Below are 72,089 nucleotides of genomic sequence, written 5' to 3'. Positions count from 1 at the left end.
TATTTTTATTGTTTCTATTGCATATTTAAGGATTTTGTTTTATTTAATTGCATTTTAGTGTATTTAGACAATAGTTTGCATTTTGAAAAATGACAAAAACAAAATAAAACGTTCTAAATAAAATAATTTCTTTCAGATGTTTACAAATATTTTTCCAGATGTTTAAAAAAATGTGATAAAAAGAAATGCCTAATTGAAAAGAATGTTATTACACTACAAAGATGCCATGACAGATCGGATTTGTACTGTTCCATACAACCTAGTGATATGAATTTGTAATTTTAAAAAGTGTTATTTCTTGATACACTTTGATTAGATATTTGGTTTGATTTCATATTTTCCAGTTATAGATGATTCAATGTTGCTGTGCTTTATGCTATTTTTTAAATCTTTTTTCTAAGAAAACTTAGAATCTTAAAACTTGGGGAAATTTCTATCAGTATTTCCTGACACCCTGTATACCAGGGAGGTATAAAATGTTTCTGGCTGGAAACTATTTTAGCCTTTGGTATGCTGACAATTTTACTCTATGAATTGAGTGCGAACTGGACTAAATAATGGAAATATCTGAACAAAAGTCAAATATGATTTAATTTATATTTCTTTGAAATTATATGGCATACAACTTATTATTATTTTGAAATACAATTCATAGATGTCATATCCCAGTGTGTTTTGCCCAGAACATGCTCACAAAAACAATATTTTTATTAATGTAAACTAACGTTGGCTAAAAAAGACATCCTATTGCAATAATTAATTGTCTCGAAGGCTTTTTTGTTTTTCAGATTTAGTTCAAAATTAAATATCAATAGTAATAATTCTAATATCTGAAGGACTATCTAATTGCTATGAAAAGACCAACTGGCACAAGTAGTAGTTTTCCTGCAGTGTATACTTTCTAAAGACTAAGATTTTGGAGAAGATAATTTGATGCCAAATTTTTGGCTAAGGAATTTAAAGTGTAGATCATCAAGACAAATGTTTAGTAATCAGAAAGCAATAACCCAATTGCCATGGAGTCTTACATATTTTGTGGTTGCCAGTGAAGAAGAGAAACCATACAGATAGTTTTTGTATACATTATAAACCCATCTGTTACTCCGTCTGGCAAAAAAATATAGTGCTTTACAAACTCTTCTTATCAATATACAATTGTTAGCTTCCTGCTGATAGCACTTTAGTAGTTTTCCTTGTATAATTATTTCTAACAGGAAATAAACAGCCCACATGTTCAGCAGCAATTATGATTCAATTAGCTAACCAGAAACAACAGGTGGGGTTTGTTATATTTTATTTTTTTCTTTAAGTATCTTCAAAGGTTGCCTTGCAATATCTGTGTGCCTAGGCATACATGAAGTGTAAACACAAATTCAGTAACATGTATAGGTAGTGTTGTCTTGATGCAGCACAATTTGGAAACTATTTCTTTATCAAAATCAGTTGTTAGGATGGCAGAAGATGCAAACAAATATGTATGACAAAGTACCACATCATTTTCCATGCTTGTACATGATTGGAAATGTGGTAAAACAATTTATGAAGAGTTTACCAATATTAATGTAAAAATAAGTAGTCTACCTCTCCAGAAATTGCTGCTGAACACAGCAAGATTTGGAATTAAACTGGTGGAATGAGTAAATGCATTTCTCTTTATACATATTTAAATAGCCTATAATGAAAAGTATCCTTTCAGTTATGAATTAATTAGTTAATTCAAAGCTCTTTAAATCTTGGAACTGCTTCTTGCTCAACACCAATATGCTATTGGTAAATATTTAAATCTTAAAGCAGTTCTAGTTATACCCTCTTATCAATGCAGTTTTCATTTAAATAATGAGGCTCAGACAAAGGTTTTAGAATCAAGATCTCTCATGAAATTTTACACCTGGGAACAATCAAAATAATTTTTAAATAAGTATTGTTTGTAGTATTGCAGTTAAAATCATCTCTCCCACAACATTTTTTCTTATACACACAATTCCATAAGCTTTACTTTGGTTTTTTTTTTTTTTTTTTTATTGGTTTTTAAGACGAACATAGACAAACAAAATATAAAAACATCAAGCCATCTTCCATATATATACATACAGTGTGCCGGTTGGTTTACAAATTGTTTTGTGCTTCCATTTCGTAGTCTTCAATTACAATTACATTGTATATATTCTCATATTTTCAATCAAGTATTAAATACATTAATATCATTGTTAATCAATCATTTGACTATAGTTTTATTCATTCATGTTTCATGAAATAATCATATTTTACTTAATTTGTTTTATAACAGTTCATATTATCATCTCAAATCTATCCTAGAATCATTTTGTAGATATAATAAGAAAAGAATACATCTTTATATATTTATTATTTTTTAAGAATCTACATATTTCATTACCATGTTTTATTGTCTAACCATTGATAGAATAGATCCCAAATTTTATAAAATTGTTGTCTGATTTCAAATGTCAATCTACTCATTTCAGCACATTCCAATATTTTCTTAATGATTTCCTCCTATGATGGTATTTTCTCATTTTTCCAGTTTTTAGCAAATACAATCCTAGCCGCTGTTAATACATTTACAATCAGGTATTTCAATTTTTTACTATATATTTCAGGTAGAATTCCCAATAAAAATATATCTGGTTTCAAATCTATATGCTTTTTTGTCATTTTTTCCAACCACGTGTGGATTTTAGTCCAATATTTTTAGTATCCGCACAAGTCCACCACATATGGTAATATGAGCCAGGTGTCTGATGACATTTCCAACATTTTTCAGATTTGTTCTTGAATATTCTTGCTATTCTTGTCAGGGGAAAATGCTACCTGTAAAATATCTTATACAAATTTTCTTTATATGCTGTTGACATTGTCATTTTATAATTTTGAGACCACAAGTTTTGCCATTTCTCTAAATCAATCCCATATCCAAAAGTCTTCTCCCAAGCAATCATTGTTTCTTTAACTTGTTCTTCTAATTTAATTTCTAATAAGTATCCATACAATTTTTTAATTACCTTTTCATCAGTACCTGTCAAAGTCTTATCTAAATCAGTCAGTTTATCATAGAAACCTTCTGTTTTAGAGTCTTTATCATACCTTGAATGTGTTTGCGCATATGAAAACCAATTCATCTTTATACCTTGTTCCCCTAAAATATAGATTTAAGTTCATCCTTTTCATTCAATATTTCACCATATCTAACTGTTTGTTCCTTTTTATATATTATGGGATAAGAAAATGCTTCAATAGTCGATAGCCAGACTGGAATTTTCAAATAACATTGTCTTTTAATCTTCTCCCAGTTTAACCACAGAGACTCCCGTATATAATGTCTTCTAAAATACCCCTGTGTATTAGTTCCTTTAGAAAAGCATGCCACCCCAACAACAGATCATGTCTTTCTAATGTCAACAATCTAATATTTCTTAATGTTATCCATTCCTTAACCCACATCAAATTTGTAGCTTGGTAATACAACTCCCAATTAGGCAAATCAAATCCTCCTCTTATTCTGGCATCTTGCTAAAATTTTAACTTTATTCTCGCTTTCTTACCTTGCCATATATATTTCAACACAATTTTATTTAAATCTTCAAAGTAATCTTTTCCAAGCCTAATTCGAATTGTTTGGAACAAATATAAAATTCTGGGTAATATATTCATCTTGATTGTTGATATTCTCCCTATTAATGACAGTTGTAAATTTTCCCATTTCGCCAAATCTAGCGCTATCTGCTGCTTAATATATAATTATTCTCTTTTAGTATACTGCATCTTGCTGCCAAATGCATCCCCAAGTACCTGATCTTATTCATGACCTGAATTTTCAATAGATCTACCAGTTCTTCCTTTTGTCTTGATAGCATATTCTTTATCAAAATCTTTGTCTTATCTTTATTTATTTTCAAACCAGCCACTTTTCCATATGCCTCTATCTTTTCTATCAATTTTGATGCTGTTTCTAGTGGGTCTTCTAAAATGAAAACCAGATCATCTGCGAATGCTTGCAACTTAAATTCTTCCTTTTTAATTTTCATCCCTTTTATATCCTTTTCTTCTCTAATATTTCTGTTTAGCACTTCCAAGGTTAACACAAACAACAGAGGTGACAGTGGGCACCCTTGTCTTGTTCCTTTTCTTATATCAGTAGAGTCTGTCAGTTCTCCCTCTATCATTACCTTTGCTGTTTGCTTATGATATATAGCTTCTATTGCTTAAATAAATTTTCTATCAAAGCCCATCTGTTCCATCTGTAATAACACGAATCACCAATTCACATTATCAAATGCCTTCTGTGCATCTAGAAATATCAAAGCCATTTGTTTTTCAGGGTGTGCCTCGTAGTATTCCAAAGTGTCCAAGATTACTCTCATATTATCTTTAATTTGTCTCTTCGGCAGAAATCCATTTTGATCAGGATGGATAAAATTGTTTAAGTATTTTTTAAGTCTCTGCCAATACTGAAGCAAAAAAATTATAATCTGCATTTAGTAAGGAAATAGGTCTATAGTTCTTGATTTGTAATGGATCAGCCTCCTCTTTTGGGACAAGTGTATTATAAGCTTCTGACCATGATTTAGGTATCTTCTTCTTTAATATAACTTCATTCATAACTTCTAGCAATGGAAGGTTCAATGATTCTTGTAGTGTTTTATAAAATTCTGCCGGAAGTCCATCTGGGCCTGGTGCCTTTCCATTATTTTGCTTCTTGAGTGTTTCAGTTAACTCCATCATTATATTGCTTTCTAACATTGTTTCAATCTCTTTAGGTATCTGAGGTAAATTAGCATTCTGTAAATAGTGTTTAACTCTTTCCTCATCAATATTCTCTTGTGTGTATAGTTTCCCAAAATAGTCTCATATGATTTCCTTCTTCTCTTTACTACCATAGCAAACTTGGCCTTGGTCATCTATTAATTGCAATATTCTTTCTCCTTTCTCAATTTATATGCTAACCATCTACCTGGTTTATTTGCATCTTCAAAGTAGTTCTGTTTAGCACCTCTGATTTTCTGTGCTAATTCTTCTTTTTCTATTAGACCCACTTTATATTTAATTATATCCATTTTTAACTTAATGTCCTTTTTCTGTGGCATTTTCTGTAGCTCTTTTTCAAGTCCTTTATGCTCATCCTCTAATGCCTTAGAGGCTAGTCTTTTCATGGTATATCTTTTCCTTGTATAGTCTATTATCAAGCCTCTGGCATATGCCTTCATTGTATCCCATACATTCTGAATTGATGTATCTTCTTTTTTGTTTTCTCTAAAGAAGAAAGCCAGTTTTTTTCTCCATCCACTGTGTAAAGTCTTTTTCCTTTAATATAGTATTATTTAACATCTATCTAGATCTTCGTCTTTGTCCTTTCCATTTAATTGTTATTGGATTGTGATCTGCCCAAGTACTTGTTTCAATATTTATTTCTTGGATATTAGCTAACAATTCTGTTGACATCCATATCATATCTATTCTGGACCATGATAAATGTCTATTTGAGTAGAAGGTGTATTGTTTAGTTTTAGCATTTCTTTCTCTCCATGTATCTTTTAAGTTTATTTCATCTACCATTTTAAAAAAAGATTTAGGGAGAGTCTTTCTGTTTTGCTTTGTTGTTTTCTGTGCTGTATAGTCCAGTTTATTATCTACAATTCCATTAAAATCTCCCATCATAACTATATTAGCATAGTCCAGTTCAATTATTTTCATATGTAATTTTTATAGAATTCTTCTTGATTGTCATTTGGGGCATAGATTGTGATCAGGAGCGTTTTCATATTATTGTCCATTATTTCCACCATTAGTATTCTTCCATCATCATCAGTACAGATCAATTTAGCTGGGATAATATCTTTAATGTATAAAACCATTCCTCTTTTCTTGCATTGTGTCAAAGAAGTAAATATTTTCCCTAATTTTGGCTGTATCAACAGTTGTTCATGTTGCTTTTTGATATGTACTTCTTGTAGGCAGATTATATCAAATTTTAATTTCTCTAATTTATGGAAAGTTTTCCTTCTTTTAACAGTTGAGTTAAGTCCATTTATATTAATTGTAATCAGTTTTTTCTCTTCCATGGTTATATTTTGTAGTTAGGTTTAGCAGCTCTCGTAGATATTGGTTCACGTTGTTCTTTGGCTTCCACCTTTCCACCTACTGCACCTTCTTCTTTTTCAGTTGCCATTTGGCAGTCCTCTTGGAATTCAATTAGTGAGATTTCTTTTTCTGCCTCTTCCTCTTTCCTTCGAAAAAATTCTGTGTAAAATGATTCAGCTTTCTCAATTGAGTCAATTCTATGTCTCTGATCTTGCCATGTGAACATTAAACCTTCTGGAATCAGCCATCTATAATTCACCTCTTTTTAAAGTAGCATTTTAGTCAGAAATCGGTATTCTCTTCTCATCTCTCTCACTCTTCTGGGTACTTGTTTCAGGACCACAATCTCCTTGTCTTTATATTTCAATGTTTTCTCTCTTGCCACTTGCAGTATTTGCATTTTAATGGCTTTCTTTGTAAATCTGATGTGAACTTCTCTTGGTAAGCTATTTCTCATTGCATATCTTGTGAAGCCTTGATAAACCTCATCTATTCCATCCATCATCTTCTCTTTAGTTATTTCCAAAGCTTCAACCAAAATTTCTATCATTATCTCAGCTAGGTTTTGTCCCTTTTCTTCCTCTATGTTTTGGAATCTGAGATAAAATTCTGATCTGTCCATCTCCCATCTCAGCATCCCACTTTTATCCTGTTCAACCACAGTTAATCTGCTATCAATATCTCCAATCTTCTTATCTCTTTGTTTATCTTCTTCAATTTTTTGGAATCTCTCATCATACTTCATCATCATTTGTTGAATGTTCTCCACCTTTTTAATCAGTTTTCCCTGTTCTTTGTTCAATGTTCTCTGTTCTCTTTTCAATATTCTCTGATCTTGCTTGAATATTTTGAATTCCTTGCATAATCATCTGCAGGGTCACTTTTTCCTGTTCTTTTTCTTGCTGTAACATTGTCTGTATTGAATGTTTTCCTCCAGATGTTGAAGAGGAAGAAGTAGAAGTTGAGGAACCAGGGGCTGTTAGTTTCCTACTCATTTCGGACAATTCAGAATCTTCAGGTTCTTCCAAACCTTAATCCACTTGTGAAATAACCAATTGCAATTCCAAATAAAAATAGAAGGAAAAAAGAAACCAAATAGTGGCAATAATAATAATAATAATAATAATAATAATAATAATAATAATAATAATAATAATTTCTTCAGGTTCTTGTATACCTTAATCCAATCGATTGTCTAGATAGGTAAAAACTCAAAAATGGAAGAAAAGACCATAAACACATACACAAAAAGAAAAATCGTTAAATCCTGAAGAAGGCGGAAAAGTAAAAAGTAAAAAACTAAAAAAGAGAAAAGAAAAAATCTTCAGGTTCTTCAACACCTTAATCCAATTAAGAGGTCTCAGGTATAAAAGGATGCATAAGAAAAAAAAGAAAGCCCCAAAAATAAAAAAATAAAAAACCAATATAGAAGGTAAATAGAAAAAAAAAACAAGGGAGGGAGAGAGAGAAAAGAAAAGACTACTCCCTTAAAAAGAAAAGGAAGGAAATCATTAATACTAAAGCTTTTCCTTTAAAATAAAATGCAAACGTAAAAATTTGACTTCAAAAGACAAAAAGAAAGACAAAAACAAGTTCCAAAAGGCCAAAAATCCAAATAGCTATTATGAAAAGTAAACTAGTAAGGAGGGGGTTTGTTAAAGTAAGAAATAGCAAAGCTTAAAAAAAAAATTAAAGAGTACATTGCACCTTGTTTGATTATACAAGGCTTTTGTTAAAATTTATAACTCTCTTCTCCAGAGTCTTATCACCTTTTTTCTCTCTATAAGCTTCAACACCAGACTCCAGCTGTTGATAGAAACCCAGAAGAGCACCTGCAATAATACTCTCCCATGCTCTTCCCTCTATCTTATCAAATAGCAATGTCCTTGAAAAGAAGTCTCAGATCTTTCTCAGCTTTGTCTGGTCAAGAAAAAGAAATAGAATATTTCCAAGCCTCTAGTTGGCAGTGTTACAAAGTTTCTTTTGCTTTCACTTTCCCCCTCCTTTTCCAAACAAAATATAATAAAAATTAATTAAAAAGGGAAAAAAGATATTTAAAAAAGATGACAAAAAGGGAGTCCCTCGCCTAGAATATTATAAAGTCAAAAAGGAGAGAACGAACAGGTGAAAGAAAAAAAAAAAACCAGTCCAGTTTCAAAATATAAAATCATGTGTAGAAAATCCAGCAATGAGAAAAAAATAAATAAATATTACTTTGACATTCCTGTTTAAAAATCGCCGCTTAATCACTTCTGTCAAAACTTTTACAGATTCTTTCTTTTCCTTAGGGTGTCCTTTCAAATCTTAAAATAAAGAAAAAGTTCTCACCAAACCAGCACACTTTCTTCTTCCGTTCTCTTTCGTTTCGGAGCTGTCCCAACTTCAGCAGCTTTAATGGCTGCCTCTTTGCCGCTGGCAAAAAGAGCATCTCATGGATCTACCAGGGACTTTGTGATATCCCTGGGATCGACAGGATGTGCTCTTTACATTCACTGTCTCTTCGGAATGGTTTAGATCCAAATGGACCATCCAGGAACAAAGATATTGGCAGCGATCTCAGACCTCCAAGATCGCATGCTGTATCATCGCGATGCCAGTTCCGCCCCCTCGACTTTGATTTTTGATTTAAATAAAACAAGTATCAAGAAAACATTTTAAAAGAAGATAGTGGGAAAGTTTCACAACAATGTTTTCAAGTCATGTACAAATTCAGTGCATAATTGGTATTTTATTGGGCACATCCCAACTACAGTATGGAATGAATTGTTTTCTAGAGATGAATATGAAGTGTCTGTTCACTCAAACAATAAAATATTTTATTTATTTATTTATTTATTTATTTATTTATTTGATTTGCCAATTGTTTACAAGATAATAAGTATAAGTGTATACATAGTTGTGAATACATGAAATGGGTACATATAAGAAAAATAAAAGAATAAGAGAAACAATAGGACAGGGACGGTAGGCACGTTGGTGCACTTATGCACGCTCCCTACAAACCTCTTAGGAAAGGGGTGAGGTCAATAGTAGACAGTCTAAGGTTAAAGTTTTTGGGGTTTGGGAAGAGACTACAGAGTCGGGTAGAGTATTCCAGACATTGACTACTCTATTGCTGAAGTCGTATTTCCTGCAATCAAGTTTGGTGCGGTTTACTTTGAGTTTGTATCTATTGTGTGCTCTTGTGTTGTTATGGTTGAAGCTGAAGTATTCATTGACAGGTAGGACATTGCAATGTATGATTTTATATACCATGCTTAAGTCAGACCGAAGGCGGCGTAATTCAAGGTTTTCTAGTTCTAGAATTTCAAGTCTGGTGGCATAAGGTATTCTACAACGAGTAGAAGAGTGGAGAACTCTTCTTGTGAAATATTTCTGGACTTTCTCAATTGTGTTAATATCAGATACGTAATGAGGGTTCCAGACTGATGCACTGTATTCGAGTATTGGTCTAGCAAATGTTTTGTATGCTCTGGTTAGTAGTGTGATATTACCAGAGAAAAGCTACGTAGGATTAGGTTAACAACTCTTAATGCCTTTTTGGCTATGTAGTTGCAGTGGGCTCTAGCACTTAGATCATTAGAGGTGAGTATTCCAAGGTCCTTTACAGAGCTTGGGTCATCAACAAGATCTTGGCTATTCAGCTTGTATTTTATTTTCTGATTTTTTTTGCCAATATGTAGGACAGAGCATTTATTTGTTGAGATTTGAAGTTGCCATTTGTTTGACCATTCAGATACATAGTCAAGATCTTTTTGTAGGGTAGCAGTATTGTCTGTGGTATTGAACAGCTTTACATCATCAGCGAAGAGAACGCATTGCTCTTAATATGATCACAGAGGTCGTTTATGTAGAGTATGAAGAGAGTTGGTCCTAGAACACTGCCCTGGGGGACACCACTATTGACAGGTACTGGATTTGATAGGACGCTCCCGATTTTGACCATTTGTTGTCTGTTTGACAGGAATGCTTCTATCCAGTTATTCAGTTGTCCAGAGATACCATAGGATTTTATTTTTAGGAGTAGTTTGTCGTGTACCACTGAATCAAAGGCTTTACAGAAGTCTATGTAGATTGCGTCTATTGCTTTGCCCTGGTCGAGTTGTGTCGTCCATATGTTTTTGCAGTGTAAGAGTTGCAGATTACAGGATAGTTTTTCTGAAACCAAATTGTTTATTGGAGAGTAGGTTGTTTGTCTCTAAGTGGAGGATGATGGATTGGTTAATAATTGATTCCATGACTTTACAGGTGATGCAGCATAAGGAGATTGGTCTGTAATTTTCAACTAGGCTTGGGTCTCCCTTTTTGAAGATGGGGATGACTGTGGCTTGTGACCATAGGTTAGGCAAGGAGCTGGTCCTGAAAGATTTTTCAAAGATTATGCTTAGAGGTTTGGCTATGGCAGTGGATAGCTTTCTTAAGAAGTAGGCACATATTCCATCCGGTCCAATAGATAGAGATGGTTTTAGATTGCGTAGTGATTTTTAACATTGTCTTCTGTGAAATCGATATGTATTAGATCATTGTTGTTATCTGTGGTATGCGGCTAGGAAATACTGGGCATGATCCATTGCTGTTTACAAATACTGAGCCGAAGAATGTGTTAAAGATGTTGGCTTTAATGGTGTCATCGTTGCAGTCTTTACCATCAGGTCCTATCAAGGGAGGGTTGGACCTTGAGTCTTTTAGTTTGTTGTTTACAAAATTGTAAAAAGCACGGGTGGAATTGGTGCTTAGAAGGTTTTCCTCTTGTTTAATGTGATAATTGGTGCATTTGGTCTTTATCTGGTGGCATAAATTTTTGTATCGGTTTTGAAATTGGCAACGTGACCAGATTTGTTTTTCCACCAGAGTGATCTCTTTTGGATTGAAGTTTCCTTATTGATATGGGTAATCTGCTTTTTTGTTTTGTTTTGGGAGTTGTTGTTGGAACATATAGTTTGATGACTCTTTTGACTTCAAGTAAAAATATGTTGTAATGGTCTTCAACGGTATTGCATCCAGTGAATAGAGATTGCCAATCAAGGGATGAGAGATCGTTGTCTATAAGATCATAGTTGCCTTTTTGAAGTTACAATTGGGGATTACATCATTGTGGTGATTTTTGTGTGGACGTATGTTGAGACAAAAGTCAATCATATTATAGTCACTACTGGAAAAGGGTTCTTTAGTTTGTATTCGTAAATTAAATTCAAACTATTGCAGAAGATGAGATCGAGGCAGTTGTTTAGTCTAGTATTGTTGGTTACTAGTTGTTCCAGTCCCAGATTTGTAATAGCATTGTAGAAGGTTGTGTGTATGATTTCAATTGTACAATCATTTAGGGTCCAGTCAATATGAGGCAGATTGAAATCACCAAGAAGTATAAAAGGGTATGGGCAGGATGCAGCCCATGTTAGTAATGTATTTAGCTTGTTTACATGTTCGATGTCATAATCAGGTGCTCTGTAACATAGTAAGAATCGAATTGTGATATTTAAGGATAGTTCACAGATGATGGTTTCAGGAAGGGCAAGCTCCTGGGTAACTTGGATATTTTTTAGATGTAAGGATTTTTTATAGAATATAGCAACACCACCTCCTTGACGATTTTCACGATCTGATCGGTAAACATGATAGTCTCTTACTGTGGTAATGGAGTCGGGGAGAGATGCATTGAGCCATGTTTCACAGACAAATATAATGTCGAAGTTATCCATATTTAGGAGGATGAGAAATTCAGGTATTTTATTCACGAGGCTTCTTGCATTGAGTAGTTTGCATTTAAGGCTGGCAGTAGTTGGAATTGAGGTAGTTGGGGCGTGCGTGCCTAGTCTTGGGTGATGGTGGATGGGTTGAGGTAGGGTTGTGGTTGAGGGTAAAAGCTGAGTATTGGGTTGCGTGGCTTACTTTTGATACAGTCAGCATGGTAGTCAATGTACAGGTCCTTCTCTCCATTGTCTAGACGGTTTTTGAGTTCGATGCGGAGTACACGGGAGCGGGCACATTGCTGTATGGTTAGGTCAGGGCGGCAACGGAGGTTCTTATGGTTGGTGTTGGTTTTGGCGAGTGAGTTTATAGTATAAATGAATTTACGTTTGCTTGATTCATTTTTGCAAATGACCCTGCACAAGCGTGGGGCCACAGAGCCGTCTCTATTTTTGAGCTCTCGGTCGATGCGGGAAATGTCAAGTATTTCATCAGCGGAGATGGTTGTATTCCACAGCCATCCAGGAACTGACAGGTAAATATGACTGTTCATTTAACAATGTTCTGAAGTTTTTATGGTCTTGGAAAAATTGAATTATGATCTGTCCTTGAAGTTAATCGTTATACCAACTCACAGTCATGTTCTCAATTTGGGCACTTGGCAACTGACTAGCATTTTGCAGTGTCTTGCAATCATATGATCATGGTTTGTGATTTTCCCAGCCAACTTCTGAAAAGCAAAATCAATTAGGAAAGCCAGCTTCATTTAAGAATGCTGTTTTCACTTAACCACCATATGATTTGCCTAACTACTATGGTGATTCATTTTACCAGTTGTGGTAAAGGTGATAATAAAATCTAGTCTCATCATATGATGACTCACAACAACCACATTGAATATTGATTGAAATTCTGGCCCCAATTCTGACTGTAACTCAAGGAATACTGTTCTTGTTTCTTGTTGTATTTTTTTTTCCAAGCCAACGTTTTAATGTATTCTTTAGGTTTCTGTCTACATTGTGTGTGCAAGGTTCCACTGCCGTTCTGCTTTTTAGTAAGATTAAAAACACCTTTTTGCATTTTCTCTTCCATTAATGCTTTTATAGGAGTCAGTGAAATTCTAATGGTGGTTTATCAATAATGACAATATAGTTCCAGCAAGGATCAGTTACCATTTGATACTTCATTGGAAAATTCTGCAGACTCATTTGTTACCTTTATGCCACATTGCATTTGGGTATTTTGTTCTACGGGGATTAGAGGAATTACAAGAAATTTAGAGTGATCTTTTATATTGATTTAAAACATTTTAACATCAAGCAAGACAATTATTACAGCATCATTTGAGAAGTGCTAAGGCTACAGGATGCTTTCTGTTCATATTTTATTATGTTTCATCAATTTGATTAAATATTAATGGTATATTACATAAATCATATTTGTAAATATTGTTCAAATACAGAATGTTTTAGCAGTGATAGTACCCAAGTACATTCAAAATATAAAATTTAATAAACCAATAATTGAAACAGCCTAAATATATGTTTCGTTGTAGTTGTTTTTGCAAGCCGTATTTTTTATGAAATATAGTTTACCTGGAAAAACTGAAAATAAAACCCTTTGCAGAGTAGTTATATAGAAGACAAGTACACTAGTCTCCCATACAACTTCAAATGTGTTTCTGGTCACAAACAGAGGTTGAGCTAGTAATCCATTATTACACTGTAGCACAAAATTATCAGAAATTTTAGTCAACTTTCAACTTTCTGCAAGTAAATAACCAAAATAAATAATGTTAAGGTTCTAATATTTGTGGCTTGCAGAACCCAATGATAATCATTTCTCATTATTATTTGAGGTTTGGGTTTTTCCCTAAATTTTGTATTTATGTGTTACTAATCTGGAAGTAAGGAATGTCACAAAGAGAGAATAATTGTTGTCTGGTGCAACTATATTTAAACATTTTTAATGGAACTTTATGCACACAATATTTCAAAAGCATGTTAGATTTTGTTAACTTTTTATACAGAATATAATATTTGGAATATTTTATTAGTTACATTACTGAAAGGTCAGTTCTATGAGAAATAATCTGTTCCACAAATGATCGATCTTTAATTTTTAAAAAGTTCTTCTAAGTAGGAATTTATAGGTTAATTTCCTTGTATTCAGTCCCTACAGATTACTTGTTTTCACTTGGTTTCTATTTGTTGAATCTTCTTTCTTTCAGAGAAAACCACAGCTTGGTTTACAGAGTTCGCCCACATTTACATGTAGCATTGTATGCAATTCAAGTTACTTCTGACTAAGGAAACTTTCTAAATCTTTTCTCATCATAACAAAACAATTGACTAATGGAAGTCCCACATTACTGCAGCAGGAATGCTACATATCACTGTCATAACTTTATGCTGATTTTTAATAAAAAATGTAGATCATCTCTCATTTTTAGTCAGTGATATAGTGAAAGCAAGTGACACAGAGTTATATATTGCTGAATAAAACTGTTGGTATCAGCACAAACATTTGTTTCCTAAATAAAACTTTATGCACATGCCAATGCTTCTTTTATTGTTATCCTTTTCCTAACATTCAGCTCATGTACATTTTCTAACTGTATTTGAAAATTTAGAAGAAAGGTCATTCTGTCAAACTTATGATCAGAAATTGAAACATTAATCTACCTGCTATAATAATTTGCAGACATTTTTGGTGCAATATTTATTATATATTTACATCATATTAAATTGCTTCAATTCATTGGCTGAACTAATTTGAATATGTAAAGTATTCCAGCTAGCAGTAGGATGGGTAATATATTGAATAAATTAAGACTGTCTTATTTTTTAAACACACACAAACACACACACATATATTTATAAAAGCTTTACAGCTGCATTTGTGTTGTTCAATATTAGACTGCCAAAAACATTGACTTGCCTTTATAATTTTAATGGTAAAGTGTTTGAAATTAAAACATTTAAATGTACAAATTAAAATTGTCAACAATTAGTATTTCAATACAAGTTATAAAACATGATATCAGTGCTATATAAAGATAGCAAAGAACATTTGGAGCTTCTAAATGACTAGTTTTGATTGTCATTTGAACTTTCAGAGGTGTATCACAATATATTCTTAATTGATAGGACAGCCCTCAAAAATAATTAAGAGGAAAAAAGGACATTGTCTTACCTGAACGCCTTTTCAATGGAAAATCCACACATGGGTTGAAACATACCTTTCTGCCCAGAAACTGAGTCCTCAATCTTTTACCATGTCTCTCTGCCAACTGTCACTTTCCCAGTTTACAACAAAGGCACAGTTATCTGATGGACTCCATGGTGGTATTGACTCTTTATCTCCTGGATGTGGGACCAGATGGTCACCAAGTGGGGAGTGGGTTCTCCATCGACCTGCTGAAAAAAGGCATTCAGGTAAGACAGTGCTCTTTCTCTAGCACGTCGATTGGAGAATCTACACATGGGACATACCAAAGCCTAGCTGTCCCTATGGGTGGGAATCAGTCTGGTCCTGAATGCCCCTATTGATGTGCAGTCACTGGAGCACCCTCCTGCCAAAAGCAACCTCAGCTGAGACAAAGGTGTCCAGCTTGTTGTAGCATACAAAAAGAGATGGAGAAGGACCACAGTGCTGCCCTGCAGATCTTTTCAATTGAGACCTGCATTGCCTATGTGGCTATAGTCACAGCACTTCGCATAGAATTACTTGTCTGGGTACTGGGAGAGCCTCCATTTCATAGACCTTGGCTATATACACCCTTATTCAGCAGCCTATGGTCGATGAGATGACCTTGGTACCCATTGAAGATGGTTGGAACAACACAAACAGGGATTCTGTTCTATGGTGAGGAGTCTTGGATTTTAAAAGAGCTGATTTCAATAAACTCAGAGAGAACCTGGGAAAGATTCCATGGATGAAAATCCTAAAGGGCAAAACAACTCAAGAATATTCGGACACTCTAAAAAGTATGACCATAGAAGCCCAGACCAGCACAATACCACTGAAAAAGAAAAACAAGAAATCCAAGAAGAAACCAGCATGGCTGCACAAAGATCTCTCTGGCAAATTGAAAGAAAAAAAGGACAAGTACAAAAAATGGAAAGAAGGATATACAACTAAGGCAGAATATCAGCAGATAGCCAGAATCTGCAAAGATGGGGCAATGGATAAAGTATCTTGGAGGTATGGAGCGGAACTCCAGAGTGAGGCTGAATTGTAATGTATTCAGGACCCACAAGCCAGTGGTGATTTTCTCCCATTGAGTCACAAATAGGGCTAGGCACCTGCCAATGGAAAGAGGGTCCTGGCAGTCACTTGGAGTGGCGAAAGGGATGACCTGAGCCACGAAAGGGCTGCTTGCACTGAGGTTGCTGCCTATATCTATCCCTGAATCTTGATCTGTCTGGTTGTCGGTCATATCTTGGTAGGTAAGGGCTTGGAATTGACTATGGTTGGTGCCGACATCCATCAGATGAAAGGAAAACCATATTCAGAAAAAGCTTGGGACAGGGAATGTCCTCCTATGTTATTGTAGGTTCGGAGGACACAATATTATCTGGTCCCTGAGGATCCAATGGTTCCACATGTACACTGAGTGCCATTCCAATCTGGGCTGTAGCTCTGGCCTTGTGGAGGGGGGATTTAAATAATGCTGGATGGAATAGTCCAGTGAAAGGGAGAGAAGGAGAGAAGTCTTGATCATCATCCAAAAACCCCTGTTCTCTCTGCTCCTCATCCTCCAATACTGACGCCCTACTTCTAATGGAATGGGCAGGAAATATGGACCCTTGCACCTGCCCCATCTCAATTGAGATCTGATAATGATGGGACAGTTGGGGAGGAGGTTCTGATGTTACAGAAGCCGAGCATCCTCTGAACTGTAGGGTAGTGGCCACACCATGAGAAATTGCCTGTGAGATGAAGGATTTAAGTTCCTAAGACAGGCCAGATCTACTGGGCAGAGCTCCATCACATTAGGGGTAAAGGTTGCCTCTTGGGCAAATCCTCTATCCCTAGCCTGAGGTTCAGTAAACTCTGTTGCCATGCAGGCAAAGGGAAATTGTTCTACCTCACCTTGATTAGCTGTTAGAGAAAAAGGCAACTGTTCTCTATCACCCTCCAATGACCAATTCATAGGAGCTGCAACATTGGACTGCAGGATTTGCTGATGGCAGGAAATGGCAGTTGCTGTCTGAGGAGGAATAGAGATACTTTTCTGCTCTGCTTTCTTCTCAGCTCTGGAAATCTGCTTCTCCAGACCCTCCTCTCTTCTGCTGGCATCTTTCTCTTCAGCCTTAGAAGATTTCCTGGAGTACATGGCTTTGGTCTTAATCTTGTCAGCTGCATCTTGGCTAGCTGACCTAGCTCTTCTGGAGCTGGACTTTTTAAGTTCAACCGATATAGAGGCTATTTGCTTTTCCATGCTGTCTGCTGACAAGAGCTGTTCAGCCATTTTGACAGCTTTCATCCCTAATAAAACTGCCCTGTCTTCAGCAGAGCACTGCGACCATGCTCTGCTCTACTAACTAGCATTTAGTCTGGATAGGGTGATATGAAACTCTGAGCTGTGGTGACAAGACCAGCTAACTGGGGCAGCCTGCACACACGTTCATGCCTGCTGGTAGTGCTGTCTGTCTGAAGGCCAGTTATCTGTCCGAGTTTGAATAGGATGGCTGCAAGGCACTAATGAGCACAGGTGGGGTCTGGAATAGCCCGTCTAAGCCTGCAAATGCATTTAAATTAAGCTGCTAAAGCCACGAGGTTGGAATAAGTGACAGCTGAAAATCAATTGTAAAGTGGCAGTGGCGCTTCAGACAAGTGGCGGGGAGTGTCTCACGTAGGAGAGGAACTTCCTATAAGGAAGTGAGGTTCAGAGCTGTAAATAAGGCAAGGCCACTGCGTCGGCTAAATCGAGCGAACTGGAGCCATAGTAGCACTTTAACAGTGCTACAATTCAAACCTGGCAGCTTTTTTCAATCGAGAATCTGTTGTTTCTTCCAAAAATTTGAGACCCAATCTACTACCATGTCTATCGGGCTACACTGAGTTGTAAAACTTGGAAAGTGACAGTTGGCAGAGAGGTGTGGTAAAACATTGAGAAAGTCTCTGGGAAGAAAGGCATGTGTCAACCCAGGTGTGAATTCTTCAATTGACATGCTGGAGAATAGCCTATTTATCAAGATACATTGCTCATTACTACTATTAACTTCTGTACAATTAGTTTTTATGACAAGAGGGTTTATTGGCTTCTGAATTTATATTCATTATAGTTTTTGAATATATGCTAATAAATACAATAATAAATAATAGTTGAATTGTCATAATGCTTAAATTATAATGTATACCTAAAATAATAATATTATGTTATGATATACACATTTCTCTTTCAAAGTAATTAGAAATTGTGATGTTAGATTTTTTTTTAACAATATATTTAGTCCTCACAGCCATGCCAAACAAAGGAGCATAAATTGAGTTTACTATTAAGTTAACAAATATTTCATGCATATTCTTTTAGAAATGTGGAAGAAAAAATAAACTGAAGCTACTAGTTAAACAAATGTCCTAATCAGTTATCAGTAAACTCCCAGTCTTCTGCCACATTTCAATGCTCAGTTAAAGTTCTGGAGGTCTTTTTTACTGAAATAAGAAATAAAATGGAAGAAATTAACAACATATGTAAATTATGTGTTATCTATGGGACTTGGTTTCCTCTTCAGTTTGAATTCCACTGCTGATCTCAGCAACAACAACAAATTAAGCTTCAAAACATGGAGATTCAATGCATTCATTTATAGGAAAACTATATTATTTCAGTCCACATAATTGTGGGGAGGGTCAGAGGTGCTTGCAGAATCCAAAGTTTTCATCAAAATGATGAAAATAGCAAAACGTTATGATACAAACCTACCTGATTTATGTACAAAAGAGTAGAACATTCAGAACATCTTGTTAAGTTTTGGATAAGCAACCATTAAATTTTACTGGGCAATTGACTAGTCTGGAAAGTAAACAAACAACAAAAAAGCAATGGCAAACCTCTGCAACATGGCCAAGAAACCTACAAGGACATAACTATGTATTCAGCAAGAACCACTTCAGATTAAGGGAGTCTTTTTTACTTGGTCATTTATCCAAACTTTTAATATGCTTGCAGCTGCATGATCATGAATAACAAAATTTACAAATAAAGCCAGTGAAGACATTTCAGGAATTCATACAATGGGCTCCATTATGTCATTGTCATGCCTGTTTGCAATTGTTTACCAAGCACTTTGCAAATAACTCGAAATGGATCTGGGGCAGATGAAATGGATTGATAAAATCATAGAAAATTGCTATTATTTTGAGCAGCACAGAACCCCATCAAAATTGCAGGAAGAATATACAACCTTCTAAGGGATTGCTATTGGTGAATTAGCATTACTGATAGGAAGATAAAAACCCAAATAGAAAGAGAAACACATAAGAGTTATCAAATAATTTCCATAATGTTACAAATATTTAAATCTCTAAATTTAACAAACCATTGTTCAAATTAATAATACCAGGATCAATGTAGCTGCTTTATGGTATTTTCATTTGGAATTCTTTTAATTGTTTTTTGTTTAGTAAGATTTTTAATTGCATCTACTCTTGGCCTTGTATGTAAACATCCTGAAAATTTCAATGTATGCTTGTTTCAGTTAAAAGGTATAATCTTTTGTGGGATCCCATTTTTGATATTTGAATAATTCTTATGATATTTTGTATTTTCATATTCTCAGTCTACACTGAACTACTACTATAATTATTCTATGACTAATTACATTAGTCATATGTCTTCTATGCAGATGAGTATTTTTCTCCCAGCTTTGTAACTTTTGTTTCAGAGATCACTTTTTTAGATGGAAAGATAACAAGATAGAGATTTTTTATGAGGAATCATTTTGAATATTATATCCATGAAGCCTTTTACAGCCAGCATCAATCCAGTTTTTTGAGTAATAGGCCATCTTCTAATGATTTAGCCACCTGATGTTTTGCCAGCAATAGTGGCTAGCATCTTCAGAGCTGCCAAGCTGCCAACATTAACATTGTTACATTTGTTCAAAACTTAGTGCAGAGAATTAACCAAAACAACCTGCAGCAAATAACTATTAAAAGAGCTTTAGCAACTGCAGCAATATTTAATTCATCTTGCCTTTTACATTTTAAAATCCTAAACAGATTGAGATTATTTTGCTATCTAAAGGAATATCTTTCTATGCACATTTTGATCCAAGTGTGGGGAGACAGTTAATCAAACATTTTTAGTTGTTGATATAAAAAAAATACTTTTTCTTGTTTTAAGAATTAAAGTTTCTCATTCTGCATTATTCCATATTTAAGTATTGCAATTGGAAAAAAATCATTTGTTTCCGTGATTTCAATAGCATCTGGGCTTAACAAGCAATGCATCACAACATAAGACTTTCATTTTTTTATTTGCATTTGAAAAAAACTGAATTATATATCAGAAGATATACAGTTAATGTACTAGTAGCAACTTTTTATTCAATTCTTTAACATAGAATTTTGAAAGAATACATACTGTAAGTAGAAAAAGAAAAAAATAACATGGACACTACTAAAATTATCTTAACACAGCCTATACATTGTTCCACTAGATTACTAGGTTACTTTCAGAAATGAAGATATTTTCCTAAATTATGCCAAGAAAGGACTGCATACAGTATAAAACAAATACATTGGTCGTCATTTTTTCTATAGATTGTTTAAATTTGGGAAGCTGATCTATGAAGTATTCAGTAAATAAGATTATTTTTTTTTTGCATTAGCTTTGGCATAATAGCAAGATACGCACACACACACACACACACACATGTACATACATATGTGTGTGTGTGTATACACACAGCTTGTTATAAGTGAAAAACAAAATATAAGTGATAAATAATAGAGTCTATTCTTTTAATTTTTCCTCTTTTTCTCTTTGTATATTTTAATATACATAAGAAAGCTGGTCTTTGATCAGAAATAAAAATTATACTTAAAATATTTGCATTAGTATTCCATGTAATACTAAACCATAGTTAAACTCTAAACTTTAAAGTCTGTAATTTTTAAGTAAAGGAATTTGAATATTTTTCTGTTTATTGAATTAATTTTATTGTTTGTTGACTTGGAGACAATTTAAGATCATATGTATTAGAATAAATAGCTTTATCAGAAATAGCTCTAGAGATATACCAAATAAATATATGTCAAAAAGTGTAAAGTGATTATCATAGAAAAGATTTAAAAAGCAAAACTGGAAAAGAAATATTCTTAGGCAATTAAAAGAGTAATGGGATAGGAGCAAAATTCCATTAAAGCTGGTATATTTTTCATTCTGTAAGAAATTATTGATTATATTAGAATCAGCAAATATACTAAGTGCTTTATGTTGATTGCCATCTCTGTTTCTAGATAAATAAATATAAATTTTATAATGGATTATAGAAATCCATATTTATATCTAAAGTACTCCCATTCAGAAAATTTTGATATTTTGAAGGAATCTTAATTTTCATACCATTCTATATTTCTAGGCTTGTTATTTATTTTCTAACAACTGCTTCATCAGGAAGTTCAGTAGTTTAATTCTGGTGGGAAGACCTAAGTAAGGTGACCAACTTTTTTACAATGAAAAGGAGGACACAAATAAATTGAAGAAAAGAAACAAAGCCACTTGCACGCACGGCGCACTCTCTCAAAACAATTATGTGTGGAGCGCACGCGTCTCATAATCGCATCTCACCGCACTGTACTGAACCTTGATGAATCGTCATGTCAAATACAAATACATCATATCACACACAACGGATCGGATCAACATTGATCAAATGCGGAGATTTACAGATTAGTCTTCAAATATCAAAAAGGAGGACATGTAAGGAGGACACTTTTTGAGAGAGGACAGAACTTACAAAAGGAGGACTGTCCTCCCTTAAAGGAGGACGGTTGGTCACCTTAACCTAAGAGACATAAGCTTCCAAAAAAGGCCTAAACCTAAAATTTTCATTTTGATAAAGCTTAATACTTAATTCTTCTAGTTGACAAAATACAGTGACTACTGTTTTTTTTTTGCCTAATATGAATATATATTAAATCACAGGTGTGACTGCAGTACTAGTTATCCATTTTATTATTTTTTACTTCTCTCTTTTATTGGCTCTACACCTTCGTATTATTATACTATATAATGTTCTGTTGTTTTACAAGTACACCGAATGCTTCTATACCAAATACAAATTCCTTGTATATATAATTTGGCCAAATAAATAAATTATATAATTATATAAGCTGTAGGAGCAGTCATTTCATCTGATTTCACTAACAGAATAAAGAATATTGACAGTATCCCATGAGATAGATTCCTCCTGGTCAGATAAAAGGAATTGCCAATAAATAGCAAAGGAGGCGAAATAAAATATAAATATATTATAATAAAACAAAATATATTATATTGTATATAATAAAATATTTACAATGTCTTTATAAAACCAGCAATAAAATAATACATGGACAACAGATTATACTATGCACTTGAATCTAATGGGCATAATCAAAGGACATATGGCACTTTCTTGTATCTTCCTTCTGAAACAGCTAATGTTACTATTATTCTGGCCACTTTTTTTTCCAGATAGCCCCATTTTATTCAGGCAGGCTTTACGTTTCAAAGCTTAAACCTGAACGAACCTTGCAGAAATCTTATATGAAGTTGAACTTGGGTCATCCTCCAATTTACCCTAGTTTGGAATCAATCCAATCAAATTCTTAGGTAATCGTTCAAGTTCAAAACTGTATTCCCAGTGTCAATCTGTGACTCAAGGCTGGATATTTGAAGATAGAGGCAAGGATATGGATTGCTATCTTTAAGTATTGACTGGTATTAAATTTAACCTTTTGGAGTTGGATCTCCTTATTTTGATAAACTCATGTCAATTTTTGGAGTCATCTTTTGGAGACTAAACTCTAAACATATACTTTTTTCTAAAGACACTCTTGGCATGCTTGATCCAATATGAAGAAAAGATTAAAGAATATGGTTCATCAAACTCTTCATTCTGTAAAGATAACAGAATAGAGCAAGTGTATGATTCCAAAAATGTTACTATCCTGTGTTGCAATCCAGTTTTTTTTCTTACCGATTGTAATTCACAGAGCTATATAGGGAATACCAAATTTTGTATAGTGGCTTGAGCAAAACAAAGATAATTCTTTTTGTGTACGTGAGAATAAATTTGTTGTACAATTGTAGATTTATTTGCTAATATGCATAATTTTGTTTACTTATGTACAGAACCTTGAAAATGACCAAATAAAGTCTTTCTTTTCACATTGAATTTTAATATATGTCATTTTTTTCTAAAAGCATCAAACAAACAAAAAATGAAAACTTATATTATTGATGCTTAAAAAGAAAATTGAAACTAGCATTTTCAGATTTTCATTTGTTCTAAATATTAGCTTAAAACATCATCAGTTTTTATGTTAAAGAATGATTTCTGCAATAGTTTAGTTGAATCAACAATTTGGAATTTTCAGATTAGAGTAGTATTTTATTTCTCTGAATTGTTTGTGTCAATATTCTAGTAATAAGATTGCCAAAATGAAATCCAAAATTGTGGTTCTGCCTTTATTTTTTTAATGGGATAGATAGTTGCTTCCTTTTTTATTGTATGTTTTAATCAACAGCCAAAGCAAAAGACCATGACACATTTTAGTTAAAGGAAGTGTTTTTTTATATTCTATTCATTTCAGTGAACCCCTTATTAAGTGACATTTCCAGCACTTCTAATAAAAGAGAAAGAATTAAAAAAGAAGCTGCACTTTTCACTAACCAAAAATTACCAACCATATTAAGTATCATAATAGTTACATTGCATAATAATGTCTGAAAGTATAGTCAACCAACATTTAGAGAGAAAACATTAGCAATTAAACATTTTAAGACTGTGGTTTATATGTATAATCTTCTGAAAAGAGATTAACAATAAGAATTTCATCAGATGAAATCTCTGCTTATTTTGCTGGTATTTGTGTTGTCTATTTTCTGTCTGTCTGGAATGCAGGTTAGATTAACAGGCGAATATTTTGCTAACTTTTCCCAGTAGCTAATATAAAGTGTCCAGTTCATTAAAAATAATTGAAATAATATCACAATTAGACAAGAACAAAGGATAAAGAAATAGTTTGCATTATTTTGACCATGTTTTCTAAATGACAATTTTCACCTGCAATGGCACACAAAAGAGAGACAAATGAAAATAGTGGTACTCAAGGATAATTTTCTTTTAACTTTCTAAATATCAGCATTATTTAAGAGTAAAACTGGAAAACATGTGATTAAGTACTAGAACTTCTTGGTTTTTAAAACAAAATGTACTGCATTCATTTTCAAAGGAAGCAGATTAATCTGCTTTAAAGAACCTAAAATATATTAATGATAATTAATGGCAATAAATCTTTACAAGTAAAAAATCTATCATTTATGTTTATTTTAATTTGATATTTATATCATCAGGAAAAAAGATTGAACTTACAGATAAAAGGTAAGATAGTAATAACTGACAGTCCTATAGAGTGCCTAAATGTTTAGGTGGTTTCCGTTTGCCTTTAAATGGAACTATATTCAAAGTCCTACATTTGGATAGGAAAAATCAAGAACATGAGAGTATAGGAATAGAATCAAAGGACCATTCTGAGTTAAAAGAATTTGGGTGTCACAAGTTTACATAAACTAGCAATGGAGTTTAAATGCAAAAAAGAGTAAATATTACAACAACAGAACTGTACAGATGGCCCTTGTTGAACAACTACTCAGTCACTGTTTGAATTTATAACTGTGATAAATGAATGGTAGTTATCAATGGATCTCATACATGGTTGCTACAGATTTCAGACTATCATTTTAAATCTGAAATATAGAATAAAGAAAACTGTATTCAAAATTACAAATGTTATCAAAGAAAACATAGACAAAGGTATTTACTTCATTGCTGATAGTAATAAATGTAAGAAAGTTGAGAAGTTCTTTCTCTCTTGCCTGAATAAGGAACCTGCAATCCATGGATACAAAATTTTAGTTTCTTACTAAGCACGCATTCTGATTGAGATAATTCTGTGAGTAGCAATAACTGCTCATTAAATCTTAGAAAAAGCAAAGCCGAGGGAATTTCATGAAAGAAGCAAAATTAGGACCATATCATTCTTTCTTCACAGAAATGAGCGGCAACTGATTTCAATAAATGAGGTAGAGCAGTAAGTAGTAAGGAAAAGCATAGTTTTAATCACTTGCTTTTTTCTTAAAGTATACCCATGTAAGTTCAGTCTGCATTTTCTTCAAGTAAAGGCCCCCAGGAGTCTGCTTTCTTGTTTATTGCACTTTTCTTATATTGTTTAGGAAATTTAAAGGCCTGTAATCTAGTGACCTGCCTTATTTGTTGCTGCTGCTATCTACAATTCTATGGTTTTTCATTTTAGAATCCTAGACTTGTACTTCCAAATCCATAATGTACCTTGAATCATTCTCACTGCAATTCTCAGAAGGCATCTTTGTAAAATTCCAAACAGAAATAAATGCAGGTCTTGCATTTAGTATGTTGAAATAAGCAGTTCATAATTTGTATATGTATATTTGGATTGCTGCAGGATTGGATCTGGACAAAACTAAATTTCTTAATTTTAATGTTAATTAATTAAATACAATTATGTCACTAAGCTCCTCTATTTAGAATGTCTGCCCAGTCATATAATAATCACAAATTGGTAGTAACTTTGAGAGGGCACTAGGAACTACATGGAAAGTTTTCTGGATCACAGTTTGTGAACTTCTCTAAAAATGCCACAATTTTTCTCTTTTATGCAACTTGAACATACAAGGGGAAAAAATAGCATTAATGGGAACATTAAGCTTTCTATAAGAGCATCTGGATTTTCAACTGTGCTGGAGAATTATCCCCATGTCCCAGAGGCAGTATTTTTTTATATATTCCTTCTTCATATCTCTATAATTAACTAGATAAGTAGCAGCAAGCTATGAATTTATTGTTACTTGTTTAAGTAGTAGGAGACAGGTCTGTATTTTTTAACAAATAAATTAAACTCACAAAATACCACATATCATGCTGGAAGTCAGATTCTAAATGGAATAAGAAATATGCTGAATTGCAGACAACTGTTCAATGAAATCAGTATTTTGCATATGTTTGCTTAATTTTTTTTAAAAAAATGCATTTAGAAAAAGTTTGTCATTTGCTTCAACATATTAATTTATTCTCCCAGAAATTAAACTGAACCACAAAGGAAGACATTCTAAAAAACAATCTACAACAAGGATTAATTCTAACCTATGCTCAGTAATAATTTAATCATGTTATAATTCTCATATCTCAATGAGGCGTCTAACATTACTGGAAGGTGAAATTATGAAAATGGTAAGAAATAGTATAATAAAAGTAATGTAATGTCTAACATATTATTATCATTGTTGTTGTTGTTGTTGTTAGTTGCGAAGTCGTGTCCGACCCATCGCGACTCCAGGGACAATGTTCCTCCAGGCCTTCCTGTCCTCTACCATCCCCCGGAGTCCATTTAAGCTCACACCAACTGCTTCAGTGACTCCATCCAGCCATTCTCTGCCATCCCATTCTCATTCTCTGCCGTCCAGTTCATTCTCTGCCATCCCATTCTTCTTTTGCTTTCTAACATATTAGCATACTCCTATCAAAATGTATGCAATAAAAGGAAAAGCATTCAATAATATATAATGGTATTTTAATAAAATAACCAGTTACAGGTAATGTTCTATGAGCTTTGACATCTATCTACTGGCCTATCTAATGACTTATCTTGACATATATAAATAAAAATAATTCATAATTCTATGAAAGGTAAAGCTCAATCAAAATGTCTATGTGGTGTAGTAGTTTCATCACTGGTATGTCTAGAAAAATAGAGACTATAAAATTCACTTGTTCTCATTATAAGTTCATATAAGAAAATAATTAGTTTTAACAATTGTATCACATATAATAAATTATGAATTTATATTTTTTTAAAAATACAATAAAGTAGTTTATTCCAATGTTATGGATTGAGAACTATATTGGAACATAATAATTTGTCCAAAATGCTTATCTGCAATCATTTTGCTTTAATGGGATATATCCTCAGGAGTGTGTTTGTAAGTGTCTATGTGTGTGTGTGCACAATATACACACACTACATATACACATAGATTCAAAAGCACATACTCACCCCCTACACATGCCATCATCCAAAGCTTAGATGCACACAAATTATATTAATTTGACTTAAAGGACACAAATTACATTGAATGAAGTGTAATTAATTTTTCCACATCATACACATATGAAGATGCTCTTTCTGAATATTAGAATCCAGTTTGCATCAATTTTAGTGCATATAGACAATAGCAAAAATATTGGGAATTGCAGCTCAAGATTAGAAGGACCACAGGTTGGGTCAACCCTGAGACCACTCTGTGAGCCCCCAGAGCCGGTGGTCATAAGGTCACAACCCATTATGAGGTGGCACTGGGGGCAACTCCAATATTTAATCAAGTGCTAATCAAGAGCTACCCTCTATCAGAGGCATCCTGAGTAAAGAGCAGAAGCATCCAAGCTGATCACCTCATAGCCAGTTTCCACGAAAAGAACACAACCAAGCCTATGTGGGGGGGAATCACATCCTTAAAAGATACATCTTTCCTCAAATTGTTTTTGCTCTGCACAAATTGCCTTCAGGAAGTAAGAAAGGATGAAAACTTGTGAAGCTTTCCTAACCTGCTCCCAAGTTGCCATAGGCAGGGGATAGGAAATTGTGCCATGCAGCTACACCAAGGAATTCACACCTCAGTAAAAGCAAAACATATCCTAGCCAGCCAAAGTCAAGGCCATCTTCACAGAGACCCACAACATCCAGAGGCAGTGACTTCTATGACCCATGAAATTGCTGCGTTGGGGAATGAAACCTAGTGTGTCACCAGTCAACTGGGTCAGAGACAAGGTGCGAACTTGGTGAAGTCAGAGCTGGCTTCACTTAGGTTGTGCCAACATGGCACTCCTAATAAACAACTGGATTTTTCTTGCTAAATGGCTTGGGGGTCCTGCTTTTATTAGGGTATTGGTCTGAACCCTGACATCTTATTTATTAGCATGCCACTGTATTCCAAAGCTCTCTGCTAACTATAACTGCACCCTGTATTTTAAAAAAAATGTGCAGAGCTCCACATTATTTTACATAAGGAATTAATGTAATTTATGAATAATTAAAAAGTGATAAAGAATTTTTGTGTGGTAAATTAATTAATTATTTATTGTTAATCCTAAATGGTGGGGAATTACCTTCACAATGGATATAATGTATCACTAATATTGTAAATTTTTTCACCCTGAATGTCAATCCTTTTTACACCTAATGACACATTCAAAATCTCAAAACTATGAATATGTAAGCTATCCTATTTAATCATCTTTTATGGAGAGGAAAAATTAATAGCCATTTTGACTTCAGTATAGACAAATCATTAAAGTTGACCAATTTTTCAATCATGCAGTTAATATTCATTAAGCTATAAGCTTCCAATAAAACTGATTGAAAATTTGACCCAGAAATTAAGCATAAAATAGTTCAAATTATAAATGTTTTAAAGAAATTAGTAATACCATATTCATTGGTAGCACAGTATTTGTTATCTGGTTCATGTAATCCAGGGGTGTCAAACTCGATTTCATTGAGGGCCACATCAGGGTTGAATTTGACCTTGGAGGGATGGGGGCAGAGCATGCCCGGGGTGCATGGTCATGATGGGCATGGCCTGGATGGGCATGGTCAAGGTGGGTGTGACATGGGACTCATGTTGGAAGGGCACCTGTGTTGGCCAAGCACTAAGGCGGGACTTCCCTGAGATCCTCCCTCACTCTCATTATATATAGAGACTGCCAATTACATTTGTAACCCAAGTATTCATTTGATTGAATCACGTTAAATGACCATGATCACTCCCTGCTTTCCCCAATGTATTTGTTAACCAAATGCATGGGTCTTTAAATGCACATGAGATATCTCAGAGTGGGGAAGAGCATGCGGGGCCTAGTGCTGAAGCAGGCCATCCAAGGCCTGCATATCTCATGCTCTCCTGGGCTTGCCACAATTGTTTCCCCCCATCCTACCCCACCAGGTTTCCACAGACTGTGTCAGCTTTGCTAGCATCCCAGATTCCACTTAGTCCTCCCCACTCTATTTCCCATAGATTACTTACTTTTTGAAAATCTCTAGTGTTGAATAGTGGGTGGAGTGAGGGGTTCTGGTATACTTGCCCACATCCATGAAGTCTTTTAGAGGTTGTCTTCAAAGTGGCTATCATCAATCCAGTTGATTCCCATCACTGCTAGTCCCAGGGGTTCAAACCATTCTAATCCCAGCAGGCTAGGTCGGTCCCAGTCTTCTATGGTTAGGGATAATTGTCCTTTGAATTTTTTGAAGGCAATGTTTTTGAAGGCTATGTAACTGATCCCAAAACTGGAATTCGGTTTCCCTGATAGTTTTTCCCTGATAGTCTCTGTGGTTTTAGTGCATTCACTGTTTATTTGTGGGACCAATTTCTTGATAGTTGCCCAGGAGACGATGAAGAGATAGGACCCCGAGTTAACCTCCATCTTGCATGGTTTCCCTTTGATGCTTATGGTTGCAGAAATCTTCTTTATTTGCAAGCGCTCGAATATCCCACTATGATTGTTTGCTGGATCTCCCCTCTATTGGTGACTGAGTCCTTGCCTCATCGGTTCCTTCTGAACAGTTTACTCCGGCCACCCACTTGGGAGTTTCTGGAATTCTGTGGGGGGCTGGATTGCTTGGTCAGTGAGATACCCTGCAGGCCCATGTCCCTTTTGCTCACATTGCTGGCGATGGCATCCTGAAACCTGCATTCTCTCCTGGGGTGGTTCCCTTTGCACCCAGCGCACCACAAACCATTTTTGTTCTTTTCTGGCTTTCTTCCTTTCATTCTGAGCAGAGTTGGTGCACATCTTCCCATCTTCTTCCTCTGATTTGGTTTCTACGTCCTTGTAGTGCACAGCAGCGGCTTCCCTTTCTTGATTTGGTTTGTTCTTTTTTTTTTATCGCTGCTGCTGACTGTTGGGATGCCTCTGTTGCTGTTGCTTCTTCTATGGTGTCCTGGAAGGTGATTTGGGATTTGCTAGTAGCCGGCTTTGTAGAGTGAGGTCTCAAAGTCCCAGCACTAGACGGTCCCTCATAGCATCATCAATGTTTAGGAACTCACACGCGGTCACAATTTCTTGTACATTGGTGATAAACTCACTGATGGTTTCTCTCACTTTCTGGTCTTGACAGTAGAATTCGTGCCGCCTCACATGGGGCATAATGTGTCCTCAGTAACCTCTCCAGCACCGGCCAGGTCATGGTTTTTAACTTGGCCATCTTTAATAAATTTCAAGTGAGGATGTGTACAGGATTAATGACAATCAACTTTCCTAATGGATTTCTGACTCTATTTGTTCGGGGTGCTCATCAAGTTTCTCTAACAGAATATTTTGAAAAAACCTTTCAGAATTCATTATGGCCTGACTGAAGTCCGTAACTGTCACTTTAAGATACATGAACTCCCATCAATGACAATTTTGAATATAAATGGGAATGCTTTTGGAAGAAAGTGAAAAGTGTTTTTAAAATTCTAGTTTTGTTAATGGTACTTGTCATATACATTTTATCTGTTGATTTTACTGTAAATTAAATTTCTAGAATGGGTAAGCTACTTGTTTAGCAATCATCTAAATAAATAAAAAAATCCTGCCTCTTGTGACCTCAGCAAAATACAGGAATGAACAGTTTAGACCTTTGTTAGCTACAGCAGCCTCTGAAATGAAAATCCATTCATTATCAGACTTAATTGCAAATCGTACCTGAATTCTAAAAGATAAATTATTGATAAATCCACTATATTGAATAAAAATGTGCATCATAAACATACAAAAAACCCACCTTCTAGTTACATTCAAGTAGAGAAATAGTCACTTCCTTTTAAAATCCAATTTTTTCTTGAAGTTATCATTCCAACTTTGGTTCTGAAATATTTTGCAGAAATTTTACAAATAAGTTTCATGCAAGCTTCTGTTTGGCCACTTTGATATTGCTGGATAAGACATATTCCTAGTGTAATCTAGGAAAGTTTCTTCTACATTCTTATATGTAAGGAAAAGAAAACATTTGCCATTCCTTTATATTCTCAATCAATATTTTGAGTCTTTTGATATAGCATATCCAATCAGAGATATGAAAACAAAGTACCACTGTCACTTTTACAAATATTGTTTTATCTGACCCATAGAAGCATTAAAAAAAGTTTACAACATTTTGAAATGCAAATCTCAGTCAAAATATAGACCAATCAGTTTACACATTTTTCTCTCAAGCTCATCATATTTATCATTTAAGAATTTTAATTTTTTATTTCCATAATATCTATTTTCAAATAATTGTTAGAATGCTAGGAAAATATACTAAAATCAAGAGCAACTCTCATAAAAACAAACAAACAAACAAAAGCCTATTGTCAAGCTACTTAAAGGTTTCATTAGCTATAAGCCTGGTCTGAAAATGACTAATAGGCTGGAGGTGTTTTTTACTTCAAAGATGATGTAGTAATTGTTTTTTTTATAAGAAAAATCAGCTTCATACCATTCTGAAGGAAGCACTTTTTTATGATTATATTTTGTTTTAAGAGCACTGCATAATAGTAGTGGGAGAACAAAATTGCTTTTCCAAGCACTTTACTGAAAATAATGCAATAGTGTATTCTGGAAAAAAATAGTAAAGATGATATATTAAACTTTTATTTGAGTATTCATGGATTCCTTAACAGCATAGAACCTGATAGATGATTGCTGTTCAGTAAACTACCATGACACTTTTGATGTCAATACAAAACTCTGTTCTGTTCAGAGACAAACCGCATACAAAGAATGGCCAGTCCAGATAGAAATGTTACCAAGGGTCAAGTAAGCATATCATTCACAATAGATGGATAATGAAACTAATTTTATAGATGACAGTAGATTTTTCACTAACTAGGTTTTTTCAAAAACCTGAAATATTTCTGCTGAAAATGGTTTAATTCTGAATGTCTTTCAATCAGGTTGGAACATTTAGTATATGAAGCCACTTTCAATTCTGTTATTCTTCTAATTCCATGAAGCTTCTTTATATATATATTTTAACTCACTGAGACTACAAAGGCTCTTAGTTAGATCAGAAATGCAGAATAAAAGGATTTTTACTAATTTTTTTCCTTCACTATTTTCACTCAATCTTATAATTCATAGTTATAGCCTGAAGTCCCACCCATAATTCTCAGTGATGCTTGTCAATAACTAATGAGTTGATTCCTCAAATCAGTTCAAACTTTAATGTATAATAAAATTAGGGTAAAACATGTAGGACAAGGCTTTAGAATTCTTTGCTACAACTTAACTAGTAGTGGTAATATAAGGCACCTATATTTTGGGGTCATCAGTGGTCTCTGAACTTTGTTAACACAAAAAGAAACTATAGTAAGTGAACACCTGTCTGACCTTGATGAATATAAATCACTGGGACCTGATAGATTATATACCTGAAGGAGTTGGCAGATGTTGTCTCAAAACCATTGTAGCATGTATTTAAAAAATTCTGGAGCACCAGGGAACTACCAGAGAATTGGAAAAGAGCTGATGTAGTTCCCATCTTCAAAAAAAAGGGGGGTGGGGGGGACAAACCAGGAAACTACAGACCAATCAGCCTAACATCAATACTGGAGGTTTCTGGGGAAAAATAATTAAAAAACAGATCTGTGAACATCTAGAAACAAAATAAAATTATGAATAGTAACCAGCAAGATTTGTTAAAAACAGATCATGCCAAACCAATCTTATTTCATTATTTGACAGAGTGACCAACTTAGTAGACCAGCAAAATGCTGTGAAAATAGTATACTTAGACTTCAGCAAGGCATTCAAAAAGTAGACCACAACCTACTTCTTGGTACACTAGAAAAATGTTGGACAGACAGCATCACCAATATATAGATGTGTAACTGGCTAACACAACATAATCAATGAGTAATCCTTAATGGTATTACATCTACATGGAAGGAAGGAAGCAATGGAGTACCACAAGCTTTCGTCTTAGGCCCAGTACTGTTCAATATCTTCATAAATGACTTAGATGAGGGAATAGAATGGGAATTCATCAAATTTATACATGCTACTAAGCTGGCAGGAATAGAACACTCTATAGAATACAATAGCAATAGCACTTAGACTTATAAATCACTTTACAGTGCTTTACAGCCCTCTCTAAGCAGTTTACAAAGTCAGCATATTGCCCCAACAATCTGGGTCTTCATTTTATCACTTCTGAAGGATGGAAGGCTGAGTCAAGCTGGAGCCTGGTGAGATTTGAACTGCCAAATTGCAGTCAGCTGGCAGTCAGCAGAAGTACTGCACTCTACAGTACTACACTCTAACCACTGTGCCACCGCGGCTCATAATACAAGCCCAGGATCCAAAATATCTTGACAGACTTGACAATTGGCCCTATCCAACAACATGAAATTTATTGTGGAGTACAACAAGTTTTTACATCTAGGCAAACCAAAGCACAAGTATAGATTAGGCTAAACTTGGTTCAGAAATCATATTGGCACATATCTGGTGAAAACCGACTATTAAAAATAAAAGATTTTCTACTGTCTCAAAACAATCAATCACGTGCAGTGGTGGGATTCAAAAAAAATTACTACTGGTTCTGTGGGCATGGCTTGGTGGGCATGGCGTGGCTTGGTGGGCATGGCAGGGGAAGGATACTGTAAAATCCCCATTCCTTCCCCACTCCAGGGGAAGGTTACTGCAAAATCCCATTCCCTCCTCACCCACTAACCTGCTTTCCAGCTCTGTTCACCTCTACAGGACAACAAAAAAAGACCCAGCTGATCAGCTGGGACGGGAGGCAGAGAATAGATGGGGGCAGCATCGGTCAGAGGTGGTATTTGCTGGTTTTCAAAACTACTCAAAATTTCTGCTACTAGTTGTCCAGAACTGGTCAGAACCTGCTGAATACCACCTCTGGTCACATGGTCCAATCATTGTACAGTCCAACAACCAGGTTGTATCATTCAATCTTCTTCCTTCCAGGTGTGAGAATGTCCTTGGTTCCCAATAAAAAGTATTTTGTTTTGGCTACAAAATACCTCTATCTCAAATCCCACCTCCCTGATCCTCACTCCATTGAAGCAACACTCAAGTGGACAAAATGGCTTTGGTCAGAAGAGCTTCAGGGTTGACAGTCCAACAGTTGACAGGTTGTTCAATTTTGATATATTTGGCCTTTTTGATCCCTTTTTCAACCAGTGGTCCTTTCTGTCCAAAATTAGCATTTTGCTGACTTCAAAAAAAGTATTCTAAATGCAAATGGACTGCTGAATCTTGTCCTGATGAATGTCCTAAATCTTGTCCTTGTTCTCCTATATTGTGCTATGTGCTTATGAAGTTGTTGTTTTGTTTTGCCAATGTACAGATCTGCACATGTCTCACTGCATTGTACTGCATTTTAGGGTGTGTCAAATTTTTAAACTTTCAATTTCCATTAGTGGTGTTCAAAGGTTGTGATATGCCTTGGGGATTGTAACGATATTTTGGTGCTTGGTAAATAACTACATAAATATCATAACTTGTTAACATTTTGTTTGTATCATTTGTATACCACGTTGCTCATTTTGTGTCTGGATGTTTCATCCTTGGGGTGGACAAGCTTCTGCCTTAGTGTATTCTTGTGCTTAAAGTATGCATGTACCAGAAGTGGTATTCAGCAGCTTCTGACGAGTTCTGGAGAACTGGTAGCAGAAATTTTGAGTAGTTTGGAGAACCAGCAAATACCATATTTAATCTTCACACAAGACCTTGTTCTGCACATGGAATTTAATATACCAGTTACAATGTCTGTGAGAAGTTAAATCTCTATGTATACATCTGGTTTTTGTCTCTAGATACCTCACATGCTTTTTCACAATGTCAGGAATAAACATCTACACATGAACAGTATACAGAGGTGGTATTCAGCAGGTTCTGACCAGTTCTGAAGAACCGGTAGAAGAAATTTTGAGTAGTTCAGAGAACTGGCAAATACCACCTCTGACTGGAGATTTACAGTATCCTTCCCCTGCCACGCACACCAAGCCACACCCACAGAACCAATAGTAAAAAAAAATTTGAATCCCACCACTGGCATGTGCTGTATATCTGCTACAGATATTTCCATGAGGAAGATAATGCAAGGAGGTAGAAATACAATACCGTATGACTGTAACTTTGTTCCTTGTAACCTTACGATTTATATTGACTATTTCCTAGTATTTGATTGCTTATTTGTACCCTATGACTATCATTAAATGTTATACCTTATGATTCTTGACAAATGTATCTTTTCTTTTTAATGTACACTGACCGTATATGCACCAAGACAAATTCCTTGTGTATCTAATCACACTTAAAGAATTCATTCATTCATTCAATGTTTTTCTAATTCATGTAACATCAGTTATTTGTTGTTGCTTTGCATAAAGCAAAGAAATCTTTGTACAATTATTGCAACTATTGATGGTGTATTAATCATAGGCTACTAATTGTACACTTTACATTCTAGATAAGTTACCCAAATATTTTATTTGCAACAAACAGGTAATAACAATTTTGAAATAACATAATTTTTGAAAAGTGAATAATTAAAATTATATATTACGATATGTCTGAAAAATACTTTAAATCTATATGAATGACAGGAAAAATAAAAAGATAAACATAATATAACTCAGAATCAATTTAAATAATTATATTCAATTTACAGCAAATTATGTCATATTACTGATTGACAGTTTACTCTTTTCAGGCCTGCAGTCTAAGACAGCAATTCTGTGCAAATTAGGTAAGGATCAATCCTGTTAAATTCACAACAGATTATTTCTAAATAAACATACCCATATATATCTATATATAAACTAGATATACATAGGTTTTGCACTTGAAATTCTAACTGCTGCTATTTCTTCCTGATTTCTAAACTAGTTCATCATTTTCACACACAAGTTTTTGCCTTCTCAGAATCTTCCTTCTCATCTTGTTATTCATTATACATTCCTTGACATTTGTCACCTGAATAACTATCCAACATTGCCTAATAGGAGGCCTGGCCTTGCTAAAAGCATTTTGTAGACTTTTGCTTGTTAGTCAACTAGTGGGAATCCTATTATTTTTTTAAAAAAAAAACATACAAAATGTTTTTTATCAGCTAAAAGAGAAAATAATAGCACGGATTAGTAGAGATTCCCACAGCTGATCCACCTGCTAGAGAAAATATGCCCTTCTTTAAACTAGGTTTAATCTGGAAGGGCATATTTTCTCTAGCAGGTGGATCAGCTGTGGGAATCTTTACTGATCTGTGCTATTATTTTCTCTTTTAGCTGATAAAAACATTTTGTTCTTTAAGTATAAAGAAAATAGATTTTCTTTCTTTTTTGTTTTTAGTTTTACAACTGTTTATCTGCTGGAATATTTGCTTAAAATACATATCATAATCATGTAAGCATGATATGTTGTGTAGGTTCTGAACCAAGCTGACATTTCTCTATTTAAGTGGTTTAGGTAACTCTTCTATATGTTCAAAAACTTGAAAAATAGGTATAGATAATTTAATCAAATATATTATTTGAGAAGCACAGCACTACCATTTTCAGTGGAATTCAATTTAGGAAAGCAAAATGAATTCTAAGAAGTTTTATCAATAGACTTTTGGCCTTATCACTCCTTTACAAACTTCGCTATAAGAAGAGGGCATTTTATTGAAAATAGGAACAATCTGTCTTTTCAGTACAATAATATGTACTGAAGATATTACTGTGGGAAACATTGTATTATTTTTACAGAATTGTAAGAAGATATGTTGGCCTGTGAATAAAATATATGGTATGCAGTTCTAATATCATAAGCTAGGCTGAAGCTTGAGAATTGTAAGTAGGAGCTAGGATTAGAGGCCTCTGCTATGCTGGAAACCAGCCATAACCAGAATTTACTGATATGATAGTTACTCTAGAGACAACTCCTAGGAACAAGGACCATGAAAGAAAATTCGTAAATAAGGCCAGTGGGAGATAGAATTTGAGTAGTGGTAAACGTAATTGGGGCAGAGATAATGTATTCACTTTAGATACTTAGGATAGGTTGTGACATCATTATTACTAAACCAATGAAGTGGGAGGTAAATTTGTAATGGGTCTAGAAAATATAAGGTAAATGTATTGATGATTTAGGGTGTGTCCACTGTACTTGTGTGTACATGGTCCACTCTCCTTGCAAAATGAAGAATAAAATTACCATTGTTTTCTCTTGGAAGTTTGGCTAGTGATTGTTTATTTCAAAACTAGACAATGAATCACACACTACACAATAGGAATGTCATAAAAACATAATTTCATAACAGTGAGAAGAAACCTATAAAGAAGAAGCACATTTTCTTTAATCCCTATATTTTACATGAATGTACTCTGATCAGAAAGTTCATTATAGAAAATCTGATCAGAGTAATGAAGAAGACAGCTAAAATTTCAGAGTCAGCAGATGTGATCAATGACAGTCAGTGGAGCTTAGGATTGTTATATCTCACTGAGCCAGCTGTTAAATGACTAACCTGAGAAATCATTTTCTTCTTATAGAAAAGAATGTGAATAGATTTTTTTTTACTGAAAATATAACACCATTTTAGCATAGAGAAAGCACCAGATATGAAGACTTTTTTACTTTCATTATGACACACAGGCAACACAAATGATTGTTTAGTGGCCTCTGTCACTTTACAATTTGTCATTATCAAAATGCCACTTATTGACTTTGGTGTAATTACAGATCCTGGCAAAGAGTATGAATATCAAACAAGGCTACCTTCGACAAATTGAAAATCTGTATTGCATTGGCAAGGCTCATATGGAACAAAGCTATGTCTTTCTGTATTTCTGTTCTTATGGGCTTCCGTAGAAGACTGATCTCTCCTGCAGTCCAAGGCAGAACAACCATGAAGAATAGTAATGGAATGTGACCATAGTAGACTAAAGTGGCCAATAGTACTAGGACAGAGCCTAGTCCTTGACCACATCATCAATCATAATGCTAGCAAAGATTATGCCCACAGATGGCAAAATGTGTTGCGAAAAGATGGAAAACATTCCTTTAAAACTGGAACAGTATAGATCATTTCTGCTGCATTCTCTGTGAGTTCAGAAAGAGATGGTAGCGATCCCATGACCATATGTCATTTTAAATTTGTTGTGGTTAAAAGATTATGCCATGCAAAACTATATTCATCACTAAGACTTTTAAACATATGCTGTGTTCATAGTTCTGGAATTTATTTATTCTGCTGTTTGACCAAACTTTAATTATTATGCTGCAGGGTTTATTGTCTTTCTTGTCTGTTTTATGATTTTTAACGAAAGAGTTGAATGCTTTTACTGAATCTTAAATGAATTGTATAATAATTACATTTTGGGAAAAGTCTTTTTTACTATGCTTCTAAGAAACCTTCCTTAAAAAGTACAGACTTTTTAAAAATTGTGAAGTTATATATTAAATTAATATTAGAACAGCTAAACTAAACTAGCACTCCATTTTCTCCCCTGCTACAAGTGGTTTACCCATTTTTTATTTCCCATTCTTTCACTTTTTGGGAATAAAAAGGCAGGACAGTGTGGGATGGAGAGAACAGGACAGCATACCTTATTTCTTCCCCACTTTCAATCCAGACAGTCCGGTGACTATAGTATATAAAAGCATTATTTCATACATTGTCAATATTCTAAGAACTCAAGATGAGTTAAGATAGAAAGATAAATAAATTGGTCTTTGGTTTATTAAAAAAAATGTCTGGGAATTATCAGTCAACCTGATAAAATGGTAACAGATAATCAGAAATTCTCTTGAGTAAATAAACAGTTTCTTTCTTTGATTATTATAAAGAAAATGACTCTTGGCTCACAAAATCCAAAAAGTAATTTTTCTAAAAGCCTACTCATTTTATTACCCAAACAATAAAAATCTATATTACAGATCTGCATGTTTTTATTACTCTAGTTAACTAATAAAATATTATACTGAAACAATAAAGTTCTTAATAACTTTTTCTTGCCTATACTTTTGAATTATTTCTGCGTTTATATAGTTTCATCTCCATGTATACAGATACTTTATTCTATACATTTTGCCTATCAAATGTTCTCAGAAAAAATATCCAAGGTGTTTCATTATAATCTTTTAAAATATTTTACTAGGTCAATTCTGATTATACCATTGTCATTAAAATAATTATTCTGCCAGTTAAGCTATGTGTTAAAACATGAATGCTTCATAAATGAACTTAATATCATTAATGGTTGATGGTAAGGAAAGTAAGAAATGGCAAATAATCTAAAATTAAAACTTTAGTCATTACTACAGAGTTTGCAATAATTTCAAACTGTGTGTGTGTGTGTGTGTGTGTGTTCTGGTTTTCTTAAATTCATGATTATTAATTTTTAATTAATATCTAATAACTACCCCTACTGAAAAGAAAGTCAACTTTAGCCAAATATTAAAAATGCTCTAGCATCCATGGAGACTCAGCCCCTGTCTAAAGAGATATTTGCTTTCTTTATACATCTTGAATAAGAACAATAGTTCTTATAAACTTTGAATGAATATCTTCAAGAATATAAAACTTCTACTAATACAGATTTAGAGAAGCTGAGAAATTATTTTGATTAGAAAATATTGGGAAAAAGACATATAAAATGAACTCTCTTGGCAATATATAGATCAACTTTATTCACTCTGATGTCCTACATATTACATATAAAGATTTCAATTCTGTTAATTCCCTAGCTATGTTGGGTACACTGGAAAGGCACCAATGAACAGAAGACTTCCATAAGTTATCTTAGCAATAGAGAACTTCCCCCTTACCATATACAATAACAACTGGGTTCCGGATATGGCTTTGCAAAAGTAGATACTTCAAAGCAAGTAACAAGCATAACATTTCAGAATTTATAATGCAAACTTATGATATGCTTATGCATTCATTTTGCAGATAACCAGTGTAGACACATTAGTTATGCTTGAATAAGATGTTACTTTCAAGAAAATATGCAAGGAATGTAGCCTTGATTGTTTTACTTGCTTCTACCTTTATAAATATTTTTAGGTTTATTATTAAGTTCCCGAAATAATTAGACAACCCATGACAGCAAAACATTAGGAAGCTTGATGCTTTGCATTTTTCTGCTTGAGCCACTTTTATCCATCTCCACAGTTTATAGGAATGAAAGACACTTTTAGAGAACTCAGCAGGAATTATAGCAATTTTTTATTCCAGAGAGGTAAAGAAAGAGACAGCAGCAAGCCAAGTGAGTAGGAAGGACTGCAACATCAGGCATATGGTGCAGTTTGTCACTGTGTAAACTCATCTACAGCAGTTTATCAAAAGACTCCTATGAAAGCATCTTCACAAATGGCACTTTTGTTGGCAGACTCAGCAAAGAAACTTACTATTTTAAAGAAAAAGAAAAATTAACTTTTTTCCCTTTTCTTCTTCTTTTTATTATAGGAACCTTGAAATTCACACAGAAGACAGAAACTTGAGAAAACTTGACAACAGGGTAGGATCTCTCATGCTGATTTAGACCAAAGCTTTACTCACTCTAATATTCTGTTCCTACACTGGCCAGCCAATGCATATGAAAACCCATGAGCAAGATATGTGTCTCTTATATTGCTTAGCAACTGTTTGTCAGAGGTGTATATATTGTATCTAACACTTGGAACAAATATATGGCAATCGGTGAATGATGTCATCAGTGGCGGCATACTTTTCTTTAACACATTTGGAAGCAGTCCAGCATAATGGCCATTCTTACATATCAAAGTAGCAAGTTCTATTCTTTCACTATATCCAATATAAAGAAGTAATTCAGACAAAAATTATTGAGATAACTCTGTTGGGAGGTCTACGGTTTGTTCATTTGGGCTGCAGGTAAGAGATAGAACAGTAACTACAAGCAAACCTATTAAGACTATTTATACAAGGTTTCTTCAAAAAGTTACATACAGGTGAAACTCGAAAAATTAGAATATCGTGCAAAAGTTCATTTTTTTCAGTAATGCAACTTAAAATGTGAAACTAATATATGAGATAGACTCATTACATGCAAAGCAAGATAGTTCTAACTGTGATTTGTCGTAATTGTGATGATTATGGCTTACAGCTCATGAAAACCCCAAATCCACAATCTCAGAAAATTAGAATATTGTGAAAAGGTTCAATATTCTAGGCTCGAAGTGTCCCGCTCTAATCAGCTAATTAAGCCATAATACCTGCAAAGGGTTCCTGAGCCTTTAAATGGACTCTCAGTCTGGTTCAGTAGGAATCACAATCATGGGAAAGACTGTTGACCTGACAGTTGTGCAGAAAACCATCATTGACACCCTCCATAAGGAAGGAAAGCCTCAAAAAGTAATTGCAAAAGAAGTTGGATGTTCCCAAAGTGCTGTATCAAAGCGCATTAATAGAAAGTTATGTGGAAGGGAAACGTGGAAGAAAAAGGTGCACAATCAGCAGGGATGACTGCAGCCTGAAGAGGATTGTCAGGAAAAGGCCATTCAAAAGTGTTGGGGATTTTCACAAGGAGTGGACTGAGGCTGGAGTCAGTGCATCAAGAGCCACCACACACAGACAGATCCTGGACATGGGCTTCAAATGTCGTATTCCTATTGTCAAGCTGCTCCTGAACAACAAACAATGTCAGAAGCATCTTACCTGGGCTAAAGAAAAACAGACCTGGTCTGTTGCTCAGTGGTCTAAAGTCCTCTTTTCTGATGAGACCAACTTTTGCATCTCATTTGGAAACTGAGGACCCAGAGTCTGGAAGAAGAATGGAGAGGCACACACTGCAAGATGCTTGAAGTCCAGTGTGAAGTTTCCACAATCTGTGTTGAGCCATGTCATCTGCTGGTGTTGGTCCACTGTGCTTCATTAAGTCCAGGGTCAATGCAGCCATCTACCAGGAGATTTTGGAGCACTTCATGCTTCCTTCCACAGACAAGCTTTATGGGGATGCTGACTTCATTTTCCAGCAGGACTTGGCACCTGCCCACACTGCCCAAAGCACCAAAACCTGGTTCAATGACCATGGGATTACTGTGCTTGATTGGCCAGCAAACTCACCTAACCTGAACCCATAGAGAATCTATGGGGCATTGCAAGAGAAAGATGAGAGACATGAGACCGAACAATGCAGAAGAGCTGAAGGCCACTATTGAAGCATCCTGGTCTTCCATAACACCTCAGCAGTGCCACAGGCTGATAGCTTCCATGCCACGTCTCATTGAGGCAGTAATTGCTGCAAAAGGGGCCCAAACCAAGTACTGAGTACATATGTATGCTTATATTTTTCAGAAGTCCGATATTGTTCTATGTACAATCCTTGTTTTATTGATTGCATGTAATATTCTAATTTCCTGAGATTGTGGATTTGGGGTTTTCATGAGCTGTAAGCCATAATCATCACAATTATGACAAATCACGGCTTGAACTATCTTGCTTTGCATGTAATGAGTCTATCCCATATATTAGTTTCACCTTTTAAGTTGCATTACTGAAATAAATGAACTTTTGCACGATATTCTAATTTTTCGAGTTTCACCTGTACTATTAGAGAAAACTTTCAGTCATCATGGTAGAATTTTTTTAAAAAAAAGACAGTTCCCAAAGGCAAAAACAGCAAGCTGAATTTTTTGTCAAGATGAAATCTCTTCTGAGGATATTTTACTTCTGAATTTCAGTGATCTCATTTCAGGAAGTTGAAGGGATGAACATAAGGTGCTGGCATCCTGAACCCAGTCTCCCATCCATCACACCTGTTTCCCATCCATCACACCTTAATTTTGAGAGCTTTTTCTTCTTTTCATGTTGTTGTAAGTAGTTACCAGTTTGATTAGTGAACGATATTTAATGTGGTTATGAAATAATGGCAAGTCTTCTGAAAAAGAATGTGTTACACCTAGCATTACACAGTAGGTTTATTACTGAAGTTCTGAAAAGTACCTTCATCTTTGTTTTCTCTTTTTCTTCTCCCTTATTTTAAAAATATTTACTAAGTACTTATGATCACATTGGACTTAGAACTTCACATTTATATTTAAATTTGGAAACTTTTATTACTGTGTCTATTTCAATATCATTATATACTGTATTTTTTATTTGGTCTCAGCTACCACTTAGAATAAATTTCACAGTTATATTTCACAGTCATCTCTATATTCAGTCATTCACAAGCATGCAAGATATCTAGAAATTACACTTAGATCATTCTTGCATGCATTGAAATTACTCTTCTAAAATGAATTTGTATGATTATTCTCTAATTATACCCATAATGCTTTGTAAAAGGAATTATTTTTATTAATTTATACTGTTTTAATACTTAGAAAATAATAGAATCTTTAGAATATGGACATTTCTATAGTAATTATAATACATCTAATACTCAAATTAGTTATTATAATATGAAAATATTATGTAATCTGAAAAAGACATTATTTCCTTTTCTGAGTCTTCTGGAAGAACTCAAAGGTGTTTTTTTTTTTTTTTTAAAGGCAACTGGACTATTTTTTGAGGAAGAAGATGTTTTATTTCTTATCTAAGAAGCCTCATCCATGATAAGAAGCGAAACATCTTTTTCCTCAAAAAACAGTCCAGCTGCCTTTTGAAAAAGGAAAAAGAAAATAAAGTACCTTTGAGACGATTATGATCTGGATGACTGAGAAGCTCCATAGACATTCTGAGAGAACTAATTCCCATCAATTACAATGTATGCAAGTAGGCCAAGGTAACAGAGCAGCTATAAGACCTGCTTAAACAGCTATTAACAACAGTAACCCAGGCCACTGAATCTTTGAATTTCTTGTTTCTTATTTTCTCTCTTGACTTTTATATTTATGTAGTAAATCTGTGAGTAATTGTGTCAAGGATAATTTCTTATTTTTCACTTAAGTGCATGTTCATTTCAAGTGCTGAGACATCCCTATTTCTTTTCCAGAGTATTAGTATTGTTTGTGTTAGCTACATGTTATAGTATTAATATAACGGCAGTCAGCAGGAACAGTGAACAATTAAGAATTTATTGAAGTACCTGGAAGGAAAAAGTAAAATAGAATTTCACATATTTTGCTCCTTTTCCCCCCCATAAAGCGATTCAATGAAGTTTATAGCCTGGAACAAATCCTACTTAATACTGTGCATTTTTTCTTTTACTACTGAACTCAAAATGACTGCCCAGATTTTCAGATTTGGACTGAAACTAAATCCTAAAAGTACTTTCTCTAGAAATCCATGGATAGAATAGAATTTTTCAACCACCTGTAGACAGACACAAGTATATAATTAAATATATCTAGTTTATCAAAATATCATTTATTCAGTTTTGACCATTTTTTCTCATTATCATTTTTTTCTGATCATTATACATTATATTTTTATACATTATATGTTTATATTTTGGTTGTGATTTGGAAGTTTGACATTAACATTTATTTAATTATTTCTGTTTTATTACAGCAGAAATCTTTAGTTTAACTAAACTAAAGATTGTACTTTATAGCAAAAATACAATAAATTATTTAGTTGTTAAAATGTGTCCCTTTTTATGTGTCAATTTTTTTTACACATAGTTTCAAAAAATACAAGTATATCCTGGCATTTCTCTCTTAATTTAGTTTTGCTGTCATAATTTGAAATACTATGATTTTCAAAAGCTGTGAAGTATCCATTCACTGGGTGCTTTGATTCCAGTTTACTCTCAGTGCAATAATCTGAGCAAATATGTGGGTTGGGTATATCAGATAATTAGCACTTAAAATACAGGTCAGGGTCTCAGCATAGAATCAACATCCATTGATTACTTTATCTATCTTATTTTTATGTATGTATTTCTTTCTCTATATTACTTACAAAGATCTGTATCCAGTGGCTGACCCCAGCTGCTACAACATTCTGTTGATAAATTAGTAGAGTAAGTAAAACTACCTTTTCGAATTCTGTTATATAGCAAAAACTAAGCTGATTGATTTTTCTTCCTGGTATTTTTCATATTGCTTAGGCCAAAGTGTTGAACAGGGATTTATTTCCTGTAACCCTCTGCCATTTTTTGAGTTGGCAGAAGGACTGAGGAATAGAAAGGGTGATGTGAGTGCTTCTGATGACAAATTGCCTGCAGGTTATGCCAAAGGTATGTGTCCAGCCAACTGGATAATGAGGGTGATAAGGTGTAGGCAGGCAAGACAGGACAAGTGGGGAGGGAAAGACAGATGCCACTTTGGATAAGAAACAGAGAGGATGAATGAAGAATGGCTACAGACAGGTAAAAGCTATATATTCAGAAGAGATGAATAAAAAACAGGATATTATCCTATTCACATGGATCAAAGAAGATGAACAAACTTAAAACACAAATTGTTAGACTACTCCTGAAGGACACAGCCTGTGAACATGTAGGTTCTGTAAACAAAACAATTTATCCATACACCTACATAATTACTGTTCTATTTCGGTTGCAAATTCAGTTATTAAGTGATAATAGTAATTTACTTAAGACTGAACAGATAATCAGAAAATGAAGAAATGACGGTAAATAAAACAGGGTCTCTTAAAAATAAAAACTTGCTTGAATGGTGACACTTTTAAAAGGAACATGCAGAAGAATAATCAAAATCCAGTCCAAAGTTCAGAGAACCAAATCAGATTTATCAGTCAGTCAAAAGATTAGGGGTTCAGTGATTTATACCAACAGAGTTCACAGCAACAACAGACCCAAGCAGGAAATCAGAAGACTGTTTCTAACTTAAAAACTTTGATCAGGACAATTTCTTAAATCTGGCTGTAGCCAGTTATCTTTAATTAGGACTAGACAACCCATGACCATTGGCTCATTTTTGTTTCCACATATAATATATTGTTTTGTTCTCCTTCATTTCATAATTCTGAGGACAGCTCCTGTAAAGTCTCCTTCCCCTTCTCCTCACCTGATTGCAGAACTGCCTGCCATTTGCTGGTGGGAATGGGAATAAAGGGAATAGCGAACAATGAAGAAAACTGTGCCCCTACTTCCCTTTCTAATTTGTACCAATAGTCCTCTCCCTCCAAGAAGAAAAAACTCAGCCATTGACCAACAGCACCCACCAGCACCCGACCTTGCCAACAGGCATCCAAGTAAATATCATGTTATTCCCACACCATTCTCCATTGTTAAGAGATTTCAGCCCCAATTCCAAAGCAGTCAATAGCTGCTTGCTTGCCAAGCCTTGCTATCAGTCAATTGGGTGCAGAGGACTGAGGAGGCAGAAAATAGGGAAGGGATACACTCTCCAATGTTTATCTGTCTAGCTACTAGGATGTAAGGTTGGATTTGTGAGGTTAGAAATGGAGATTAGCATAAAAGAAACAATCCTTCTTCTCTTAGAACAGTTTATCACCACAAGCCTAAATTGTGAATTCCATAGAGCATGCATCAAAAACTTGATTTGGAAATTATTTTTTAAAATTTAAGACTGGTAAAATCTCAAACTACTATGAGAGAAAAGCCTTGAAAGGAATGTTTTTCAAACTGCTAACCACATGAGAAGATATTTTAAAATAACAGTCTTGGCAACATAAGTAGAAAATTAATAACTGACGAACTTCTAAAACTTTTGCAAAAGAAAGAATATCAGCTTATATTTTCATATATTATATTGCCCTATCAAACTATTGCCAATATAATCGCTTTATCTCTTTAGTTTCTTCTCTATTAACCAACAGTTACTAACAGATAACAGATAATCAGAGTTGAAAGGGACCTTGTAGGTCATCTAGTCCAACCCCCGCCCAAGCGGAAGACCCTACACCAGTGGTGATATTCAGCTCATTCGCACCAGATCGGGCGAACCGGTAGCAAGGATTTGGCATGAGTCACAGAACTGTGGTAAGTTCTGACTGTCCACATCCCTAACCCAGTTGCCCAGTAGCTACTGGCTTGCTTGCCCTGCCCACCCGATGCTTGCTCGCCCCACCCGCCTGGCGCTTGTCCCTTAAGGTATCTTTTTTTTCCCCTCCTGACAATCAGCTATTCATACATCCGCTGTGCTACGATTACCCTTCCTGAACCCCAAAGGAGCCTTCTGGGAGAAAAAACGTCCCCCACAGGTTCCTCTGAGGCCAGGAAGGTCTCAAAATAGAGCATGGAAGAGTGCTGCATGCCCCTCCCACGCTCTGGCTTTTTTTCTTCCTGAGTCCCAGGGGAGTCTTCTGGGAGCAAAAATGTATTTGGACCTCAGAGGCTCCTCTGAGACCCAGAAGGCTCCAAAAATGAGTGAGGATGGCTGCAAAAAAGCAAAAAGAGAAAAAAAAGCCATGCCCACCTAGCCATGCCCACCAAGCCACGCCCATAGAACTAGTAGTAAAAATGTTTGAATACCACCACTGCGGTACACCATTTCTGACAAATGGCAGTCCAATCTCTTCTTGAAAGTGTCAGGTGATGGCGCTCCCACAACTTCTGAGCGCAAGCTGTTCCATTGGTTGATAGTGCTCACTGTCAGAAAGTTTTTCCTTATTTTCATTTGGTCAGTAAATCTCAAGAACAACCAATCTTCAAGCATGCTCACACTATTTTATGCAAGTAATGATCTCTAAACTAGAAACTAGATGCAGATATAGTGTTGCTGCAATTCATAATATAGTGTACTAGCATATATTAAAGCCATATTAAATGGACTTTAATACTTAATTTTACTATGCACAAATCAGTTTTCCATAGGTAATAGAATGAAAATCTATAAAGGACTACAAAAAACTTTTGTGTCCATATTCAGTCTCCATCAGGGGTGGGATTTCAATTTTTCAATTTCTGTAGTCAAGGCTTAGTAGGATACTAAGGCTTATTAGGTGGCTTGTTGTTGTGTGACTGGGTGGGCGTGGCCAACTCATGTCACTCACGTCAAGGGACGCTTCTCCTCACCCGGCCTTTCATGACAATGGGATGCTGCAACAGTTGTAAGTGTGAAAAATGATCATAAGTCACTTTTTTCAGTGCCATTGTAACTTTGAATGGTCAGTAAATGAACTGTTGTAATTATTTTGCACAGGATTACCTGTACAAAAATACAATATCAATCATTAGATTAAAAATACCTGCAAATCAGTTACAAATTAGGCAGTCTGCCAGAGCACCTTGAGGAATTAAAATAGTTAAAATGCCATGATAACTATCAGCAGCCAACTTTTGCTAATAAAGTGAAACCCTTTAGCAGAGAGGTCATTTAAGCTCTCCAGAAAGAGCACACCCAGGAAAAGCAATCCTTAGATCCATTTGCACCACTTAAAGATACCAGCTGGTCTCACTTACCTCACAAGATATCCTAAGAAAATCATCCAGATTTAAGGAAAGGTCACATCCCCCCACCCCCCACCAGAAAGGCAGTAAAAAAAAATCAGTGCCAAACTTCCATCCTGCTTCTTGGAAGTATACTCCAAAAGGACAGTGCCAGATACCACTAAAGCAATGAAGACCCCACCTCCCCAGATAGAAAAAGAAACCATGAGGCAGGAAAAAATTCAAACACAATACAAATAATTACAACACAATAGTAGTTGTTGCTTGCTAAACCAATTACCAGGACAAATAGACACAGGAACTAGCCAGATTTCTCAACCCAGTTTCTTGGCGGGAATAGAGATTAATCTTTTTCCTTCCAAACAAAGCTGAATAGGGAAAATTATCCCATCAATAAATACAGGATTAAACATCACCAAGAACCAAATTAAACTTCACCAAAAACCAGTTTTAGACCAAAACTCAGAAAGGGTATGTAAACTCACATTTTAATGTCAATCTTACTAGCTAGCCAAGAAGAAGTATTTCCAGAGGAGTATTTCCTCCCAACAGCAGTGTAAAAAGTTTAAAACAACCATTCCCCTTTAAGAAAATATTAAGAAAGAAACAAAACCTCCTTCAGAGACAGTAAGTCTAAGCACACTGCCAAGAATGTAATAAGGGTGGAAAAAAACAAAAGCAGATTTCTTCTAACTACCAGTTCTCTGAACTGCTTAGAAAGTTAACAAGGGGTTCTATAGAACCGGTCAGAACTGGTAGAATCCCACTCCTGGTCTCTATACTTAATGAATTTCACTACTTATTTCTTTGAAAGTTAGTAATTAATTATATTTATTCCAGGCAGATTTAAGTTTAGATTTGAGAGGTGCCAAGAACAAATAAATAAACAAACAAAATTCAATTTATATAGCAAGCTATTAAATGCATGACTCTGGACAACTCAGTTTAGTCTAGTGATTAAAGCACCAGGCTAGAAAGCAAAGACCATGAGTTTAAGTCCCGCCTTAGCCATGAAAACAGCTGGTTGAACCTAGGTTGGTCACACTCTCTCAGCCCTACTCACATCACAGGGTTGTTGTTGTGGGGAAAATAGGAGGAGAAAGGTGTGTTGGATATGTTCACCAGCTTATTTGTGAAAATAATAAAGGTGGGTCATGAATGAATGAATGAATATCATTTAATGTTAAATTAAAAATATATAATGAAAACATAAAATAGCACATATACAGAATTTGTATCTGAATACCCAAACCTTTTAATATAATTACTGTACAGTCTTTATCCCATGCTGGGTTTCCAAGCTCAGTGACAGAATAATGTCTTCAAACCCTTGAAAAAACCCCCAGTAATTTCAGCACCAAGCTAATCCCTGGGACCTAATACATGTTGTCCTCCAGAATTAATGGGACAGGCAAATATAATTGTGAAAAAGTAGTCCCTCAAATCGTTCTGTTCATTGACTGCTTCACTATATTCTTCACCATATGCATTGATTGGATGCTCCTTAAGGGCAGTCCCATATAAACACATTTCAGTACTCCATTAGGAAGTGAGTGATAGAGCCTTTGGTTCTAGAACTGGACAAAACTAGACCACAACACAAAGTTGCATAAAGACCCTCTTAGCCAAGCTGCTAGGTGATCCTGGGACTCCTAATTTGTACCCAAGTTCCATTAAGGATAGTGAACCCCATCTAGAATAAAGGATGGAAAATACCCAGAATCAGAGGCAAATCTGCAAATCTGCAAAGCCACTCAGTCTTGCTAAGGTTGAGCTGAAACCTGATATTTCTTACCCAACCCCCACCCCACCCCCACACACTAAGAGCTCCATAGCATCATTTGGACCTACAAGGCTGGAATTGTAAAACTGGATATTATCAGCATGAGCTCCTCCCATAGTTTCTGAAACAGGATAGAAAAAAGAGCAAACCGCACAGAGAATCCCAAAAAGCAGAACCTCTCACCCTGTCAGCACCAATCAGAACTAGCTCCAGAAGGAGAAAGATGCCATCCATACCCCAACCAATCTAGATACTATGGTCAATGGTTTTGAAACCAACAGAAGTACAAAGATAGATGCACTGTTGCCATCCCACAAGAATTTTTTAAGAAAATATAATCTAGTTATTATTATAATCAAGAGCTGTGGTGGCTCAGTGATTAGAATACAGTATTGCAGCTAACTCGGCCTACAGCCAGAAGTTTTATCCTGAGTGGCTCAAGGTTGGCAAAATGAGGGTCCAGATTGTTGGGGGCAATATGCTGGCTCTGTAAATAGCTTAGAGTGTGCTCTAAAGCACTATGAAGTGGTATACAGGTCTGAGTGCTATTAAAATCTAGTATACAGTATCCATAATGCCTGTGTATGAAGGGAGGAGAAAGTGGTATTACATTTCATCATTAAATAGAAATTCTTTTTTTACGCTTATTAACAAAATCTTGCATTGCTATATTTATATCATTTGTATAATCAGTATTTAGGAAAACTGGTTTCTTTTTTTTGGCCCTTAAGTATTTTATTTTGCATATATAATACATGAAATGGATAATTTAGAATATTTATGTTGATAGACACAGGTTATAATATGTTATTGTTGTTTTTAGACCTGACTTTGATGAAGATGATGCACTATTTAACAATTAATTTCTGACATCGACAGGAAATCACAATTTTCTAATTTGCATATACATTGTTTTCTGTTTTCAGCGGGGAAAATCCTACATACTGCTTTCTGTTTTGCCAGTGTTAATTAAAACATCTGGTCAATCTCTGAAGTCAATTTCCAGATTTCTGATCTGAAGAAAAGATGACAATGACACCAGAATACATTTCACAGTTTTGGGACCAGCTAAAATTGCCTAACATTTGAGGTAACCACTGTAGCGGATCAGGTAATCCCAGGTATAATAATTTCACATTTATAGCATCTGTCTGACTTTTGTGAAGGTTCTGATTTTAAAAGGTATGGTTTAGAGTGTGTTTAGAATTGTTCCTATTTTAATCAAAGTGAGCATGTTTCATTTTAATTGTATTTAGCTGTTAGCTGTTAAAGTCATGATTCATATTATATGCATCTGAAAGAGGACATGCATTATCTAGGTGTTGTGAAGCTATGTAGGCTAGGTTAGGAGTAGGGTACTGTGCAATAGATTTCCCTACCAAATATTCATGTGGAATTTTTTGTACCTTTACTTTGCATCCTGACACATGGGCAATTTTTACAGAACAAAGGAATATTTTTCCCAGTTTTTCTTTTCATATATAGCTTTCCTTCATGTGTACATTTGTGAAAACCACAAACTACAAATCATCAACAATTTCAAAACTACATAAGAAATAGAAACCTGTCATGTATACAGTACATTTAAAATTTAAACAAACCTTTATGAAAAAATATAATTTTCACCAATTCAAACCCTATTAATGATTCAATATAGAACTTTCTTTAATGTGAATTCTGAAGCCTCAGTACTGGTGTGATGAGAAAAGATTTGACATGAACATTATAATTAATCCAATGTAAAGTTGGCAGGACGATATTTTTTTTTTTTTAAAAAATAAGATAATGGAGAGAGAGCTTGAAATTGCATATTACAGAACTTTTTTTCATTTTTAAAAATTTAGTATAGCATCAGCTCATAGTAGTCACTTTATTTTTCTAGTCTTTTTTAAAAAATCAACCACTCCTTTTTGAGTTTTGAATCAACGATTAATAATAATAAAACTCTACTTACTTAATTGAATTAATGCATTGAATTAATTGTTTAAATACATTTTACATGACCTACATATCAAAATGCAATAGATAAAATGAATTAATATAACCCATAGTCTGAACAAATTTCAGAGTCATCCTGAGATACATAGAATATGTTCAATTTTCTCTTCTTATATTAGGAATTAAAGTATGACCTCATTAAGTTAAATCTGACCTTATATTCTTCCATTCTTATCAGCCTCCTAAACTAGTTCTTCTCAAAACCTGAAGGAGAATGTGAAGCGTAGCCCATTTTGGCTCTCTGCCATGTTCACAAATCAAGAGCTGGCCTAAATAACTGTATGATATTAAAATATCAGTATAACCTGCTAAGAAGATTTTGTCTTCTCTCACCTTTTAAGAGTTTGCTTGACACAGCACTGGGATTAGTGGAGGCTCTGATTTAGAAACTCTAGAAGCAAGTGATACAATTGTTCTATAAGACTGCTCCCACTGGTAAAAATAGAATTGAAGGTACTTCATCTTTTGCTTTCTATTGGATTCATTCATATTCTACCTTGCATGATTTTTAAAAATAGATTTGACAAATATATGGATGATAGGAAAGTAAATGGCAACTAATCATAGTATTTTCATATGCATGCAAGACAATATATCTCACAGTAACAGTTTCTGGCACACAAACAGGTACTATTCCATCATATATGCCTTGTGAACTGCTCAGGTGCATTTATTCATACATAATGTCACTAATACATTGTATTTGATTGGTTTGGAATCTGATTCATTTCATAGCTTCTATGAAATGAACCCATGCATTTTCTATAGACTTGAAAAATGTCAGCCTTACTATTGGCAACAATCACAAGATTAGAAATATTTTAAAACAGAATAAAACATCAGTCTTATGATGGCCATTGACTGGCCAACCATAAAGCCATCTTAATCACCTTATGTTCTTTTTTATTATACATGGTTGATTCATACTTAGCAATGCCATATTCCTTCTTAAAATAGGTTTAGTTTTTTTTCAATGTGTTTCTGAATGAAAAGAAATGTGCTGAAAGAAAACTACTTTACAGACTTACGATGCTACAAGATGACACACTTCTTTGGCTGTATTTACTTTATCCATTTGTTTCAAAATAAAATGCCACTTTGATGAAGAAAACTACAGACTAAATTACACTTATTACCATAGTTTTGCTTCTGCAGGTTAGTGATTTTTAAAAAATATAAAATTATAAACTAATAATAAATCTTTCCAATAAGAAATTATTAAAAAGCTGTTTCAAATAGACAATTGTTCATTGAATAAAAGTACAATTTCTCTTCACTGGCTGAAGATGCAGCTTTTTAGTGAAGGTATTCAGAAAGCATTCTTGTCAGCATACATATTCTACTTTTACAATATAGGCTCACTGCTTCTCAGCAGAAGGTAAACAAACAAGCACTTGGGTGCCACTCAAGGCCTTATTGACATTCGGACTACGAAGAAGCAAATCTATCCACTTTTTTTTTGCCAAGTCTATCATTTTCCCTGCCATGAGTTCTATTAAGTTCTGTTTCCACATCAGTTTTACAAATCATCCCAAAAAAGTGAAAATGGAAATTCATATACTATTTGTGTGCTTATATACTTCTTGCAAGCAATTTAGCATATGGTGGATTCTAAAATACCATCCTCAATACAGTTACATTTTTATATATATATTCATAATCATAGCCAAATAGATAAGGAATCAAAAGTTTGTGCAATCTTTATTGGTAAGTATAGCAGATATTCAGAGGTGGTATTCAGCAGGTTCTGCCTAGTTCTGGAGAACTAGTAGCAGAAATTTTGAGTAGTTCAGAGAACCGGCAAATACCACCTCTGACTGGAGATTTTACAGTAGCCTTCTCCTGCCACACCCACCAAGCCACGCCCACAGAACTGGTAGTAAAAAAATTTGAATCCCACCACTGCATATGTTATGATAAATGATGGAAGAATGAATTTTTCTTCAAAGTTTTAGCAACAACCAAAATATTTGTTTAGTTGAGCATCCTGTTTTCCATAATGATTAGATATATACAGTATAATCGGTGCACAAAATGTGATCAAATGTTACCTAGAGGCACACTGTATCTCAACTTGGCTTACAATGATCCATGCACATCCTGAAGAAGGTCTTTGGAATTGTGTGGCCAGAACTGAGCATCTATAAAACTGAAACTTAAAATAGCATTCTTCATAATAATTTCTTTTTTTAACCACAGAATGAATTATCTGCAATTGGATCCACTGCTGAAATATGACATGATATTATTATCAGGACACAGACCAAAAGAGCAAGTTCCCACAATAATAGAAATATAAGTTTTGATAGCAAGTATGGTTTGGCAGTTAGAAGGCTGAATTAAAAGTGGGAAAAATCTGGGTTCAAATGTCCCTTGACCATGGATCTCATTGCTTATTTTGCGACTTTCATCATCTTTCAGTCTAATATACCTCACATTATATGATTGTTATGGGGATAAAATTGGCTATACAACATAGAAGTCCTGGAGAAAAGCATTAGAACATAATTAATACCAATACAGTTCAATGTCCACAGTTTTTAAAGATGATTTTTATTAAATACACATCAGTAAATACTAAGTATGTACTTAAGTCACCTGATAAAACAAGGAGTTTGATTTGGCAATTCAGAAATAGCTCAGTTCAGTTCAAATTGGAGGTCCTCTAGTTAGACTTGAAATTGAATGTAAATATTCAATTTGATTTAATAAGTCAGGGCTTTACATCTGCCATTGATGAGCATGGAAAATCAACAAATGCTAATAATGTCTTTATTTTTTATCTGAATTCAGTGTAACTTAAATGTACGTTATACCTTGCTCAGAGAATGAAAGCAGAATAGTTATTGTGTTTGGCTTCTTTAAGACTGGAATTTTTTTTTTAAAAAAAGAATGTGAGTATAATATTTGAGGTTGGTTTGGTCTTTGATAGAATTAGATACCATATTCAACCACAATTGCTACTTTTGTGGGAATAAAGCCTGCATATGACAGAAGGTATCTAATAATAGTCTTTGAGCTTCCCTAGATGAAAGAGAATCTAATCTATCAAATCCCATTGAGAATAAAAAGGAAAAGAAAATTGAGGAAGAGACACCAGAAATATTAAAAGGGCAAGAATGATCCATCTCTTCTGGATAGGTCATTTCCTGGTTTACATTGAGAAATTACTCCTAAATGTGGCCTGGGGATAAGTGGAATCAATGGAAAATTCCAAGATTTTAACATAGAAATGACCAGCTATTGGTGCCAAAAATAGTGACAAGGGGGAAAGAGTCTTATTCTTTCTAAGTTACATCTGAATTACTAAAGTACTCTTCATATACTGATTTTTTTTAATATTCTCGTTCCACCGAAGTTAAAGTTTATAAAACAATAGCAATCCTCTGCAACATTCTATTTCTACTGTAAGTTGAATGTTGGTTTGATGGTGACAGAATCCTGAAGGATTGTTCAGTGCTATCATGTTAATGAGAGTAAAGAATAAAGAAAGTAACTAAAGGCAGATCTGCATTTTCTTTTTCTTTTTTTATAAACCTTTATTGAAAATTTAAAATAACTTAAAATAACCCATTTCTGCGCAATTGAAAATCTTTTGAATAATTAAACTATCTGTCAGCATAGAATCTCCTTTCCAACATTGTGCGAGTGCTAATCTCACTGCTGTTGTTATATGCAAGATTAGATATTTTATCTCTTTCGTATAATTCCCTTTGATAATTCCCAGGAGAAATATTTCTGCTTTAAATTCTATTTGGACTTTCATAATTTCCTTTAACCATTTTTGTATTTTGGTCCAATATTTCTTAATTTTTGGACATAGCCACCATACATGAAAGAAGGTACCCTGTAAAAAACTTGGGCTTAAATTAGGATACATTTTAGCCAATCTTGAAGGGGCTAGATACCACCAGTACCTCATTTTATATTCTCTTTATATGTCACTTATTTTGTCATCGTATAATTTTTTTCCAGATCTTTTCCCAGTCCTCCAGTTCTATATTATGTCCCAAATTCCTGGCCCATGCTATCATCGATCCTTTCATTATTTCTTCTGCCATACCATATTCTAATAAATAGTTATATATTTTGATACCAATTTTTCCTCTGTACCTATCAATAGTTTATCTTGTTGATTTGGTTCTATCTTAATTCCAAATTTCTCTTGGTCTTTTTTATATTTTGATTTTAATTGAAGGTATGGCATCCAGTCTATATTTAGTCCCAGAGCACATCTGCATTTTCTACTTCACTCATTATCAGCAGTTCTCACTGCTTCCTGAATACAAGAACAGATGACATTATCCTCCTCCTGCTCCATGATCATTGCAAACACAATCTATCTCTGTGTTTTCATAAATTGATTCAAAATTGCTGTTTTCCTATTTCAACACTCTTAAGAGTTGAGAGTCTCCAGTCTTTGTTCCATACTAGTGGCAGTCTATAGTACAGTTGATTACAGTATCTATCACATCCTTTCCCATCCAGCTTCCTTGTGCAGGCAATATTGGCTAGGAAGATGGACTAGGAAGATGGTCTAGATAGCAGCTTTCAGTTGATCCACCAATGGACCCTGATGTCTGTGAACTATCCTCACCCTTTGAAGCTGATGCTCCATCCAGTTGTTATATTTCTCAGGGCTAATTATTTGTTTCTTCCAGTATTTGTGAAGCATGCATTCTCCCTCCTGCTGTCCCACTTCTGCCTATCTTCTGACCATAGCTTTCTTTCCCCAAATTCCACAATTACACCAACAGACTGATAAGTGTTTGGCTTTCAGAATAAAGGACCATCATCCGAAATGGGCCCAAACAGCCTTGAGTAATCCAGCAACAACAGCAAATCATAGCTATAAAATGCCTTATTCAGCCATTGCAAGACACTTACTATCTACGGATTACCAGGTGGATCAAAACTCTGCATTTAAAGTTCTACTGTGCCATCGGAACTCTTGTTTCCTGCAGTTTGCTGAGGTGAATGCCAATAACCATTTGAAGCTCCCCCCCTTGTGTTTACAGAAACAGCTTTGTGTCAAACTATGGCTCTCGTGGGCATTGATTGCTTACCTGAATACATTTGGCTTAATTAATGCTTTTGCTAGATCTTATATTTGAGGGTGATTTTAACTGTGTTATTGTTATGTAGGTATTGATGAGTCAATACAAAATGCTTGCACCTACCTCTGTTCATGTTTTGAACATATTGTTTAAATTATTAAAAGGGACTAACTGTTTTAAATTCCGCAAGTGTGCCAAAGAAGTAAAAATTGTACAACACTAATACCAGGATAAAAACCATAACATATTGAAGAAACCTGTAACATTGAAGCTGAAGAAAGCAGCCATTGACAGAGGTATAGTATTGCAAATCATCTGGAGATGACCAAATAGTATTCTGTGAGTAATTGTGATTATTTTGTGTTGGAACATTCTAGACCAATGAATCCATACTAATAGATGATTCATTTGAGGCAGACTCCTCTATGCAGTAAAGAAATAATCATATATTATGGAATGTCCTGGTATAAGACACATTTTTAGTGACAATTATTATTTTGAACAGTTCTCACTCTGAACAATTCTTAAGAATATTGAACAGTTTTTAATAATAGTTATTAAGAAACTCTTTAAGAAATTAGAACAGTTTTGGCTGCAAATTGGCACTTTCTGCTATGACAATTTGAAGAACTCTTTATAGTGTATGCATAAATCTTTCAACCTCCTCACAAGGCTCTGTCAATGACAGATGAGATACCTAAGTATAAAAAAAAATAACAAGAAAGTTGAACAAATTCTATTTCTGAAACAGTGGTCAGTTGTCACTTTTGAAAACAGTAAGTATGCCATTCACAGCGAAAACATTATCTAGCTTTGGAATTACTGGCTTGATAGATATGGCAGGGAACAATTGTACTATGGAATGGCAACTGTAATTTCAATAACAACTAAAAATAGCTACAATTAAGGAAATCACAATAATCTACACTGACTACAGACATGGTCATGATGGAGGACAACCTGTGAATGACACTTAACTGAAGTGCGAGTCTACCACTTGCAGTAAAAACAAACTTGATGATCCATTGAACAAATATATCTAAAAACAAAATATATTCTCAAAAGAGTGCTCTAGTATTTACAAGCCATTTGGTGACCTTGGTGGATCATCTAACTGCATGTTACTAGAAAAATGTCTAAGTGAATAAATAAATGAGCGCCACAAAAAGGAATTTTAGCTCAGTGACTATGGTGATTATCAGCATCAACCAAAAGTCATGTTTAAGGAATCATGTTGGAAATACTGTTCATACATATTTTCCGTTGATCAGTGGGAATGATCAAATATTCCTAAAAATAGTCACATCAACAAACCACCTGAAATAAATAGAAAAGCACCCCAGATGGTACCCCTCCAAAAAAGGAAGGTGTGTGTTGATAATAAGAGATTCTATTATCAAAGGATCAGAATCAACCATCTGCAGACCAGACATACAATCTAGGGAGATATGATGTCTCTCTGGAGTAAAAATCAAGGATGAGGCTGAGAAAGTAACCAAAATAATTAGTCCCACAGATTACTACCCTTTCCTCTTCCTTCACATTGGGATGAATGACACAAACAACCTTTTGAGAGATTATAGGCAAGTAGGCAACAAAGTTCAGGAGCTAAGAGCACAAGTATTGTTCTCATCAGTACTTCCCAAAAAAGATCATCACCCATTGAGGGTAAAAAGAATTCAAGAAATAAACCACCAACTAAAGGGTTGTTGTTGCCAAGAAAACTTTGGTTTCCTGGACCATGGACTGTATTACCTTCATGAAGGACTCTTGGCAAGGGATGGGCTGCACTTTACGAAAACAGGGGAAAATGTACTCGGCAAAAGACTGGCCCAAATCATCTGAAGGGCTTTAAACTAAAATTGAAGGGGGGGACACCAATCTTTAGAATCTCTAGGACAAAAAAAAAACCCAGTCATAAATTCCAAGAAAACAAATCAAACAACAAGGCAGTGAGTGATGAGAAAAAAATAAAAACTCAAACAACTTGGAGATGCAGGAAACATATCCATGGACAAGCATAAAAGTCTTAAATGCTTATATAAAAATGCTCAAAGCTTGGGTAACAAACAGGGTGAACTAGAAGCAATAGTACATGAGGGCAGGTGTGTGTGACATACCCTAACCCTAACCCTAACCTTTGGGTGAGTAAAGAAAATGCATCTCTGCCCTGGAGTCAATCTTCCAAACTCCATCACTGGATATTTTTAAGAAGAATCTAGACAAGGGGTATCAAACTCGCATCATTATGGCATTGTCACCTGATGTATTGTGACTTTTTCCCTTCACTAAGCCGGGCGTAGGTATGGCCAGCATATGATGCATTCACAGGCCACAAGTTTGGGCTACACACTCACTTATCTGAAATGGTATAGGTTCTCCTGCTTGAGCAGGTGCTTGGACCAAAAGACATCCAAGGTCCCTTCCAGCTCATTATAACATGATGCAAGGACAGCACAAATGAGTCATGGTAAGAAACTATATCACATAACATGATGTCAGTTGCTTCAAGGGGTTTTTGTAGTGTAGCCCCAAATTACATTATGGAATATTTTAGAAGCTGATAAAAATCCAAAATTTAGATTCCTGTTGTGGCAAAGACCAACATGTCTGGAAGACATGATTAGATATTAGGAATGTGAATGGACTTCAAATTGACAGTGCCCACCAGTAAGATTATTACATAAGTGAGCTATGGTGGTGCAGTGGTTAGAATGCAGTGTTGGAGATTGTCAGTATATAATAAATTATGAGCTGGGATAGCCATAACAACAAATAAGCCAATGAGAACTGTTTGGTAATTAAGAAACAGTACCTGTCAGGAGCATGTCAGGCAGCTTGGAGAGGGTAACTCCTCTGTAATATATTGGAGAGGGTAATTCCTCTGTAATATATATCAACATATCACAACTGTGCTTATATAGCTTCCATGTTTCTGTGTTCAATTCTACTGGTTCTGATTGGTTCTGCTTCTTTACCTTATACTTGCTACCATTTGCAAGAACTGCATGGGTATTGTATACATGCATCATGTTTTATATTATTGTGTATAAACAAGTTTCTTCTATAAATGAATCCTGCTGATTTATTTACTTGTGTGCTGGTTGGATTGCTGCAAACTCTAACACAGATTAACTCGAGGAGTTCAATTCTGACCAGCTCAAGGTTGATTTAGCCTTCCATCCTTGTGAAGTCGGTAAAATAAGGACCCAGGTTGTTGGGGTGGAGGAATATGCTGGCACTGTAAACTGTTCAGAGAATAATGTAAAGCACTATGGGAGGGTATATAAATCTAAATACTATCGCTACAAGCAATAATATAATCTGTCATAGCAGAATAGTGTCCATCGTGTCAAATAATTCTATTGGAAAGTTTTATGTCCACACAGATTCAAATCTAAGCTGGAGGTTTATATTTATGAGAGATATCTAGAGAGAATACCTAGGGCCAACTGTATGGTCTGTGTATCACACTACTCCAAGTATCACAATTCTTCCACTAGTTGTCAAAGCTGAAATAGAATGTTTCTCGGTGGGGAAGTAACTGGCCAAATGGTTTTATCAATGAGATCTTTAATCCCTTTTCCACTTGATTTTTTTCAGTGCTATGAAATAACTATTTCTTTTTTAAAAAAAAAAAACAAGTTTTATTAATTTTCAAAACACACAAATCATCATTATCCATTACATGTTTAACCTTTTTCCATTATAAATTTAACAAGTCAGATAAACTATAATTCTGTTTTAAACCATTTCCATATAAACATACAAAAACCTCTTATCCAATTTCCCTTTGTTTCTCTTTACTCTTATTCAATTTTATTATTATTATTTCATCTATTTCTTTCTGACTTAGTTACCATTATTCTCATTCTATATTTCTACAAGGTTTTATTAATTCTCCCCCAAAAAACAACAACATATACACACAACACACAAAACATAAGAAAGATCTTTTTGGAAAGTAACTTGGACCCAGGTATCTCTCTTTTCATGGACTTCAATTATATTCATGTTCATCTTACATATCATTACTTATTTTATTTACCATTCTAAGTCTTCTATATTAACTTCTCCACATATTTCACTCTTCTTAATTCTATCTTAATTAATCATCTTAATTTGAGTCATTATATTTATATCTTTTGTCCATTCTCTATTGTACCTTTGTCTCATTCCTTTTAAAAAGAAAGAAATTTCTCCTGAAATCACTAATCAGAGTATGATGCCTTTCTATCTCCCCACTAAATTAATCAAATTAATCTTTAAAATACCCAATCCGATTTTGCTTGGTACATTCTAACTGAATAATACATCCAAAACAATTAAATACATAGTTAAACAATAGATCTAAATATTAAAAACAAAATACTATAATGAAAGTTTTATAATAACATCAATACCATAATCTTATTAAACTCTTTAATTAAAGTTTAATATTCTAAATCTCCCCTCATATTATATTTTCAAACCAATCATTATTAACATTTCAACATTTTAATCTCTTATCAACTCTCAAGCCATTTAAATTTTCTATTTCTGATACAATACTACAATATCATCTTATGTACCTTGCAAAATCTCTTTGAAGAAATTATACTTATCCTTTATCCCTAAAAAAAATTTCTTTTTTCCCATTTAATTTCAAAACTTTGTAGCTTTTCTCCACCTTTTCCCTTTCTTTCTTCTCCCAACAAACCTTTCTACCCCCCCCTCCCTTCTTCTAGCCTCTGCCTTACTGGCTTCCCTTCTCTGTCGTATTCCTCTTCCCTTTTGTTTACCATCCTTATATTGATTTTGCACCTTGTTTTTCCCTTTCTTAAATGTTTTTTTAAATCTTAAGTCCTTTATTTCTCTTCTTTTCCCTCTTCCTTCTCTCTTGGTCGAGTTCTGAGATTTATTAAAGATGGCTTCCTCTCTTTGTTCTTCTTCTGCTGTCTTCATCTGTTGCAATGTTTGTTGATAGTTAATGAACGCCATTTCCAAAAAAAGGCAGGCTTCTTTCAAACCAGCTTTACCATTTTGTTTTGCTTGCTCATAATCTTTTCTCAGTTCCTCATAGAAGAAGCCATTATAAATCTTTTCTTTTCTTTTCTCTTACAACAGCCAGAATATTCCAAAGGAAAAATAAGACAATCCCAAAGTTATCAGTCAGTCCAAACCAAGACAGAGTTCCCACTCTCTCCTCCTAGGGTAGTATCAATTAGAGAAAAAGAAAGTCCAAATCTGTTTCTTAAAATCTTATTGCAATATATTTTAGTCTTTCAATCCTTAAGGCAATCCAAAGTCTTAGCATACAAATATTTTTTTTTTTTAGTCCTCTCTTTTCCCACTCATCGCTTAAAGCCAGTTTTCACCTAAAAAAAATAGGTTTCTTAATATTCACTTTTTATTCCGTAAAAAAAGAGGGTAAGCTATCCTTTCAGCACCATTAAACTGCCGCTTTTTTCCTCTTCTCGAAGGTATCATTCAGAAAGTCGTACTTTTCAGGAATTTTGTTAAATATGTCTTAGAGTCCTAGGAACCAAGAAAAACTTTCTCCTCTCAAGCACTTTCTCCACTTCCTCCTGCACATTCTTACCCGGCTGCCAGCTTCTTTGTGGCGGCCATTACGGACCGCCGCTACACCGTCCTGGGAAAAGGGGGTTCTGACGGCCGGGAGGGGGTCTGCAACACCCCCAAACCCTTCTCCGGATCCCCCTACCTTCAGCTGCCCCTGCAGGGCAGCCTAGCTCCGTACCCATCTGGGTCGGAGCCCCAAAAATGGCTAGCGCGGCAGGGATCGCGCAGCCGCAAATCCCTGCCGCTCGCGAAGCCGACAAACCGGAAACCTGAAATAACTATTTCTAATGCCGAAGACATGGAGAAGAAATATTTGGTACAGCAGAGTGATCAGATTCAAGTGTTTCCTGTTTCATAATTTATCAACATATCACAACTTGCACTGTAAGATTGTCAATTTGTCTTGAAAGATAAAGCAAGCTTGAAAAGCTTATATGCACTTGTAGTGTACATAGCGGTGGTTTGTCACAAAGCAGGTTATATAGCAGGCATGTCAAACTCAAGGTCCACGGGCTGGGTGCATGGTTGGATCCAGCCAATGGGGCCATCCTGTTCTACTCAATGTGAAGAAGAAAGATCAGGCTAGCCTGGCTTGGGCCTGGTCTACTCAATACAAAGAGGTAAGATCAGGCCAGTGTGGCTTTGCCCCAGTTTCCCCAGTGTGAAGAGGAAAGTTTGGGCCAGCCTGGCTTCGGCCCGGTCAACTCAATGTGAAAAGGAAAGATCAAGCCAGTCTGGCTTTGGCCCAGTTTTATCAATGCAAAGAGGAAAGATCAGTCCAGAATGGCTTCAGCCCAGACTACCCAGTGCGAAGAGGAAAGATCAGATCAATGTAGTTTCACCCTGGTCAACCCAATACAAAGAAGAAATATGCCAGCAGTTTGGGGAGTGGTGCCAAACTAGCCCTGCCTACCCAGTTGGTCATGCTCACCCAGATGGCCACATCCATTCAGTCAGCCATGCCCGCCCAGCCCCCCAAGATCAACCACAGCCCTGACTCAGCCCTCAATGAAATTGAGTTTGACACCCCTGTTATACAATCTTGAAATTATGCCATTTATAGTTGCACCAAATTAGATAATTTATTCCCTCAAAAGTCACCTACAAAAATATGATTCTGGAAAACTATTTTGAGTTGAGGAACTCTACAGAACTGAATTTTTAGAATAGATCATCTATACCGTCAGTGGTGGGATTCAATTTTTTTTACTACCAGTTCTGTGGGCGTGGCTTGGTGGGCGTGGCAGGGGAAGGATACTGTAGATCTCCAGTCAGAGGTGATATTTGCCAGTTCTCTGAACTACTCAAAATTTCCGCTACTGGTTCTTCAGAACTGGTCAGAACCTGCTGAATACCATCTCTGTATACTGTTCATGTGTAGACGTTTATTCCTGACATTATGAAAAAGCATGTGAGATATCTAGGGACAAAAACCAGATGTGTACATAAAGATTTAACTTCTCACAGACATTGCAATTGGTATATTAAATTCCATGTGCAGAACAAGGACTTATGTGAAGATTAAATATGCCTTAATTGTAGGTAGTCTGCTGTCTGCTCTCATTTCTTCTTCACTGCAAAAGATATATATGTTTTACATTCAATTTACCAAATCATAAAGCTATTAATGCATCGTCTGTTCTGAGCTTGGTCTGGGTGAAAGCCATGACAATTTAAATATTTTTTACCCTCTGTCAGTAAAGAAATTAAAATTTTTGAGATGCCAACTTTTTCTTCCTTTAAAGACTACGTACATACATTTTAAGTTTACGAATATTAAATAGAGGAAGATTATGAAAAGCCTCACCTTCCTTTGAAACATATATTGTCTGTGCTATTTCTCCTATTCCAAAATTTGGAAATGAGCCACTACTTCATACTTCAGTAATAAACAAACAAACAACAAATCCCATACAATTGCCTCCTTAATAAGCCAAAATAAGTGAAATAAATTATTCAAATAATTCAGCCACAACAGTAACAATTAATCATTCTCCCCATTGTGTCTTATCTCTTGGTTGTGAGATGGAAAAAAGTATACTGGAGAATCTAAAAGAATATAATTCTGAAATCAACTCTGTTTTCAGTTATCAATTCTGCTTCTAACAACCTAGAACTAAGGAGAAATTTCCTGACAACAATTAACAGTGAAACAACTTGCCTCCTGAAGTTGTGAACACTCCAACACTGGAAATTTTTAAGAAGAGATTAGAAAACCATTTGCCTGAAATGGTATAGGGTTTCCTGCCTGAGAAGGGGGTTAGACTAGAAGACCTTCAAGGACCCTTCCAACTCTATTATTCTGTTCTGTTAATTCTGCTCTGGAACTAAATGCATATGATAGAAGCTCCTTTGTGATAAATATATCGGTATTTAAAATATCCCAGATTATATGCTATGTTGGCCACAAAAATCTATCCTTCTAGAAAATCCTGTTTTTGCATCTAATTGACAAACAATGTGTCAAACTGAGCAACAGGAAAATTGACAAAATAGAACAATAAACAGTGTCAATATTACCTAGGTTTTGATTATTTTTTATTTGTTTACTTTGTTGTGATATTAATGTGTTTTTGAATTTTATTTTGCTATGGCTTATGATGAAGTTTTATTACATAAACATCACAAAATAATAGCACTCACCTTTCAGCCATTTCAACCAGAGTACTATAAGAGCCTGAAAGGCACAGAAGCAGCTAACTGGCATTAATATGCAATAATTCACATATTTTCATAACATCACACAAGTGGAACAGCCAACAAAAACAGGCGCCAAGAAAACTACATTATAAAGCACCCATATGTTATAAAATTATTTTCATTGCAAATCTCTGGGGGCATTTGAGTAGATTCAGAGAAGCATCTAAGTCTCATCTTCTTAGTCAGTTACTAGTTTCTGGTTCAGGACTCATTAAATTTGTAATAAATGAACAGTATAAATCTAATATCTAGACTTCATAAATCCAGATTACTCAATAAGATCAAAGACTTTAGTGACTGTATATATATTTAGTGACCTCTATATATCATATAGAGGACCACATATCATATGGTATGACAAGAAAAAAACCTCAAAAAGAGTATAATCTTTCTGTCCATTTTATATGGACAGAAATATTGCTTGATATGTTCAGAAATTATTGAATGAATAGGAAACATATACATCAGCATATAATGTGCATATTTAAAAGTCCAATCTAGGTCTATCTCGTGTCAGTGTGCTATTTATTATTCTCTACCATTTATGAAAACATTAGAAAAAGAAGCAATTTATTGTAGTAGTTAAGGTGCTAGTGATAAACTAAGAGATTATAAGTTCTGGTCCTGCCTTAAACATGAAAGTCAATTCTTGTCGGTCTAAACAACCTCACATGGTTTTTGTTGTGGGGAAAAAATAGACAAACGAAAGAGTACTATGTATCTTTGTCACCTTAAGTTCAAGTCAGGATAAAAATCTGATAAATAAATCAATAAAAAGGAAATCCAAATAATCCAAGGCTGTTTCTACTTGCTTCTTTTTTCCACTTTCTCTTCCTGGGGTTCTATTATGTTGTTACCAAGTTTCCATTAAAATGTATCTTTGAGGAATCTTGTTAAAATTTCACTGTAAGTTCCTTTTAATTACAGTTCCATTCCTTAATTCCAGGCAGTCTCCTCCATTTTTCCAGATCCTGCCCTTCTATTCTTTTTTTTTCCTTTCCAGCTTTTAAAAACTTTTAAATGTCCAGAAATCTTTATTTATCCCTTTTATTTTCAGCTTAGATGCCTATTAATGTCAAAGTGGATTTTTTTTTCAGTTTCTTGCTTAAGTCTCTTAGCTGTCAGTATAAGGAAGGGGAAAAAAAAACCTAATCCTTTCCCTTCTCTCTCTCCTTTGCAGCTTCAAAATCTTCTTTGGGAACAATGTTGTTAAGTTTAAATTCCAGGGTACCTTATTTGTTGCTTTTGCTGTTTGACCCAGTCAACTTTCTCTTCTTATCTTCCTCCTGCACATTCTTTTCCGGTCGAGTTCTTCTTTGTGGTGGCCAATTCTGACCACCGCTACAACCGCCTTCGGGAAAATAATGGCCAGCTGGGGAGGAGAGTAATGGCCAGCTGGGAGGAGAGATGCGGCTCTCCTCAACCCTGCAGGCCGTCTCCCCCCCTCTTCACTACCTCTATGGGGTGGCTTAGCCCTGAAACCAGCTGGCTCGGGGAGCTCCAGCGGTGAGCACGGATCGAAGCCTCGGAGAGACGAGGTTTCGGTCTGTCGCCGAAGAAGCTCAAACTGGAAGTCCGGAACTGCTATTATATTCTGTACCCATGAGAAATGTTTTGTTGTTTGTCTGTAAACACATTCATCCACAATAAAAAACTGGTTTTGTTAGAATCAGTTTTTCAAGTAGGAAGAAATGTGGAGGGGAGAAAAATCCAAAGACAATGAAAATAATGTAAGCATTGCAGATCATGATTTTTCCAAAGGATAATGCAAATACAACAGCTGAATGATTTAAGAGTAAAATATTTACTCTTTACTTTAAGATGTTGTAAAGATGTTGTATAATGAATTATTTTGAAGAAAGAAAAGACTTTGGGACAGCAAAGTCTTGAGCAGCACAAAAAAGTTTTGTTTTGTATTTTTCTTCACAAACTGTAGTAATTTAGCTAACAGAGAATGAAATTTGGATGAAATTAATTCAGAAGATTAAAAGTACAAACTATTTTTTCTCCTAATGGTAATGTGATTCTAAGGATGCCTTGCATAGATCTGCTTCGTATTATTTTCAGTTTTCTTCAATAAAAAGTAAGGGGCAAGTTTTGTGTTTGTGCCAATTGACAACCATTTTGGATAAAATTTGTATCATCAGGATAATTCAGAAGTATGACCTTAATGTTATGATTTCAGAAAATAGGCATGATGACACATGGAATGTGATAATCAGTTCACATGGGCATCAAGAAAAAAAAATGTGCTTAGCCTTGTGTTAGAATATGGCAGGGAAAAACAGTATGACCAGTATGAATAGTATAAGCCTTTATGTAATAAAGTTGTTTATATTGCTATCTGTTCAGTGTCTATTTACAAATGACAAGATTTTTAGAGAGAAAGCCTTTTCCACTGGCAAAAATGATATAGGTACAGACAGCACCACTCAGCATGTTGAACAACCTTAAGCTTTTCTGCTTAGAAGCCACTTTACACTTTTTCTGAACCACTCTACAGCTGCATAATGTCAATATGCTAAAAGTGACTGTGACAGTAAAAGTTACACACATACATCAGGATACTATTATGACTGCATTTTATCAGCATTGGGGGGAAGAGATGAAGCTAGAAACACACATGTGTGTATGTGTATGCCGTGTTTCCTTGTAAATACAACCTATTCAGAAAGTAAGTCCTAGATTGATTTTTACACGTATGCCCAATATAAGCCCTATCCCCCCAAATAAGCCCCAATTATGAACTTGCCCACTCTAGGGTGCACAGGTAAAAATTAAGTTGGGCAGTTGCAGCCAGGCCTCACACACCCCGACACCTGTCTTGCTGGCCCATGTCTTCTGGAGCAGGCAAATCTTTCCCGAAGGCCTCTGTAGCTGATAACGGATTGATCCAGAGTAGTTTTCAGGAAAGCTTTGCTGGCCTTGCCAGATGAAAAAGTTCCTGAAGGCCTCTGATGGTGAAAAGCCGTGCAAGTGAGGTGATTCAGTGGACAACATCCCCCCTAAAATAAGACCTGGTGCCTTTTTTGGTGGCAAAAAAATTATAAGACAGAGTCTTATTTTTGGGAAACACACACACAAAATAAGACTCTGTCTTATGTTGTGTGTGTGTGTGTGTGTATGTATATATATGTATATATGTGTGTGTTTGTGTTTGTGTATGTTAGACATGTGAGTATAGACACACACACACCACACACACACACACACACACATACATACCTTGATCAAATAATCCATTTTATATTTCTCCCATTTAATTTTTAAAACATGGATCTTTGAAAATTTCAAATAATGTCCCACTCCTCTCAATAATTCTTTCACTAATTTAAGAAGTCTCTTTTGTAAATCCAAGATAAGACAGCCAACTCAGTTTTCTAATTTAGGCAACATTATTTCCCCCAGTTCCCATAACTTTAACACCACCGGAGACTGTGCTCTTACAGTATCCTCATGGGGAGTCTCTATATAGAATACTTGTAGGCAGTCCTGCCCTATTCCTTGTTCCTGAGAGGAATTCCAAGGAACTGATCCATTCACCATATCTCTCTGCCATTGCTTCCATGAAAGTTAGCAGAGGTTGCCTTTGAAATACATCTAAACGTCATTCATTGTGAAACATGATAAAGATCATTTGCAAGAACCTCACATTTTACAAATGAAACTAGTTGAACTAGTTTTTTTTTTATTTTCACTTTGACAGTGTGTAATTTAATACACCTTAATTCTGCTGACAAAGTATATAAATTTTATTAAAATTATATACGCATGTTAGCAATTTTTTACAAAAAAAATGAGCAAAGAAATTACGTTTACTGAAGACTCAGTGAGAAGCAAATTGCAGGAAGGAATCTCAAAATCTACTCTTGGACACCTCATTTTTTCAAAAGGCCTGGCCTTAAAAATGAAATAAGAAAAAAGAAGGGGGAAAAAAGAACCCTAAAAGAAGAAATTACAACGTAGTTATGGATCTTCAATGCTCTTCCACCTTATATTGTATAGCTACATAATATTAGTGCCCTTTATATAAGCAAACTGCTTCTACTTGTCCTTTGTCCTCTCTCTCCCTTGGCATCTCAGTTTAATTGCAGTGTCTCCAGCAGTTCTGCATTAATAGCTTTTCAGTCCCTCCTGGCCACTCAATAGGGAGATAATGGCTGTGGGAACCATTAACCTCGCCCTAGAGCCTCAGCTTATGCATCCTCTTGGCTCTCAGCCTGATGCATTCTGATGCATTCTGCTATTTTGTCTCAAGATGCATTCTGCCACTTTGGTAGACTAAATACTTCAGGTCTATGAGTTACCAATAAATGAATCAAATTAACTACCCATGTACACAAACATACTTCAGTTTGCATTTATTTACACCAAGAAAAAAATCTGTTCCAGGTGTTAGTCATTAAGAGAACACAAGGTCAGGCACTGAGTTATTTATAAGGTCATAGCATTTACCCCAAAGACACTTCTTAGCTGAACAATGAACTATAAAAAGGAGAATAGTTATGCAAAACAATATTAAGAAGCAGCAGCATAGAACCTACCAAAGCCAGGGTTAACATTATGACTCCTATTAACATTGATTATAATGTAGAAATGAGTTCCTTAGCATTATGCTTCAGGCATATGATTATACCCTAATTGAGAGGAAATTCATACAAATCAATTATCAGGAAGGTCCCTAAAATAAAGAGCATTTTGTTTAGATAAAAACCAGGGGAAAGAGCTTATGTACTGTAATTTTAAATAAAAGCTGTTGATAAGATAAGAAAATAAGAGACTCTTAGAATAAAATAGGGAAGGTATTGGAAAGGTGTTTGCTCGATAAATGCTGTATTTTTAATATCCCAATTTTCTTTCCTGTAAAATTTTACATATGTGATGAATGCTAAATATATAAGTTTGTAGGTAAACTTATTAAAATAAACTGTCATGGCCAGAGTATATAAATAGTAAATTATTAATATGGTACTTACAATATACTTAATTAATAATATAATTCAATTCATGACATTTATGTGTTAATACCAAAAGCTGAAGTGCAAACTTCCTGAGGATGAAGGGAGATACACAGAAGAAAGCCCAGATCTATAGAATTGATATCAGGAAACCTAAACCTCAGGCTGAGCTAAGGCGTTAGGAAAGAATATTAAGAAAAAGAAAAAGTACTTTTCATGTCATATTTAAATAGAAGGGTAGAAAATGGTTAAGAGGTAATACAGGCACAGCTTTGGTTCTATATTCTCTAAACAGGCACAGCTTTGGTAATACAGGCACAGCTTTGGTTCTATATTCTCTAAACAGAGTCTACGTTTTCCACCTTTAAATTGAGCTTTAGCTAAATAGAAGTATAATTGTACATATTGACTTTAAATGAATTGAGAATTCCAGACTACAGGGATTACTATATAGGAGTAATTTGCTATCTGGATTATGAAGAAAAAGTAAAGTATCTGAAGTATAATTTTGCATTCGGAAAAGGAGGATCAAACAACTACAGATTAAATTTCAGAATAGACCATGAAGTAATATGTATATTAGCATTTTGAAAATGATGACTAGAAATCAGTATGAATTTGTCAAAACCAAGTGCTATTAAAAATTTCAGATTTTCTTTGGGTAATTACCTTAATAAGTTGTAGTTTGCTTGGTTCTAACAGAAAATTGCAAATTGACACTGATTTAAAAATTGTGATTGAAAACCTGTTTACTGTTTGATGAATCAATTCAATTCAGAAGTTTGGTAAAATTGCAGTTGAATCGAATTCCAAAAATTGAAGCTTGCACATGCATATGAGTTTGATTTTAGGAATTATTTAATACATTTTCCCATTGCACTTTGATTAGTATGTTAATTCAACATGGACTGCATTAGATAACCTTGGATTCAGACTTGGTTTGAAACTTTACATTACATTTACATTACATTTTATTTGATTTCTCAATCGCTTACAAGATACAGGTATAAGAATAAATATAGTTTTGAATACATGAGATAGATACTTATAAGCAAAATAAAAAACAATAGGACAGGAACAGTAGGCATGATTATGCATGCCCCCTACAGGCCTCTTAGGAAGGAGGTGAGGTCAATAGTAAGGTTAAAGTTTTGGGGGTTTGGGGAAAGAAACCACAGAGTCAGGTAGAGTGTTCCAAACATTAACCACTCTGTTGCTGAAGTCGTATTTTCTGGAATTCACCATTCCTCATCAAACAAATATAAATTAACAAGTGGGTGTCAGATATTCTTGGAATTTGTACTTAAAATTTTTATTAATGGCATGAATAACAAGTGAATTGCATATAATAATTGCATAAGATTCAAGCTAGACAGGGTAGCTAAATTCCTTTTTTTTAAAAAAACAAGTTACTTACATTTTTACCTAAATATACTTGGTGTTTAACTCTTAGTCGAAATACATTTTACATACATACTCACTGTAACTCTTGATTCAAGTTATAAAGTACAATTGGTTTCTTTGAAAATATAATTACAATAAATTAGAAAACTATTTTTTTAAATAGCAACAACTTTTGATTTTTCAAGTTACAAATATATTGCGATGGGATTTATATCACTTCAGCCAAGAGGCTTTTTGGATGGGGTTAATGAAATTGAATTCCAATATAC

Source organism: Notechis scutatus, chromosome 4, assembly GCF_049901735.1.
Source record: "Notechis scutatus isolate UNSWTSFEM ecotype Mainland chromosome 4, rNotScu1.2, whole genome shotgun sequence".
Classification (NCBI taxonomy): Eukaryota; Metazoa; Chordata; class Lepidosauria; order Squamata; family Elapidae; genus Notechis; species Notechis scutatus.
The sequence above is the reverse complement of the archived record's forward strand: the minus strand, read 5'-3'. Positions refer to the sequence as shown.